The sequence below is a fragment of the Anolis sagrei genome, chromosome 6, assembly GCF_037176765.1.
Source record: "Anolis sagrei isolate rAnoSag1 chromosome 6, rAnoSag1.mat, whole genome shotgun sequence".
Taxonomy (NCBI): Eukaryota; Metazoa; Chordata; class Lepidosauria; order Squamata; family Dactyloidae; genus Anolis; species Anolis sagrei.
The window spans coordinates 54,765,382-54,837,470 of NC_090026.1; the positions used below are offsets into that span (position 1 = coordinate 54,765,382).

A 72,089-nucleotide genomic window follows, 5' to 3' on the forward strand; every position below is an offset into this window, starting at 1 on the left:
AAAAAAGATTTTGTCATTTGGAAGTTGTAGTTGCTGGGATTTATAGTTCACCTACAATGAAAGAGCATTCTGAACCCCACCAATGATGAAATTGAACCAGACTTGGCACACAGTTCTCCCATGACCAACAGAAAATACTGGAAGAGTTTGGTGGGCAGTGTCCTTTGGTTTTGGAGTTGTAGTTCACCTACATCCAGAGATCACTGTGGACTCAAACAATGATGGACCTGGACCAAACTCTACACGGATACTCAATATGCCCAAATGTGAACACTGGTGGAGTTTGGGGAAAATAGAATCTTGACATTTGGGAGTTGTGGTTGCTGGGATTTATAGTTCACCTACAATCACAGAGCATTCTGAACCCCACCAACGATAGAATTGGGCCAAACCTCCCACACAGAATCCCCATGTGGGCCACAGCAACGTGTGGCAGGAGACGGCTAGTATATATATATATATATATATATATATATATATATATATGTTCATAAGGTAGTACAACAAAGCAATCCATTGTAAAGAGTCTACATGGTACAGTTCAAGGTACGTATACATAGAGACAAAAATGTATTGCTTAGATGTGTGGAAAAGAATTACAGAGAAATTCTTACACAATAGGAGGTAACCCTATAGAAAAGCGTCTTTACTCAACAAAGAGTAAGAATTCTATAGAAAAGAGGCTTTACTCAACTCATACAATAGTGATCTATGACTTTTTGTTCTGGAGAATACTGCGGGCCCTTCCACACAACCCTATATCCCAGAATATCAAGGCAGAAAATCCCACATTATCTGTGTGTGGACTCAGATAACCCAGTTCAAAGCAGATATTGTGGGATTTTCTGTCTTGATATTCTGGAAAATAGGGCTGTGTGGAAAGGCCCTGAATGCCTGCCTAAACAACGTGTTTCAGTTTATTTTCATGACTGAAACTCTCATCTTGGATGGAAAATAAAGGATAAACAAAATGTCCATGCTTTGTTCTTACAGTTTGCTGCTAGGCATCCCAAAATGGGTAGTGATAATGAAATAGACCACTGTTGTCTTTTAAATCTAGCTCTTCCAGGCTATAATTAAATACAGACACCCAGCCCTAGCAGTCTGTGTCAATGAGGAAAATGGCAAGCAGCCTTAGGAGCAATTTAATGAAGGGGGTTCACCCCAAAGGCTTCTATGCATAAAAGAGAAGTTGTAAAGCTAAAGGGGCTGAATGCCAGGTTGCTTTGCAAAGAGTGTGGTCCCACAATAACAGCATTTCTGAATCGCAACCCATCAAAGAAAATTCATCCACAGACTAACATCTGTGGATTTGCTTAACTAGAAAGCAATGGCACAAATACAGTGGAATAATGTAACTAGGCATAGTAAGAGCCACAATATCCTCTTTAAATTAATTGGATCTGGACAGGGCAAGAGAGGGGAGCAACTTGATGGGGTCCAGCTGAAGCCTAGTCTACTCTAGACTACGTTGTTTGAAACACTTGAGTCCAGAGGACAATCCAATAGTTGGTTTGCTCCCTGGTCAGGCATTACTGAAAGGTGAACCCAAGGAATTCCCAACCAAGTCCCATGATGTCCTTGTGAGAGCAAAATTCCCAAGTTGGCTTGAAGTGTAGACTCTCTCTAGGCCAGTGATGGGCAACCGTTTGAGCTTGGTGTGTCAAAATTGGCCAAAAAACGGAGCATAACTCGAGTGGGGTGTCACTTTGAGAGAGAAAAAACATAATTTTGTCATATTTATAGTTTAAATAACAAAAATGTATAATTGTAATATACAACTGTATTTAATAAACCAAAAACTAATTATTTAACTTACCTGCTTAGTGACTTTTTTGTTCATCTGTCAGTCGGTTTCTTTTGTTGGTCTTGATATTACTAACTTGTGTGGGGTGCCGTGAATTAAGGTAAGTCAGGGGGAATTCTTTAAGTCACCTGCCTATGAGTGACTTTTTTCTTGCTGAATTTCATGGGCTAAATCTTCAATTGAAGTTTGGTATTTTGTACACTGGGTTGCAGCTAAACGTCAAAAAAACCAAGATTATGGCAACAAGAATGATTGACAACTGGAAAATAGAGGGAGAAAATGTGGAGGCTGTGACAGACTTTGTATTTCTAGGCGCAAAGATTACTGCAGATGCAGACTGTGGCCAGGAAATCAGAAGATGCTTCCTTCTTGGGAGGAGAGCTATGTCCAATCTCGATAAAATAGTAAAGAGTAGAGACATCAGACTGGCAACAAAGATCCGCCTAGTCAAAGCCATGGTATTCCCTGTAGTCACCTACGGATGTGAGAGCTGGACCTTAGGGAAGGCTGAGCGAAGGAAGATTGATGCTTTTGAGCTGTGGTGTTGGAGGAAAGTGCTGAGAGTGCCTTGGACTGCAAGAAGATCCAACCAGTCCATCCTCCAGGAAATAAAGCCCGGCTGCTCACTGGAGGGAAGGATACTAGAGACAAAGTTGAAGTACTTTGGCCACATCATGAGGAGACAGGAAAGCCTAGAGAAGACAATTATGCTGGGGAAAGTGGAAGGCAAAAGGAAGAGGGGCCGACCAAGGGCAAGATGGATGGATGGCATCCTTGAAGTGATTGGACTGACCTTGAAGGAGCTGGGGGTGGTGACGGCCGACAGGGAGCTCTGGTGTGGGCTGGTCCATGAGTCGGAGATGACTGAACGAATGAACAATTTTGTACACTTCAAGCCCAAGCAAGTGCTACTAACTTCATCTGCTGCTATTTCTAATGGTGGGAAACAGCACCCATAGCAAAGACCCTTGCCTCTCCCAGTCTCCCCCTCACTTATCTCAGTAATGATGGCCAATTAGAAATCCACGACACCCCAGAACAGTAGATTGGACGATGGTTGCTGTGGTTATGTGGTTGCTGGTAACGGCAATCAAAGGGCCCCCAGAGATGCGTTCCACGTGGCATTCCACTGCTCCCTTCTTCGCTGGTTGTGAGGTCAAAGATCCCCTAACAGCCTAACCAGAAGTCTTAGAACAAGATGATCTCTGCCGAAGTTCTGTTGTCTTGGCCTACTAACCTCCAGCACAGAGTGTCTACACTACACTACAGCAAATCTCTAATACTTAGTTACTGCAACTGGCCGTGCAGGAACCAAGAATGAAATGTCTTTCTCTGCATGCGGCCCCATACTTCTCTGTATGTGGCCATGTATCATCGAAAATGGCTAAGCGTGTCAGTGCTGACACACATGTCATAGGTTCGCCACATGGCTCTAGGCAAAGATGCCATTCCAGAGGCCTATACATCACCAAAAGGGCACCAAGGTTTACCCCAAAGTCTTAAATTATCCCCCTATATCTTGTCAACTGACAGCTTAGAGACACTGCCCAGATCCAGTCATCGAATTCCCCCAGATACAGTATGTATGTCCAAAAAGAAGTTTAAAAACACCAATTAAAGGAGAGAAAATTTATATCCAGCTCCCAAGTTACCAGTAAGCTCACACTACACCGAGTGTATGAAGGTGGTTTGTGCAATGACAATCTAAACAGAGGATGGCAGCCTTAAAAAGACTACCACCCAACCCCATTGCGGCAAACACAAAGGCGCTGATCATGAAGGCCTCCCCCACATTGTCGTTCCTCACACTGATCCATGTATATAATGCACATCTCTGGACCTCATCACATGTAGAAATTTCCCCGTTTCTATAGATTTTAAAAATGAAGTTCCGTGGTGGCCATCACATGATGTAAAGCTACTTCCAGGGTTTTCCATTGGACCCCGTTTTATATAGATGGATAGATGGATGGATGGATGGATGGATGGATGGATGGATGGATGGGTGGATGGGTGGATGGATAGATAGATAGAGAGAGAGAGAGAGAGAGAGAGAGATATAGAGAGATAGAGTTTTTGGAGTTGGGTATGTATCTGTTCCACTTGTCTCTACTCATGTGGAAGTGGCAAAAAAAATTTCAAGTATGATGGGAACTGTTGATGCTCTCCGATTAATACCGTTTTACGACATATATTTGTGGGCGGTTTTTACACTCCCTAATTTCTCATTTTTAAGAAATGAGTTTTTCTCATTTCTTAAAAATAGCGAGGTTTCAAACTTCCAGTTTTGTGCAGTTAATCTTTTTTTTTAAAGGGAAAAGAAAGCGGAATAAGAAGGGTCTCCACTTCTCCATGTGATGACAAATGAAGTGAGGGAATGCAGATGATGGACACATGTGATGGGGGAAACTGAATACGGGCTACCACTGGACACTATGGTAAGGTCCAGTTCAACCCACATTTTTTGTCTAATGTGATGATGTTGTAAGTAAGGTTGCAACTATGGGTTAGTTCCAGATGAGCATTGGATTCAGTGGGACTCTAAGCTGATATTGCTAGAATTTTCAAAGGAGCATCCAGTGGATATTTAGAACTAGGTGTACTTAACCCCTTCTACACTGCCATATAATCCAGATTATCAAATCAGATAATCCACTCTATCAGCTTTGAACGGGATTATATGAGTCCACACTGCCAGAAAATCCAGATTATATGGATTTTATATGGCAGTGTAGAAGGGGCCTAACTCTCAACAGATTACTAAACCTAAATATCAAAGTGCATGTTATGATGTTTGAGTGTGAATCCAAGAAACATTAAAACATTTGTAAATACCACACCCAAGGGCCTTTAATCTAATATGCAAATACCACCCAAGAGCTAAAAAGAAATCGTTGTTTTCTCCAACAACAGGGACAAAGCCATAGAAGCTCTTCATCTGTTTAGGGTTGGCCCTTTGTATCCACAGAGACGGTACCAAGCACATACTAAGGGTCCAAAATATAGGAAAATAACATGTGATATGTATTTATAATGTAATTCAGTAATTCAATACCTAATAATGATTGTTTGCAATGTTATTCTACCTGTGTTGACAATAACAATAATAAAAACAACTTTAGAAAAAATAGTTCGAAGTCAACCCAGGTTGGAGTGAGTTTCCGACCAATTTGTGTAGCTTGCTGTCTATCTTTACAGCCCGAAAGACAGTTGCATCTGTCAAGTAGGAAATTTAGGTACCGCTTATGCAGAGAGGCTAATTTACGACGCCATAAAAATTTCCAGCAAGAATGCAAAGAATGAGAAAGTACTTCATCAGTTTCACAAATGGACAGTGAAGCGACAGCTCCCCTGGTGGCCAGAATAGCCTCATGAAAAATCTGGAATGTTAAATAGCCTCTGGGTGTCTGTTTATATATGTTGTGTGTCTATGGCATTAAATGTTTGCCATGTATACGTACATTATAATCTGCCCTGAGTCCCCTGCTGGGTGAGAAGGGCAGAATATAAATACTGTAAATAAATAAATAAATAAATACATTGGTTATTGGGTTTCTTTTTAAAAAATATATTTTATTGGTTTTCTTAGAATACATCAATACATCAATACTCTTATATTCCGTACTCAATTCATTACATCAACTATAAGTGTGTATATATCTTGTATACCTTTTTTTTTGTTCACCTCTGTTGCCCCCCCCCCCCCTTCCGAGCCACTTCAATTTACATTCTCTTTCCAAAATGCCATTTCTTCTTGTGGAGGTAATTTTCCCATCTACTTCTTTTAAGCCGTTCTCAATAAATTTTCCCCAGACTTCATCAAAGCCGTTTTCCTTCCATACCTCTTTCCTGACTCTTAACCTACATGTCAATGTATCATTTATTGCTATTTTCCATAGTTCTTTATATCATTCTTCAATTGGTATATTTATTTTGGGTTTCCAATTCTTCGCTATCAGTAATCTTGCTGCAGTTAACATGTTATCTATTGCATCTTTCTCGGTTATTGGGTTTCAAAAAGGGGGGGGGGGGCAAAATATACTATTTGTCCTTCACATGCAGGAATGCCAAGATTTATGTGGCAGAAATGGATTGTCTCTTCAAAACATTATTATACCACCTACTCTGGACTACTTTTGCCGGCTTGCTTATTGACACAACTTTCTGATGCATGGAGATTTGTTCCACTGCATTTTCCTTAGAAATGAAAACCCTTGAAATAAATTATCGATAAAACATTTATTTATTTATTTATTTATTTATTTATTTATTTATTATTCCAACTTATATGCCGCCACTCCCCTGGGGCTCGGAGCGGCTTACAAGAATGGCTAAAATCTAACACAATTTAAAAACAATTTAAAACAATTTAAAAACAGTAATATCAAAAAATCAAAGGTCTGTCGAAACAGGTATGTCTTACATGCCCTGCGGAAAGCTGATAAGTCCCACAAGGCACGGACTTCAGGTAGCAGAGTATTCCAGAGTGATGGTGCCACTGCTGTAAAGGCTCTGCGTCTGGTTGCTGTTAGACGCAAGGTCTTGACACTGGGAATTTCCAATAGATCTTGGTCCTCAGAACGGAGGGATCTCTGGGGTTGGTAGGGGGTGAGGCAGTCCCTCAGGGACATCGGCCCCAGACCATGCAAGGCCTTAAAGGTGAGTACCATCCCTTTGAAAGTGATCCGGTGCTCAATTGGTAACCATTGCAGCTGCAGTAAGATTGGTGTTATGTGGCATCTCATCGGAGGTCCTGCAAAAAGCCGAGCAGCTGCATTTTGTACCAACTTGAGCTTCCGGATCACAGTCAGAGGAAGGCCAATGTAGAGGGCATTACAGTAGTCCAGTCTTGAGATGACCGTGGCCTGGATCACCGTAGCTAGGTCGTCCCTGGACAGGTAGGGGTCAGCCGCCTAGCCTGCTGCAGATGAAAAAAGGCGGTTCTGCTAACAGCGGAGACCTGGGCCTCCATCGTCAGCAGAGGGTCCAAAAGGACTCCCAGACTCTTTACCAATGATGACAGGCGTAGCGCTTCGCCATCCAGGGTAGGCAGCTGGATATCCCCACTGCCCGGTTGACCCAGCCATAGGATCTCCGTCTTTGCTGGATTCACCCTCAACATGCTGGCACGCAGCCATCCAGTAACGGCCTCGAGGCACTGATGGAAATAATCGGGTACAGAGTCCGGTCAGCCTTCCATTTTCAGCACCAGCTGAGTGTCATCGGCGTACTGATAACACTCAAGCCCAAAACCTCGAACCAGCTGAGCAAGTGGTCGCATATAGATGTTAAACAACAGAGGGGAGAGAATGGCCCCCTGAGGGACCCCACAAGATAGAGGGGACCTCTCAGAGACCAGGACTCCCCTCTCCACTCGCTTTCCACGGTTGTGAAGAAAGGAGGACAGCCAGTTTAAAGCTGTCCCCGACTCCAACATCAGCAAGGCGGTGGGTCAAAAGATTGTGGTCAACTGTGTCAAATGTTGCTGTGAGATCTAATAACACAAGCAGCGCTGACCCGCCCTAGTCAAGCTAGCATCGAAGGTGATCTGTGATGGAGACCAGCACAGTCTCTGTCCCGTGCCCCGCACGGAAGCCGGACTGGAAGGGATCTAGTCCGGCTGTGTCGTCTAGGAATTGCTGCAACTGCTCCGCTGCTGCCCTCTCAAGGGCAGTTTTTCGTATTAATTTGACAAAAAGCCCAGGAGATGTGTTGTGGTTTGACTGATGAGAGTTTACATGGTTTTATATAAGAAAATCAAAGAATGCCAACTGAAATACTGAAGAACTTAGAAGTCTTGGATTTGCTTCAAGGGATCTTCCACTTTCCAACATTCTACAGGATCAGGGCCTTCAAAACTGGGAGGGAGGGGGAAATTCCTGTCGTCTGCCCCAACAATCAAAAGCAATATGGGAGCGGGGTGGAGAGAGAGAGAAACTACTGAGAATATAGAAAAAGGGGACTTCAGCCCAAGTGAACCCTTTATTCTTCTCCTCTATCCTTTAAAATCCCATGTTATTTACTTCATAGCACTTAGTTCTAAACTGCCAAATGCTATAGGAATTTACAATTAATCCTCTGATTATGGAATGCTTTTGATGTGAAAGGGGATTTTTTAAAAAAAATAATTATTCTTACCTTTCTCTTAGTGTGTAGGCTTTCATGGATCTATAACTTGTACAGGCAGCAGGGTTACTGACAATTTGTATTAATATACAATGGGATATAAGAAAGGATTACAAAAACTCAAACATGCTATGCTTAGGTAGGGGGAAACTCCCATTCCCATTCTTTCATCGGGACTTTCCCTCTCTGTGGATGTATTAATATGGGATTTGACCCAAAGCCGAAATTCCGTTACTTAACAAAGTTGTCTCATGAGATGAACAATAATGGAGACCACCTTTCCTTGGGAACAGTGTTACTACTATTGATTTTTTTCCAAAATGCAATTGCGGAAGATCATGAGATGTCTCCATTAGTTGATGCTCTCTTTATGTAACAACTAGCTTGGGAACCCAGGTTATTTGAGAAAGGCATTGTTTGTCTGTGCTCTAAATTAAGTCTAGATTCAATGTCAACTGGGTTTAGTGGGTGCAGGTGAACTATAACTCCAATATGCAAGTCCCATTGTCCATAGTCCACCATTCTCCAAACCGCACCAGGATGTAAAGTAGGTCATGGGGGTTCTGTGTGCCACTTTCCATCCCGATCAGTCATTGGAGAGGGTCACAGTGGCCTCAGGAAGTGAGTGAAGGTACTGCAAGTCCCATCATCCATGGTCCAGCCTCCTCAAAATTGCACCAGGATGTAGAGTGGATAATGGGGGTTGTGTGTGCCAAGTTTGGTCCAGATCCATCATTGGTGGGCATCACAGTGGTCTGTGGGAGCTGAAGGGTTTGTTATTGTAATAATTGTTAGTGTAATTGCTTGTTGTTTATTAAGTGGATAAGGTGTTAAGTGGTCAATTGTTATATGTGCATTGAATTATTGCTGTTTTTATTGTGCGTAAACCGCTGTGAGTCGCCTTCGGGCTGAGAACAGCGGTATATAAGCAAAGTAAATAAATAAATAAATAAATAAATAAATAAGCGTTTGAAAGTACTGCAAATCCCATCATCCATGGTCCATCCTCCCTCAAACTGCACCAGGACATAAAGTGGGTCATGGGTGTTATGTGTGCCAAGTTTGGTCCAGGTCTTTCATTCGTGCTGGTCACAGTAGCCTGTGAAAGTGGGAGCCAATCATAAAGCTGCCACATACACACATACAAACATACCCACATACATACATTCACTTTTATTATATACTAGCAGTTCCCTGCCGCGTGTTGCTGTGGCCCAGTCTGGTGATCTGGAAAATAAAGTAATGAGAAAATGTTGGTTTCTAATATATGTAATCTCTTTATGCTTATGGGTAAACAGTATTTCTTGCTGTTTCTTTGCCAGTGTTAATGTCTGGTTTGCCTACTCTGGAACATGCAACATATCATTGTCCTCCTTTAGGGGTCTTTGATTGTAGGTGAACTATAAATCCCAGTAACTACAAATCCCAAATGTCAAGGTCTCCCCAAACTCCATCTGTGTTCATATTTGGTCATATGGAATATTTGTGCCAAGTTTGGTCCAGATCCATCATTGTTTGAGTCCCCAGAGCTCTCTGGATGTACGTGAACTACAACTCCCAAACTCAAGGTCAATGCCCACCAAACCCTTCTAGTGTTTTCTGTTGGTCGTGGGAGTCCTGTATGCCACGTTTGGTTCAATGCCATAATTGGTGGAGTTCAGAATGCTCTTTAATTGTAGGTGAACTATAAATCTCAGCAACTACAACTCCCAAATGACAAAATCATAATTTTTTGAGTGATGGTCACTCCTTGTGTTGTGAGACGTTTTGTTGCCAAATTTGGTGTGATTGTTTCGCCTGCATCTATGGCAAGCATCCTCAGAGGTAGTGAGGTACCTCTGAGGATGCTTGCCATAGATGCAGGCGAAACGTCAGGAGAAATGCCTCTAGAACATGACCCTATAGCCCGAAAAAATCCACAAGAACTAGTGATTCCAGCCATGAAAGCCTTCGACAATATATATATATATATATATATATATATATATATATATAGTTGTTATTATTATTATTACTATTATTATTCACAAGCATGTCAGCCATTTCTTAATCAGATCTTTTTGATATTCTGAACTCATTCCTCTATTAAGTGATTACACAAGCAAAAGCCAAACATGGGAATTTACCCAAAAAATCCGCTCCATTTTCTGCTCCATAAAGAACCATGCTAGCAGAATTTTCCACTGTGGTTTTGTTGCACAATAACAGATTTACAACAACTGGCTTGGGCTTTTTAAATTGGCTTGTCTTTAAAAGTCAGATACACACAGTTTTGCTTGAAGTCAATATTTTGTGTGTCAATTGCTCCTAAAGGTAAACCACAGCAACCCAAAATAAAACAAAAGACTCATGATTTCTTCATGTAGTGCTGCTGGGGATGACATGTTTAGAATCAGCAGTAATTCAAATACTGGAAAGTAGTGTGTGATTTATTTATTTCAATTAAAATCACCTATTACAGGCAGCTATTACCAACAAATCAAAGCTTAGGTTGCTGTGCCCCCTTCTGGGCAATATTCATGTTACACACCTGCATTTTCTAAAACTGATGTTATTTTTCAAACTATGCCAGTAGGTGGATGTTAACCTCACAATTTAGCTCAGTCAACGACTTAAATCAAGAAATTGTTTTCTAAGATCTACAGAGACACTTGCTGGAACACCTCAGCAAGCAAGAGTCCAAAAGTGGCAGGCTCAAACCCAGAACCTCAATCAATGGCTGATACCAAATGAGAGACTCCCCCCGGGCACACAGAAAACTGGGCGATTTGGAAGGCGCTGAACAGACTGCTCTGGCATCACGAGATGCAGAGCCAGCCTTAGGAAATGGGGCTACAAAGTGGAATCCATGACATGCGAATGTGGAGAAGAGCACACCACTGACCACCTGCTGCAATGCAACCTGAGCCCTGCCACATGCACAATGAAGGACCTCCTTGCGGCAACACCAGAGGCACTCCAAGTGGCCACATACCGGTCAAAGGACATTTAATCAACTACCAAGCTTGCAAACTTTGTGTTTTGTTTGTCTGTTTGTTTGTTTGTTAAAAAATGCAATGCAACTGTTTGGTCTGCCCCTGACACGATAAATAAATAGCTCAGTGGCTAGCATGAAGCTTACCACTTGTTATTCTAATTTAATTTACAGAGTGCTGAAAAACAAATCTGAAGTTGTGTAAGACCATTGTGTCTCCTCACAACAGAGGCCCCTGCTATATAATACAGATTATCAAAGCAGATAATCCACATTATCTGCTTAGAACTCGATTATATGAATCTACACTGCCATATAATTCAGTTTAAAGCAGATGATCTGGATTTTATATGGCAGTATAGAAGGGGCCTGTAACGACACGAGTGGTGCCACCTATGTGTAGAACTGTTAGTTGCAAGATTTAAACTGTTGTATCATGCTTAATCCTGTCTTTTTACCCTGCTTATGTATAGTTGGATTGATTGGTTATTTATAGCTGTCAATCAGTGTTGTTTGCACCAGCTGAATTGCTTTTTCAGCTCAATTGTTTGGCTCCACCTCTCCCTGGAGGAGGGGAGTGCCTCCCTTTTTCATTCTGCCATCAGTTTCTATCTGATGGATGTGAGTAAAAGACTTGGCTCTAAAAGCCCTGATTAAATTACCTCTCAGCATCAATTCTGAGGTTTTTTACCCTTGAGACTTATGCTTCATGTTCAGACCAACCTGAATGACGTTGGGACATCTCAAGCGACTTCAGACCAGTTCTTTTGGCACTAGAGGAAGACCCTGTGTCTTCAAACATAGGCCATCTGGACTGGGGTTGTGAATTGCCATTGAGAAAGAGGGACCTGGAAAAGCTTCTCAGCTTCAAACCTTCTTGGACCCAAGAAGGGTTAGAAGGCAGGATCATCAAGTTTGCAGACGACACCAAATTGGGAGGGATAGCCAATACTCCAGAGGACAGGAGCAGGATTCAAAACGATCTTGACAGATTAGAGAGATGATTGGCCAAAACTAACAAAATGAAGTTCAACAGTTACAAATGCAAGATACTCCACTTTGGCAGGAAAAACGAAATGCAAAGATACAGAATGGGGGATGCCTGGCTCAAGAGCAGTACGTGTGAAAAAGATCTTGGAGTCCTCGTGGACAACAAGTTAAACATGAGCCAACAATGTGATGTGGCGGCAAAAAAAGCCAATGGGATTTTGGCCTGCATCAATAGGAGCATAGTGTCTAGATCTAGGGAAGTAATGCTACCCCTCTATTCTGCTTTGGTTAGACCACACCTGGAATATTGTGTCCAATTCTGGGCACCACAATTCAAGAGAGATATTGACAAGCTGGAATGTGTCCAGAGGAGGGTGACTAAAATGATCAAGGGTCTGGAGAACAAGCCCTATGAGGAGCGGCTTAAGGAGTTGGGGATGTTTAGCCTGAAGAAGAGAAGGCTGAGAGGAGATATGATAGCCATGTATAAATATGTGAGAGGAAGCCACAGGGAGGAGGGAGCAAGCTTGTTTTCTGCTTCCCTGGAGACTAGGGCTGGGCAACCACGGAAAAATTTGTTTCTAAACTCGATTCGTTTTTTGGGGTTTTTTGCGTTTCGATATTTAAAAGAATTACGAATTTTTTCTTTAAAAAAGTTCGATATTTACGAAATTTCGTAAAATTACGAAACAATACGAAACGAATAAGAATCGATTCGTTAATGGCGGACGCGACCGAGCAATACGCTAAAAAACCTCCATATGGGACAGGGGGAACTTCTGAAGCTTCCCTCTCCCTCTGTTGTTGACTGTTGGTGTGATATTTATAATTTTTTTTCACTGATTAAACAAAGAACAGTTATAAAACTTGCCCTAGACATGCGGAAATAATAACGAAACTATTTCGGAATGATTTCGAAACTAATACGAAATGAATACGAAGCAATTACGAAACGAATTGAAAAATTCGTTTCGTTTTTTAGATGCTCCTGAATGGTTCGTTATCGCTTCGTAACCCAAAAAAACCCTGAATTTTTAACGAATTACGAAATTACGAAACGAAACCGCCCAGCCCTACTGGAGACTAGGACGCAGAACAATGGCTTCAAACTACAGGAAAGGAGATTCCATCTGAACATGAGGAAGAACTTCCTGACTGTGAGAGCCGTTCAGCAGTGGAACTCTCTGCCCCGGAGTGTGGTGGAGGCTCCTTCTTGGGAGGCTTTTAAACAGAGGCTGGATGGCCATCTGTCAGGGGTGATTTGAATGCAATATTCCTGCTTCTTGGCAGGGGGTTGGACTGGATGGCCCATGAGGTCTCTTCCAACTCTTTGATTCTATGATTCTATGAATATAATCCACATTATCTGCTTTGAACTCAATCATATGAGTCTACACTGCCATATAATCCAGTTCAAAGCAGATGATCTGGATTTTATATGGCAGTGTAGAAGGAGCCAAAGTTTATCAACTTGATACCATTTCAACTGCAATGGCTTAAAAATCCTGGAGGTTTTGCCTGCGTTTAATGCAGGGAAGGCTGGGCGAAGGAAGATCGATGCTTTTGAGCTATGGTGTTGGAGGAAAGTTCTGAGAGTGCCTTGGACTGCGAGAAGATCCAACCAGTCCATCCTCCAGGAAATAAAACCCGACAGCTCACTGGAGGGAAAGATACTAGAGACAAAGTTGAAGTACTTTGGCCACATCATGAGGAGACAGGAAAGCCTAGAGAAGACAATTATGCTGGGGAAAGTGGAAGGAAAAAGGAAGAGGGGCCGACCAAGGGCAAGATGGATGGATGGCATCCTTGAAGTGACTGGACTGACCTTGAGGGAGCTGGGGGTGGTAACGGCTGACAGGGAGCTCTGGCGTGGGCTGGTCCATGAGGTCACGAAGAGTCGGAGACGACTGAACGAATGAACAACAAATGCAGGAGGGAGAAATGTTACTTTTTCAGCCCCAAACTCCCAATAGTTAAATGCCAGGAAACCCAGTGATGTTTTATGCTGTTTTGGGGGAACTCCAAAGCACTCGAAAGTTAACATGCTCGCTCAAAATATGAGCTAAGGTTGTACATGCCAGCTCTCCAAAGGGATTTAAAGGCTCCATATCCTTAATTTTATGTGACACAATTATTCTTTACTCTTACAAGCTTTAGCAAAAGTGGCAAAAAGGTCTCCACTGTGAGCACAAAGAGACTTTGATTAAGTGCCTCACTGATTCCAAGTTGCAAACATTCAGCTCTAGACAGATTTCTGTCGCTTTGTAACTGCTTCTATTTGATGCCGAAGTATTCTTGCCCAGTCTTCGCCCCTCTTCAGGATGGAAGATCTGGTCTCCATTTCTTTCAGCTTGCGGATCTCAGGGGAGATCTCCAGCGAGATCTGTGCTTTATGAACAGCATCTTCAAACTTGACTGGGGAAGCAGGAGCCAAGCAGCACCTGGAACTTGGAGGAAAATAATAATAATAATAATAATAATAATAATAATAATAATAATAATTTTATTTTTATACCCTGCCAACCATCTCCCCTAGGGGACTCAGGGCGGTTTACAAGGGAGATGCCCAAGATTATAATTAAAACACACATGTAAAACACTTTAACCAATTAAAACATCAGATAAAACAAATAACAACATAATTGAAAGCAATATAAAAACAATACGGCTGAAAGAAACATAGCTGAGGTACAGATTCAATGAGTGCAATACATTTTTACAGGAGGGCAGGAAAGTGCAACAATACAGTTAACTGGGCAGGAAATACTGTCAAGCACATGTTGTGGTAGGACGTTTGCCAGTGTAAAATGCAGGCCGGTGTAAAGTGCGGAACTTCAAGTAGGGACAAGAAAGTTACTGGTTTGCAGACGACACCAAATTGGGAGGGATAGCCAATACTCCAGAGGACAGGAGCAGGATTCAAAACGATCTTGACAGATTAGAGAGATGGGCCAAAACTAACAAAATGAAGTTCAACAGGGACAAATGCAAGATACTCCACTTTGGCAGGAAAAACGAAATGCAAAGATACAGAATGGGGGACAATGCTTGGCTCGAGAGCAGTACGTGTGAAAAAGATCTTGGAGTCCTCATGGACAACAAGTTAAACATGAGCCAACAATGTGATGTGGCGGCATAGAAAGCCAATGGGATTTTGGCCTGCATCAATAGGAGCATAGTGTCTAGATCTAGGGAAGTAATGCTACCCCTCTATTCTGCTTTGGTTAGACCACATCTGGAATATTGTGTCCAATTCTGGGCACCACAATTCAAGAGAGATATTGACAAGCTGGAATGTGTCCAGAGGAGAGCAACTAAAATGATAAAAGGTCTGGAGAACAAGCCCTATGAGGAGCGGCTTAAGGAGCTGGGCATGTTTAGCCTGAAGAAGAGAAGGCAGAAAGGGGATATGATAGCCATGTATAAATATGTGAGAGGAAGCCACAGGGAGGAGGGAGCAAGCTTGTTTTCTGCTTCCCTGGAGACTAGGACGCAGAACAATGACTTCAAACTACAAGAGAGGAGATTCCATCTGAACATGAGGAAGAACTTCCTGACTGTGAGAGCCGTTCAGCAGTGGAACTCTCTGCCCCGGAGTGTGATGGAGGCTCCTTCTTTGGAAGCTTTTAAACAGAGGCTGGATGGCCATCTGTCAGGGGTGATTTGAATGCAATATTCCTGCTTCTTGGCAGGGGGTTGGACTGGATAGCCCATGAGGTCTCTTCCAACTCTTTGATTCTTGTTGTTGTTCATTCGTTCAGTCGTCTCCGACTCTTCGTGACCTCATGGACCAGCCTACGCCAGAGCTCCCTGTCAGCCGTTACCACCCCCAGCTCCCTCAAGGTCAGTCCAGTCACTTCAAGGATGCCATCCATCCATCTTGCCTTTGGTCGGCCCCTCTTCCTTTTGCCTTCCACTTTCCCCAGCATAATTGTCTTCTCTAGGCTTTCCTGTCTCCTCATGATGTGGCCAAAATACTTCAACTTTGTCTCTAGTATCTTTCCCTCCAGTGAGCAGTCGGGTTTTATTTCCTGGAGGATGGACTGGTTGGATCTTCTCGCAGTCCAAGGCACTCTCAGCACTTTCCTCCAGCACCACAGCTCAAAAGCATCGATCTTCCTTCGCTCAGCCTTCCCTAAGGTCCAGCTCTCACATCCGTAGGTGACTACAGGGAATACCATGGCTTTGACTAGGCGGATCTTTGTTGCCAGTCTGATGTCTCTACTCTTCACTATTTTATCGAGACTGGACATTGCTCTCCTCCCAAGAAGTAAGCGTCTTCTGATTTCCTGGCTACAGTCTGCATCTGCAGTAATCTTTGCACCTAGAAATACAAAGTCTGTCACGGCCTCCACGGTTTCTCCCTCTATTTTCCAGTTGTCAATCATTCTTGTTGCCATAATCTTGGTTTTTTTGACGTTGAGCTGCAACCCGGCTTTTGCGCTTTCTTCTTTCACCTTGATTAGAAGGCTCCTCAGCTCCTCCTCGCTTTCGGCCATCAGAGTGGTGTCATCTGCATATCTGAGGTTGTTAATGTTTCTTCCAGCAATTTTCACCCCAGCTTTGCATTCATCCAGCCCCGCACATCGCATGATGTGTTCTGCATACAAGTTAAAAAGGTTGGGTGAGAGTATGCAGCCTTGCCGGACGCCTTTCCCAATCTTGAACCAGTCTGTTGTTCCGTGGTCAGTTCTGACTGTTGCTACTTGGTCCTTGTACAGATTCCTCAGGAGAGAGACAAGGTGGCTTGGTATGCCCATCCCACCAAGAACTTGCCACAATTTATTATGATCCACACAGTCAAAGGCTTTAGAATAGTCAATGAAGCAGAAGTAGATGTTTTTCTGAAACTCCCTGCCTTTCTCCATTATCCAGCGGATATTGGCAATCTGGTCTCTCGTTCCTCTGCCTTTTCTAAACCCAGCTTGAACATCTGGCAACTCTCGCTCCATGTATTGCTGGAGTCTTCCTTGCAGGATCTTGAGCATTACCTTGCTGGCATGAGAAATAAGGGCCACTGTACGGAAGTTTGAGCAGTCTTTCGCATTTCCCTTTTTTTCTATGATTCTATGATTCTATGGTAAGCTGCTTAGTCAAAAGCGCACCAGAACATCCAGGTTTTTAGTTGACTTCAAAAGGAGGACAAGATGGGAGCCTGTCTGATCTCCCTAGGGAGTGAGTTCCAGAGCCGGGGGGCCACCACCGAGAAGGCTCTCTCCCTCGTCCCCATAAACTGTGCATGTGACGGCGGGGAGAGAGAGAGCAGTGCCTCCCCAGAAGATCTCAAGTTACGCACTGGTTCATAGGACAAAAGACCCACAGGAATATCTTATGACATAAAAGATGAAGATACCAGATCCAGAATTTCCTAAATGTACCTTGTTTTTTTTTAAAAAAAAAAAACAAAAAAAAAAAACAAAACAAATCCTGGTGTTCTATTGTCCACTTTCCAATCTTCATGTACATTTTCTGATCTTAGATTGGATCTACACTGCCTTATATCCCAGGATTTGATCCCAGATTATCTGCTTATTCCAGATTATTTGGCAGTATAGATTCATATACTCCAGTTCAAAGCAGATAATCTGGAATCAGATTCTGGGAAAATAGGGCAATGTAGCTCCAGCTTTAGAGAGAAGTTATTATTATTATTATTATTATTATTATTATTATTATACTTTATTTGTACCCCACTAGCATCTCCTGAAGGACTCGATGCGGCTTACAAAGGCCAAGGCCTCAACACAACAACAACAAACAATAACAATATGACGCAAAGCAAATTAAAAACATAAGCAATAACACAACAAAACATTACACTATTACACAATAAAATCAGGGCCGGGCCAATGATGGGTACAGGTTAAAAAGTGCTGGATGTGTGAGGTGATATGTTGGGATTCTGGGCAAGTGCAATGTGCAGAGAGTCTTAAACTCTAATAAAGTGCTTCTGGGACATAGTGCTGGAGGTTATCCTATTCTGGAAAGGCACATTGGAATAATGTTCTTCCTAAAGACTGCCAACGTGGGTGCTAGTCTAATGTTTTTGGGGAGGGTGTTCCAAAGTCGGGGGGGCAACCACAGAGAAGGCCCTGTCCCTCGTCCCCACCAAACGCGCCTGCGACGCAGGTGGGATCGTGAGCAAGGCCTCTCCGGATGTACGAAGTGAGCGCGTGGGTTCATAAACGGAGATGCGGTCACGCAGGTAGGCAGGTCCCAAACCGTTCAGGGCTTTGTAGATAAGCACCTGCACCTTGAATTGGGCTCGGTAGGTAAACGGCAGCCAATGGAGCTCCTTAAACAGGAGGTTAGGATGCTTGCCATAGATGCAGGCGAAACGTCAGGAGAAATGCCCCTAGAACATGGTCATACAGCCCGAAAAAACCCACAAGAACTGGGTTTTACATATTGTTGCATGCATGCCGATCCTGCAGAGGGTCTAGTTTTTTTACATAGAAATCCTTACCTGCTTGGATGGCAATCTGAGTGCTTGTAATGGTAGCAAACACCAGTAGCAGTGTGAGGACACAAAAGGTAGTGGTTATCCTCCCAACAGCGTCTCATGGTATGGAGAATTTCTTCATCTGATACTGTGGAGGTTCGCAGACGTTCACAGAGCTACAATTGTGTAGAGAAATTGAAGGTTCTCAGTCGCTAATTCTTTCATAGCTGATTGGATCTTTACTTCTTGCTCTTATTTGTATCCTGTCATCTCTCCAAGTTGTACAGGATACTGTACTTAGCTCTCTCTTCCTATAACAATGACTACAATGGCATGCATAGGTCATCCATAACTGGAACATTGCACATTCCATTACTGCCCAGCCATGGATGGATTCAGCACATCATTAGAGTCATTCTTAAAAAGAAGTTTCCAAACTAGGCCTCATAATTTTTATTACATTTATATGCATTCTGTGATCGAGGGAAATAATGCTACCCCTCTATTCTGCTTTGGTTAGACCACACCTGGAATATTGTGTCCAATTCTGGGCACCACAATTCAAGAGAGATATTGACAAGCTGGAATGTGTCCAGAGGAGAGCGACTAAAATGATAAAGGGTCTGGAGAACAAGCCCTATGAGGAGCGGCTTAAGGAGCTGGGCATGTTTAGCCTGAAGAAGAGAAGGCTGAGAGAGGATATGATAGCCATGTATAAATATGTGAGAGGAAGCCATAGGGAGGAGGGAGCAAGCTTGCTTTCTGCTTCCTTGGAGACTAGAATGCGGAACAATGGCTTCAAACTACAAGAGAGGAGATTCCATCTGAACATGAGGAAGAACTTCCTGACTGTGAGAGCCGTTCAGCAGTGGAACTCTCTGCCCCAGAGTGTGGTGGAGGCTCCTTCTTTGGAAGCTTTTAAACAGAGGCTGGATGGCCATCTGTCAGGGGTAATTTGAATGCAATATTCCTGCTTCTTGGCAGGGGGTTGGACTGGATGGCCCATGAGGTCTCTTCCAACTCTTTGATTCTATGATTCTATGATCGAATTTATACACAGTTGGCCCTCCAAGGATTCTGTATCTACAGATTCACACATCCACAGCTTGAAAACATTTTAACACCACCACCACCACCACCTCCAAGCAAGTCTTGATTATGCCATCTCATGTAAGGGACATCATTTTCCTATAATTGCTATAATGGGATTTGAACATACATGGATTTTTGTATCCTGGGAAGGAGGGCTAAGCGTCAGTCTATATTTTGATTTTACAATGCTGAGCCCAGATGCCTGACGTTTGTAATACCTGTGGCCTTACTATGAATAGATGCTGATGATGTAGTAGCTCTCCATACAATGCTGCAATGCATATAGCATTTATACTTAGCACACTACTTTATTTATTTATTTATTTTATTTATCGTGTCATCCGCAACCAGAACATTGTATTACATTTCTAACAGAACAAAACAAACAAACAGATAAAAAAAGCACAAATTTTGCAAACTTGGTAGTGGATTAAATGTCCTTTGACCAGTATCTGGCCACTTGGAGTGCCTCTGGTGTTGCCGCAAGAAGGTCCTCCATTGTGCATGTGGCAGGGCTCAGGGTGCATTGCAGCAGGTGGTCAGTGGTTTGCTCTTCTCCGCACTCGCATGCCGTGGATTCCACCCTGTAGCCCCATTTCTTAAGATTGGCTCTGCATCTCGTGGTGCCAGAGCGCAGTCTGTTCAGCGCCTTCCAAGTCGCCCAGTCTTCTGTGTGCCCAGGGGGGAGTCTCTCATCTGGTATCACCCACGGATTGAGGTGCTGGTTTTGAGCCTGCCACTTTTGAACTCTCGCTTGCTGAGGTGTTCCAGCGAGTGTCTCTGTAGATCTAAGAAAACTATGTCTTGATTTAAGTCGTTGACGTGCTGGCTGATACCCAAACAAGGGATGAGCTGGAGATGTCTCTGCCTTGGTCCTTTCACTATTGGCTGCCACTGCCCAGCGGATGTCAGGTGGTGCAATACTGGCTAGACAGTGTAATTTCTCCAGTGGTGTAGGGCGCATACACCCCGTGATAATGCGGCATGTCTCATTAAGAGCCACATCCACTGTTTTAGTGTGGTGAGATGTATTCCACACTGGGCATGCATACTCAGCAGCAGAGTAGCATAGCGCAAGGGCAGATGTCTTCACTGTATCTGGTTGTGATCCCCAGGTTGTGCCAGTCAGCTTTCGTATGATATTGTTTCTAGCACCCACTTTTTGTTTGATGTTCAGGCAGTGCTTCTTGTAGGTCAGAGAACGGTCCAGCACACTACTGCCGTCCTTTTATTTTTGTGGAATTCTTTAAGAACAATTTTCAAGGTAAGTCCTGTCCTCAAATTTACATAAAACCAAGTTAAAACATGGTTGTTTGAGCAAGCGTTTACAAATGCAGAGTAGCTGACATAGGAATTGGAATCACTTGACAATAAATTGGACAGTGTTCTTAACTAGGAGTCACTAATGATGTTGGTTTTATTGTTTCTGTTGTGGTTTTTATATTGTTTTTAATGTTTAACTTGTATTTTGATATTATTTGTACTGACTTGTTGTAAACCGCCTTGATTTTAGACCATTTAAAGTGGTCTCAAACTGCATTAATTCTACAGTGTAGATGCACCTGAAATCTATTCTAGGTTGAAGCATAAGCTTTTGTGGCTTTGTCATCACACATTTTATCTTTCCAAAGTCAAAGAATCAGGGGCCCTTTCCACACAGCTGAATGAAATCCCACATTATCTGCTTTGAACTGGAATATATGGCAGTGTGGACTCAGATAACCTAGTTCAAAGCATATAGAGTTTCCTGCCTGCCCTATTCTGGATTATATAGCTGTATGAAAGAGCCCTGGATTGTCCATTGTGGGAGTAACACTTAAAGGTAAAGGTTTTCCCCTGACATGAAGTCCAGTTGTGTCCAACTCTGAGGACTGGTGTCATCTCCAATCTCCAATTCTAAGAGCTGGAGTTGTCCGCAGACACCTCCAAGGTCAAGTGGCTGGTATGACCTTCCCGCCACAGCAGTACATATGAATCCACTTACATTTGCATGTTTTTGAACTGCTAGGTTGGCAGTATTTTTGCGGTTTAATAAACATGTTTTGCTGTTTAATAAACTTTTCCATGTTTTTATGATAGACCCAATTAGGAAATGACATTGATAACCCAGGAACAAAAACCATGTAGTGTTATGTAGAGCCCCGGTGGCGCAGTGGGTTAAAGCTGCCTAACTTGCTGACCAAAAAGTCGCAGGTTCAAATCTGGGGTATGGTGTGAGCTCCTGCTGTTAGCCCCAGCTTCTGCCAACTTAAGGTAAAGGTGAAGGTTTTCCCCTGACATTAAATCCAGTCGTGTCCAACTCTGAGGACTGGTGTCATCTCCAATCTCCAATTCTAAGCCGAAGAGCCGGAGTTGTCCGCAGACACCTCCAAGGTCAAGTGGCTGGTATGACCTGGGGTATGGTGCTAATTTCCATTTCTAAGCTGATGTATTGTTTTAATTATGATTTATGTTTAATTGTGGTTTTTATATTGTAATTGTTATGTAGTGGCATTGTATCAGTGCCTATTGTAAGCTGTCCTGAGTCCCCCTCCAGGGGTAGAGACGTGATGGGCATTGTCCATAGTCACCTCCAAGGACATGTGGCTGGCATGACTGCATGGGGCGCCATTACCTTTCCGCCAGAGCCGTACCTATTGATATACTCACATTTGCATGTTTTCAAACTGCTAAGTAGGCAGGAGCTGGGGCTGACGGAGGAAGCTCACGCCGCTCCCTGGAATCAAACCTTAGATCTTTCAGTCAACAAGCTCAGCAGCTCAGCGCTTTAACCCACTGCGCCACTGGGGGCGCATAAATAAATAATAAATACATATAAAAGCACCATATCAAAAGCAAATAGTGAAATCAAGTAAAAAGCATTTTAAAAATGACACTCTCAATTTAATCTGTGAAAGAAGATGCAAAACCTGGTTAGAAAAACATCAGAAGGGAATGTAGAAATAAAAGCTTACCTTTTTGTGCAATCCTGGAGGGAGTTTGACACTTTTGGTGACATAAAATTCTTCCATCAAACTCTTGACCAAATTGCTGTCTGACCCGGAGAAGAGCCAAAAGATTCTCTCCATATTGTAAGGTTCCTTAAAAAAATGAAATCTGATACAATGGTGGTGTAATGGTTGGTGCTGCTCCCTCCCCAGTTTGGGACTCAGAGTGTCCCAGGACCTTATCACATTGAGATATTATTTATTTATTTACTACACATATACTGCCCCTCTCAGCCCAAGGGCAACTCGGAACTGTTAACAATAGGCAACAATTCGATGCCAGAATGGTTACAGCAATTAAATCAATCATAAATACTATTAAAACACTAACAGCAATAAAAAATATTAAAAACATACACAGCATGAAAAAATATTATCAAAGCATCTCCATATCAGATAATTGTTCAGTTGTGCCATCAGTGGTCCATAATATCATATACCTATGCCGTATTTGGGAAGGTCTGCTTGAAAAGCCAGGTTTTCTCCTTTCTTTGAAAGGTCAGGAGGGAGGGGGCCGATCTTATCTCTCTAGACATGGCATTCCACAGTCTAGGGGCTACCACTGAGAAGGCCTTGTCTCTCGTCCCCGCCAGACGCATCTGTAAGGAAGGCAGGAACAAGAGCAGAGCCTCCCCAGATCTTAGTGTCCTAAATGGTTCATAAAGAGAGATACATTCAGATAGGTAAGTTGGACCGAAACCGTTTATATCAGTATATATCCCGGAGCCCCCGGTAGCGCAGTGGGTTAAACCCCTGTGCTGGCAGTACTGAAGACCGACAGGTCGCAGGTTCAAACCTGGGGGGGGGGGGCAGATGAGCTCCCTCTATCAACTCCAGCTCCTCATGCGGGGACATGAGAGAAGCCTCCCACAAGAATGATAAAAACATCAAATTATCCGGGCGTCCCCTGGGCAACGTCCTTGCAGACGGCCAATTCTCTCACACCAGAAGTGACTTGCAGTTTCTCAAGTTGCTCCTGACACGACAAAAAAAAAGTATGTATCCCATATTTTTGTAGGACTCGATGTATACTGTATTGAGACAAGATGCATACTTTCCTCATCACACCTGAGTAATATGATTCCTATTATTTGAAAATACTGTGCTTTGACTGACTCATCACACCATTATTTATTTATTTATTTACTTTGCTTATATACCGCTGTATCTCAAGCCCGAAGGCGACTCACAGCGGTTCACAAACAGTAAAAACAGTAGAAACAGCAGTGGTTCCATACAACATATAACAATTGACTTAACACATTATCCATAAATTACCAATAAGCAATTACAATGCACAATTATTACAAAAAAAAAAAAAAAAACAACCGTACCCAATCTTCTCCTCACCCAAGCGTAGTCCAGGTTCGTCGTCCATTGTTCCATTCCTATGTTCCATTACCAGATTGCACTAAATTACTCAAACGCCTGCACAAACATCCAGGTATTTGCGGAATACCATTAGAGATGGTGCTAGTCTAATGTCTGTAGGAAGGGCGTTCCACAGCCGAGGAGCCACCACCGAGAAGGCCCTATCTCTCGTCCCCGCCAGCTGAGCTTGAGAAGCAGGCGGGATCGAGAGCAGGGTCTCCCCGGAAGATCTCAAACTCCTGGTGGGTTCATAGGCAGAGATGCGGTCAGATAGGTAGCTTGGGCCGGAACCGTTTAGGGCTTTAAAGGCCAACGCCAGCACTTTGAATTCAGCCCGGTAGCAGATCGGTAGCCAGTGGAGTTGGCGCAACAGGGGGGTTGTATGCTCCCTGCGCTCCGCTCCTGTTAAAATCATGGCTGCCGAGCGTTGGACTAGTTGGAGCTTCCGAGCTGTCTTCAAAGGTAACCCCACGTAGAGAGCGTTGCAGTAGTCTAAACGGGATGTAACCAGAGCGTGGACTACCGTGGCCAAGTCAGACTTCCCAAGGTATGGGCGCAGCTGGCACACAAGCTTTAGCTGTGCAAATGCTCCCCTGGTCACCGCCGAAACCTGGGGTTCCAGGCTCAGCGATGAGTCCAGGGTCACACCCAAGCTGCGAACCTGCGCCTTCAGGGGGAGTGCGGCCCCATCCAACACAGGCTGTAACCCTATGCCCTGTTCGGCCTTGCGACTGACCAGGAGGACCTCTGTCTTGTCTGGATTCAATTTCAATTTGTTCGCCCTCATCCAGACCGTCACAGTGGCCAAGCACCAGTTCAGGACCTGGACAGCCTCCTTAGTAGCAGGTGGAAAGGAGTGACAGAGTTGGACATCATCCGCGTACAGATGACACCGTACCCCGAAACTCCGGATGATCTCCCCCAGCGGCTTCATGTAGATGTTAAACAACATGGGAGACAATATTGAGCCCTGAGGAATCCCACAAGACAATGGTTGTGGGGTTGAACAGGTGTCCCCCAACAACACACCATGGGAGGCTAGCTCCTCCTAATCCATTCAAACACCCCCTCCATCACTCTATAATCTTTTTAAAAATATAGTTGCTGATGGGATGCATACAGATTTTCCTACCACACAAACAGCATTTCAGCAACGGAAAAATCTGTAGTACTTCAAAAAAAACACAATTAGAATTCTGTCTGCAAATAATAAATTTCTACGATGCTTTGCAGATGGATTCCGACAGAATCCTGAGGGGATGAGGCAAAAGTCATGTGATGGGATCCATTCACAATCATTCTCAGTCTCAGAAATGGAGTATCTTCTAATGTAATAAGGTCCCTCGTTAATACAACCGTTAATGCAAATACTGTTTTGAGTTTCCTTGTGGAAAGAAAAAGCAGGGTATAAAAAACGATGATGATGATGATGATGATGAGGAGGAGAAGAAGAAGAAATCTATATATATATAAATGCTCTGTGCATAATGAGTACCCTAAAAACAAAAGAACCAATGAATGAAATCACACCAAATTTCGCAACAAAATGTCTCAGAACACAAGAAGTGACCATCACTCAAAAAATTATGATTTTGTCATTTGGGAGTTGTAGTTGCAGGGATTTATAGTTCACCTATAATCAAAGAGCATTCTGGACATTCTGTGTGCCAAGTTTGAACCAAACTTGGCACACAGGACTCCCCTGACCAATAGAAAACACTAGAAAGGTTTGGTGGGCATTGACCTTCAGTTTTGGAGTTGTAGTTCACCTACATTTAGAGAGCACTGTGGACTCAAACAATGATGGATCTGGACCAAACTTGACACGAATACTCAATATGCCCAAATATAAACACAGATGGAGTCTGGGGAAAACAGACCTTGACATTTGGGAGTTGTAGTTACTCAGATTTATAGTTCACCTACAATCAAGGAGCATTCTGACACCCACCAATGACAGAATTGGGGCAACCTTCCCACACAGAACCCTCATGACCAACAGAAAATACTCACTACCTCTGAGGATGCTTGCCACAGATGCAGGCGAAACGTTAGGAGAAATGCCTCTAGAACATGGCCCTATAGCCCGAAAAAACCCACAAGAACCTAGAAAATACTGTGTTTTCTGGTGGTCTTTGGCAACCCTTCTGACACCTCCTCGCAACCCCCAAAGGGGTTCCAAACCCCAGATTGAGAAATGCTGCCTGAAGGCCATCCAATCCAACTCCCTTCACCAGGGCAAGAAAACATAATCAAAGCCCTCCTGACAAAGGGTCATCCAGCCATTCACACACACATATATGTGTATATGACAGATGCAGTATCAAAGACTTGAAAGGGACCCCTAAAGAAGAACAATGATATGTTGTATGTTCCAAAGTAGGCAAACCAGACATCAACACTGGCAAAGAAACAGCAAGAAATACTGTTTACCCACAAGCATAAAGACATTGCATATATTAGAAACCAACACTTTCTCATTACTTTATTTTCCAGATCACCAGGCTGGGCCACAGCAAAGCGTGGCAGGGGACCGCTAGTAATAATAATAAAGTTTATCTCAAACAAAAATGAAAAATAAAATTAAAGTACCCGTTATATTAAAGCTAGTTTAAAACATATCCATTTCAAAGAGAGAGAAAAGGCAATAAAGGTCAATATGCAGTTCCAAAATGGCAGCTAACCTCTCAAACTAGTAGAATGGGCTACATAGAATAATATCTAAAAAGTAGCGGTAGAACTGAGATGAAGAACACCGAGCTCTTAAGAGTCTCTGGCACTCTTAACAGGCAATGGGGTGAAAGTATGAGAAACATAGTCCAATTACATCTAAAGGATTTCATAATTTCTAATTCCTGTGGCAAAAGGGGATGAGAAAGCAAGTGAAGGAGAGCTGCTCTATCAACAGATTAAACAAGGTGGCCTATTACTGCAAGTTATTGCAAACTAGCCATCCCCTGCCACGCGTTGCTGTGGCCCAGTCTGTGTATATGTGTTTTGCGTGTGTGCATATGTATATATGTGGTTTTGTGCATGCGTTGTAGTGTATTTTTACATTTTGGCTTTTTAAGCCTCTTCCGCTGTGTTTTCCACTGTTTTTATGAGTGACTAGATGTTCCTTGCCACGCATTGCTGTGGCCCAGTCTGGTGATCTGGAAAATAAAGTAATGAGAAAGTGTTGGTTTCTAATATATGTAATTTTTTTATGTTTTTGGGTAAACAGCATTTTTTGTTGTTTCTTTCTCAGTGTTGATGTGGAGATTGCTTGGTTTGCCTACTCTGGAACACTCAACATATCATTGTCCTTCTTTAGGGGTCCCTTTCAAATCTATGATACTATATCTGTGTGTGTGTGTGAATTATATCTATCTATATATATCTATGGCTGGATGGCTCTTTGTCAGGAGGGCTTTGATGACATCTTCTTGTCCTGGTGAAGGGAGTTGGACTGGATGGCCTTAAGTATTTTCTGTTGGTCATGGGGGTTCTGTTTGGGAATTTTGGCCCAATTCTGTCGTTGGTGGAGTTCAGGATGCTCTTTGATTGTTGGTGAACTATAAATCCCAGTAACTACAACACCCAAATGTCAAGATCTATTTCCCCCAAACTCCATCTGTGTTCATATTTGGGCATATTCATGCCAAGTTTGGTCCAGATCCATCATTGTTTCAGTCCACAGTGCTCTCTGGATGTAGGTGAAGTACAACTCCCAAACTCAAGGTCAATGCCTTCTGGTGTTTTCTGTTGGTCATGGGAGTCTTGTGTGCCACCTTTGGTTCAATTCCATCATTGGTGGAGTTCAGAAATGCTCTTTGATTGTAGGTTAACTATAAATCCCGCAACTACAACTCCCAATCGACAAAATCATTTTTTTTTAGTGATGGTCACTCCTTGGGTTAGTAGGTATCTTGTTGCCAAATTTGGTGGCAATTCGTCCAGTCATTTTTGAGTTCTGTTAATCCCACAAACGAACATTACATTTTTATTTATATAGATTGGACCTTAAATCTGTACCTTTGCTAATCAGACCAAAACACAGACCTACAATGAAAAAATGCCTACTTGAATATCCATTGCTGAAGCCAGTGTTGACTTCACAGTCTTCGACAGTGAGAAATCTCCTTGCTGAATTGCTCTGTGTATAATGTCGTTGTCATTGACCACAGCCACAAGCTCAATGGGGAGCCCCATCTTCTGTGCAATGAATCCAGCTGCATCAAAGAACAGTAATCTTGGGAGTACCAATCTGATTACATAAACAGAGTAGATGAATCATGGAAATATTGGTGGCATATTATAGCAACAGGACTAAAGCTGTTCAAGAACACAAGTTATCCTTCAATATCCTTGTGGCTAAGGTTCCGCCCCAAACTATAGCTCCCATTATCCCTCACCATTGGCTATGCTGATGAGATTTTAGTTCAACAACATGTACATAGTAGGGCTGGGCGGTTTCGTTTCGTTAATTCGTAGTTCGTTAAAAATTCGTTATTTTTTTTATAACGAAGCGATAACGAACCATTCTGGAGCAACTTAAAAACGAAACAAATGTTTAAATTCGTTTCGTAAAGGCTTCGGATTCGTTATGTATTCGTTTCGTTATCGGTTTGAGGTCGTTTCGTTATTATTTCCGCATGTCTGGGGCAAGTTTTATAGTTGTTTTTTGTTTAATTAGTGAAAAAAATCATAATATCACACCAACAGTCAACAACAGAGGGAGAGGGAAGCTTCAGAAGTTCCCCCTGTCCCATTTGGAGGTTTTTTAGCATATTGCGCGGTCGCGTCCGCCATTAACGAATCGATTCGTTATTGTTTCGTAATTGTTTCGTTAATGTTTCGTAATTTTTTTAACATTTACGAAATTTCGTAAATATCGAACTTTTTAAAAGAAAAATTTCGGAATCTTTTAAATATCAAAACGCAAAAAACCCCAAAAAACGAATCGATTTTAGAAACAAATTTTTCCGTTGTTACCCAGGCCTAGTACATAGTATTGTCGAAGGCTTTCATGGCTGGAATCACTCAGTTCTTGTGCGTTTTATCGGGCTATATGGCCATGTTCTAGAGGCATTTCTCCTGACGTTTCGCCTGCATCTATGGCAAGCTTCCTCAGAGGTGAGGTCTGCTGGAAATGGGAAAAAAGGGGGTTTATATATCTGTGGAATGACCAGGGTGAGACAAAAGGCTTTTGTAAGTTGGGCTAGGTGTGAATCTTTCAACTGACCACCTTGATTATCATACAATGGACTGACTGTGCCTGGAGCAAACTCTTCTTGAAAGGTGATTAGATGTCCCTGCCTGTTTTTCTCTCTGCTGTTTTTGCTGTTGCAATTTTAGAATTTTTTAATACTGGTAGCCAGATTTTGTTCATTTTCATGGTTTCTTCCTTTCTGCTGAAATTGTCCACATGTTTGTGGATTTCAATGGCTTCTCTGTGTAGCCTGACATGGTGGTTGTGAGAGTGGTCCAGCATTTTTGTGTTCTCAAATAAAATGCTGTGTTCAGGTTGGTTCATCAGGTACTCTGCTATGGCTGATTTCTCTGGTTGGAGTAGTCTGCAGTGCCTTTCATGTTCCTTGATGCGTGTTTGGGCAATGCTGCGTTTGGTGGTCCCTATGTAGACTTGTCCACAGCTGCATGGTATACGATAGACTCCTGCAGAGGTGAGAGGATCCCTCTTGTCCTTTGCTGAACGTAGCATTTGTTGGATTTTCTTGGTGGGTTTGTAGATTGTTTGTATGTTGTGTTTCCTCATCAGCTTCCCTATGCGGTCAGTGGTTCCTTTGATGTATGGCAGGAACACTTTTCCTCTGGGTGGATCTTGTCTTGACTCTCGTGGCTTGTTCTCGGTCTTGCAGCTCTTCTGATGTCTGAGGTGGAGTATCCATTGGCCTGTAGAGCCCAGTTGAGGTGGTTCAGTTCATCTTGGAGGAGGTGGGCTTCGCAGATTCTTTTTGCACGGTCTGCCAAGGCTTTAATGGTGCTTCTTTTTTGACTTGGGTGATGGTTGGAAAATAATACATGAAAATTGCAAGAAAATACTACATTTTAAAAAAATGAAACCAGAATATTTCCTATTAGGAATGTTCAACGAACAGATGGAGCTCGATGCCAATAAAGACATCCTTCTTACCTATTTAACCATGGCGACCAGAATGGCTTTAGCCAAAAAATGGAAACTAGGAGAATTACCCACAAAAGAAGAATGGCTAAACAATGTCAATGACATAAAAGAAATGGATGCTCTAACTTATACATTAAAAGATCCACAAGGAAGACCACTTAAGAGGACAGATTGGAATCTATTCAATGACTTTATATCAAACCCCCAGGAAATGGAAAACTAAAGACAATGACGACATAGGTAAAGAAAAGAAGGAAGGAGGAAGCAAGATATGAGTAGACGGGAGAAGTCACATGATGAGAATAAATATGAGATTCATCTTAAAGAAGAGAATGACACGACCCAGGAATGGAGACATGGAAGTCAACAAATTCCCCCCACAAACTTTCAGCCCCTTAAACCCCAAACCCTCCCCCCACTACCCTAAACCAGTCCTATACACCCCCAGACCCATTTTTATTTTATTTATTTATTTATTTTCTTTCTTTTTTTCCCTCTTTTTCTTTCTTTTCTCTTTCTTTCTCTCTCCTACCCCCCTCCCCCTTTATACCCCAAGACCCTTTCCTATTACCCTAAGACACCTTCCTCACAAGTTTTATCTGGTTGTAATTATTGAAATTCACTCAATAAAAATATTTTTTTTAAAAGAAATATTTTATAAGGATTCACGAACCTGTAAGGTTTCCTCCTCCCCCAGTTGGAACAACAATTTCCACAACTGGCAATGGGAGGTTATCCATGGATGGAGCGCACTGGAAGTAAGCATAGAAGTAATGAGCAATCTGCACCAGAATCCTAGACCAGTTGATGGAATTCAGACTCATTAGTTTGTGTTTGCTTGAGAAATCCGCATCTGCAAACAATTCTTTGATTGGCTCATCAATTTCATCACTATTTCCTTCCGCTGGAAAAAGAGAGGTGAGAAAGGGATGAGGAGTTGCACACAGAATTTTGCTTTGCATGAATTGTTTTCATTCAAAATATGGCATCTGCTTAGTAATAGCTGAGCCCCTCAAAAGCTATTATGGAGTTGACACAAAATCAAAGACCTTCCTAGTTTTAGAAAATGTGAAGTCAAATGTGAGTGAAGGCATAAATAAACGAGAGTGGACCTTCACTGGGTTATTATTATTATTATTATTATTATTATTTATCATTAACATTGTGTATATCCCACCTTTCTCCCCATAGGAACTCAAGGCGGCTAACAACTACATAATCTAGTAACATTTTAAAAGAAAACAAATACAAATATTAAAAAAAATATTAGCATGGATATAAAATTAAAGTACAATACAATAAGTACAATTCTTCTTGGTCCTTTTTGATTCCTAAAGGTTGGTACGTCACACTACTAAACCAGCCATGACTTCATCTACTTTCCTCCCTAGTGCTGTGGCTTTTTTCTTCCAAGAACAAGGTCATGAGGTCAAAGCCAGCCCGGGTTGGAGTGGGTTTCCAACCAATTGTGTAGCCTGTTGTCGACCTTTGCAACCCGAAAGACAGTTGCATCTGTCAAGTAGGAAAATTAGGTACCACCTTAAAGTGTGGGGAGGCTAAATTAACTAATTTATGAGGCCATAAAAAAAGACTCCAGCAAGCACTCCAGCAAAAAGCATGCGGGGAATGTGGAAGTACTTCATCAGTGTCGCAGATGGACGATGAAAGCGACAGCTCCCCTGGAGGCCAGAAAAAGTTAAAAAGCCTCTGTCTATGTCTGTATATGTTCGTATGTCAAAAAATGGCATTGAACCCTGAGTCCCCTGCGGGGTGAGAAGGGCGGAATATAAAAGCTGTAAATAAAATAAATATAACAATTTAAAAGAAAACAAATACAAATATTTAAAAAACAATTAAATATTAGCATGGATATAATGTTAAAGTATAATTAAAATACAATAAGTACAATTCTTCTTGGCTTTTTTTGCTTCCTAAAGATTGGTACGTCACACTACTAAACCAGCTATGACTTTGTCTGCTTTCCTCCCTAGTGCTGTGGTTTTTTTCTACCAAGAACATACAGCCACCTTTGAAAAAGTCAGCTCAGTTCACCATGTCAATGGATTTTGCAACCATGGATTCAACCATTCATAGTTTGAAAATATTTAAAAATTCCAAAAACATAAACCTAGATTTTGTAATTCAATATCAAGGACACACCATTTTATTCTGCCACTACATATAATGAGACTTGTGTATCCATTAGGCTTGGGCAATCCATGGTTCTAAATGGTTCTAAAGTACTTACAAAACTAAAGTTCTGGTGGTGAAAATTTCAGAACTCTAACAAAAATTTTGTAAAATACGGCAAAAACAATTTTTTGTAATCAGGAATATTGTTTTCTTATGTTTCCCACAGTCAGGGACATTGATGATGTGAGACTTCCTGACTATCGTGTTTTCCGATGATAAATTACAATTTTATACATAAAATATAATATATTAAGTTCTTTAATCCCAATTATTTTGGAAATACACACCTCTCAATGGCTGCCATGCCTTGACTGTAATTTAGAGCACTGAGTCAAACAGATATCAAGTTTAAGGCCAGATTCTTATTTTGTGTGTTTGGGAGAACAGAATTAGTCAAACTATCCCGATTCGGCAGGTCACAAATTCAGGCTTTCCAGAAAATCCAAGCACACAAATTCCAAAGCATTTTTATAAAGGAAAGTCTTTCAAGCACGGCAGAAAAGAGCCCCCGCTAAATTACTTACTGAGAAAAACGTGGACATTCTCTTCAATCACAGTTGTCATCTGTAGTTCTTGAACTTGGCTGCAGAGACCATGGGGCAACAGAACAAATATATCCATATTTTTGTCACCCCGGATACTTTCTATTGCTGAGCTGCCGGTATCTCCTGAAGTTCCTGTTTTAAAAGCACTGGAGTCAATGCTTATATTAAACGATTGAATGAATCAGTTTTGAAAAAGGGTTTCTGTAATTCATGGCACTCAAATACCTGAACTCCCTGAACAACATTTCACCCCTGTATGCAAGATGGGATCTGCTTTTATGATTCTTTTTCATCTCTATAGGATTTTAATGCTATGAGAGGTATTTTTTTAGTAAGGTCCGTTTTGTTGTAGACACTAGTAGTTTGCGCGCATACCGCAACGAGCGTGTGCGTCGTGTACCGGCATGCCTCGGGAACAACTGTGCTCAGTTTCCGCTCTGTAGCTAACCTGTACGGTTCTGTTCTGTGCTTTAAAAATGTTTAAGACTATCAACTCACCCTCCGCATGTGAGGTTCACTCAATGATATGGTTTTTGTCAGCAAGGAACCTGCCTGCTGCAGAAATTCATCGTCAGATTTGTGAAGTGTATGGTGATACTGTTATGAGTGAAAGCAAAGTGCGTAAGTGGGTACGACAAAGACAGCCGTAACAACGTCCATGATGAGGACCGCTCTGGTCGCCCTTCTTTGATTACAGTGAACTCTTGGTTATCGGAGCAGGCGGCAAGTTTTTATGAAGAGGGTATTTTAAAATTGGTTCAGAGGTATGATAAGTGTTTGAACAAACTTGGCAACTATGTTGAAAAATAGAGTGAAGTATGTACTTTCTGAAAATAAATTTACTTTTTTGAAATAAACTTTCGTTGTGTACTTATGTTCAAATGGACCTTACTTAAAAAACACCCCTCGTATTTACCGTCCTTCCTTCTTTCTCTCCATCACTGTCTTCCTATTGTTCCTTCAATCCTGACATTGCCAGTGTAACATATATTAGGTTGAGGGACCATCTTCTAGTTGAAGAGGGTAAGCCTAATCAAAAGGTATGCGTCCTTCATACACAAATATGGATGTAAATATTCCAACATTATTAAATTTAGTTCTCAGTAGAGTGAAGTAAAGAACATATGAAATCTCACTTTACTCACTTTTTAATCTGACAAAGTAACATGACATGCCCATAAAGGGCATTTTTCAATGCTTGGTGACAAGCAGCTTTGTACTTGATAAATGTATGTGTGTGTGTGTGTATACCACACCACCTTCGCAATCGCGTCTGGTGGGGACGAGAGACAGGGCCTTCTCGGTGGTGGCTCCTCGGCTGTGGAACTCTCTCCCGATAGAGATCAAATCTGCCCCCTCCCTCCTGACTTTCAGAAAGATGGTAAAATCTTGGCTCAGATTTGAGCATTTAATCATTCTCAGGTGGATGATCGAATCAATAACTGTTCACCACAAGGCGGATGGTGGTGAATTTGTGATTTACCTTGACGAATTGGCTTTATGTAATTCTTGATCTGTATTTTAATGTGTCTTAATGTATTAATATACTATGATGTTATTATGCTTTAGTTTATTTGTATATTGATTCTCTGTTGTTAGTCCCTCCTCGGAGGTCGAGAAGAATAAATAAAATATATACACATACAGGCACAGACACAGACACACATATATAAAGAGTAAGTACTGTGGCACAGCTGGCTGGGAGTCAGCTTCATTAAGATGATTACTGACCGAAAGGTCATGAGTTCGAAGTCAGCACAGGTTGGAGTGAGCTTCCAACCAATTTTGTGTAGCTTACTGTCGACCTTTGCAGCCCAAAAGACAGTTGCATCTGTCAAGTAGGAAATGTAGGTACCGCTTATGCGGGGAGGCTAATTTAACTAATTTACGAGGCCATAAAAATCTCCAGTAAGCATGCAAAGAATGAGGAAGTACTTCATCAGTGTCACAAATGGTCGGTGAAGGGACAGCTCCCCTGGTGGCCAGAATACCCTCAAGAAAAGCTGGAATGTTAAATTGACTCTGTGTTGGTCTACATATGTTGCGTGTCTATGGCATTGAATGTTTGCCATGTATATGTACATTGTAATCCACCCTGAGTCCCCTGCGGGGTGAGAAGGGCGGAATATAAATACTGTAAATAAATAAATAATCATCTGCCTGTCAGACTTGTAAACAGCATATCAATAGTATAGTATAACTTGGAAAAGGTTTGTGTGTGTGTGTGTGTCAGGAGCGATTTGAGAAACTGCAAGTCGTTTCTGGTGCGAGAGAATTGGCCATCTGCAAGAACATTACCGGGATTGTGGCGCAGCTGGCTGAGTGTCAGCTGCATTAAGATCACTCTGAACAAAAGGTCATGAGGTTCTTGTGGGTTTTTTCGGGCTATAGAGCCATGTTCTAGAGGCATTTCTCCTGATGTTTCGCCTGCATCTATGGCAAGCATCCTCAGAGGTTGAGAAGGTCTGTTGGAAGTAGGAAAAATGGGTTTATATATCTGTGGAATGGCTGGGGTGGGGCAAGGAGCTCTTCTCTGCTGCAGTTAGGTGTGAATATTTAGTTGATCACCTTCATTAGCATTTGAAGGCCTGCCTGAGTCATGAGGTCATGAGTTCGAAGCCAGCTCGGGCTGGAGTGGGTGTCCAGCCATTGTGTAGCCTGTTGTCGACCTTTGCAACCCCGAAAGACAGTTGCATCTGTCAAGTAGGAAAATAAGGTACCACCTTGTGTGGGAGGCTAAATTAACTAATTTATGAGGCCATAAAGAAAACTCCGGGGAATGTGGAATGCAGAAGAACTTCATCGGTGTCGCTGATGGACGACGAAAGCAGCAGCTCCCCTGGTGGCCAGAAAAAAGTTAAATAGCCTCTGTGTATTGTCTGTATTCGTTGTCTGTCAAACTGGCATTGAATGTTTGCCATATATGTGTATACTGTAATCCGCCCTGAGTCCCCTGCGGGGTGAGAAGGGCGGAATATAAAAACTGTAAATAAATAAATAAAATAAACATTACCCAGCGAAGACCTGGATATTTTACCATCCTGTGGGAGGTTTCTGTCACCTCCCTGCATGAGAAGCTGGAGCTGACAGACAAGAACTCACCCCACTCGTCAGATCTGAACTGCCAACCTTTCAGTCAGGAGTCCTGGCAGCGCAAGGGTTTAACTCATTGTACCACCAGGGGTGGTATTATTTTTCATTACAAATCCTAGACATACCACACCCCAACAAAAATGGCTAGCGGCAAAAAATAAGAACTTTAGCTTGAAATTGTCCTCAGCAGTACCACCATCAAGTAAGGAGGAAGAGACATACCAGTACTAACCAGTATTCAGTGGCCAACTGCCTCTGTGTACATAGGTCTCATGGTTACTAATAGGACTCTCCTCTATTAATTAATGGGACTCTCCTCGATTAATTGGACCCTATTAAAAGCCATCTAAGTCTACATATATAGGCAATGGCAGCACATTTGCATTCAGAATAAAATTCTGCTTTGATTCAAGTGGTGTTATTGACATAGTACCATGTTGTTTATTATGAAGAATGATATATTACGAAGATGAATCATACTAATCAAGGACTATAAGATGACATAACGGTGAAGCTTAATTTACTCTGGGACCTGCATATCATCATCATCACCATCATCACCATCACCATCATCATCATCATCATCATCATCTGCTTCCATCTTTTTATTGCTTAATCCCATTATATCTTTTCTATTGTGTGGATTTTTAATGATATGCTTTTCAATTTATTATGAGCTGCTCCAAGTCCTCAACTGCGAAAAAATGGGATGTAAACAAATATAGAAGGTTGAGAGGAGATATGATAGCCATGTATAAATATGTGAGAGGAAGCCACAGGGAGGAGGGAGCAAGCTTCTGCTTCCTTGGAGACTAGGACGCGGAACAATGGCTTCAAACTACAAGAGAGGAGATTCCATCTGAACATTAGGAAGAACTTCCTGACTGTGAGAGCCGTTCAGCAGTGGAACACTCTGCCCCGGAGTGTGGTGGAGGCTCCTTCTTTGGAAGCTTTTAAGCAGAGGCTGGATGGCCATCTGTCAGGGGTGATTTGAATGCAATATTCCTGCTTCTTGGCAGGGGGTTGGACTGGATGGCCCATGAGGTCTCTTCCAACTCTTTGATTCTATGATTCTATGATAATGGTAATGATAGTAATGCTATGCAATACACAGCATACAATAGGGTTACATTCTTGTCTAGGAAATGGAAATGAGAAATGTGTGAGGAGTGACTCCATCGCATGCAAATTCGCACATCATTTCCAACTGGTAACATACCCACTAAGATTGAGACGTGCTTCTTCCTTTTCTTCAGAAAGTATTGCAGGAACTGCCCAGTACAGGACAAGGAGAGGTCCTTAAAAGCATATGTTGGCCCATGCCAGAGCTCCAAAACATTCAAGCCATTCTTTAATCTTGATAGATGGATAACTTCCTTGTGCTTGAATCTGCTGAATGCCTTATCAACCAGGTCTAAAGGAAGATGAAAGGAGATAATGAATACAGCTAGGAACATTTTGATTTATTGTCGAAGGCTTTCATGGCTGGAATCACTAGGTTCTTGTGGGGTTTTTTTGGGCTATAGAGCCATGTTCTTGAGGCATTTCTCCTGACGTTTCGCCTGCATCTATGGGAAGCATCCTCAGAGGTGTGAGGTCTGTTGGAATTAGGACAATGGGTTTATATATCTGTGGAATGGCTGGGGTGGGGCAAGGAGCTCTTCCCTGCTGCAGTTAGGTGTGAATGTTTAGCTGATCACCTTCACTAGCATTTGAAGGCCTGCCTGAGCCTGGGAAAATCTGTTGTTGGGAGGTGTTAATCTGTGCCTGGTTTTTTCCTCTCTGTTGTTTAGCTGTTATAATTTTAGAGTTTTTTAATACTGGTAGCCAGATTTTGTTCATTTTCATGGTCTCTTCCTTTCTGTTGAAATTGTCCACATGCTTGTGGATTTCAATGGCTTCTCTGTGTAGTCTGACATGGTGGTTGTTAGTGTGGTCCAGCATTTCTGTGTTCTCAAATAATATGCTGTGTCCAGGCTGGTTCATCAGGTGCTCTGCTATGGCTGACTTTTGATTGTAGGTGAACTATAAATCCCAGTAACTACAACTCCCAAATGTCAAGGTCTATTTTCCCCAAACTCCATTTGTGTGCATATTTGGGCATATGGAATATTCATGCCAACTTTGGTCCAGATCCATCATTGTTTGAGTCCACAGTGATCTCTGGATGTAGGTGAACTACAACTCCCACTCTAGGTCAATGCCCACCAAACTCTTCTAGTGTTTTCTGTTGATCATATGAGTTCTGTGTCCCAAGATTGGTTCAATTCCATCATTGGTGGAGTTCAGAATGCTCTTTGATTGTAGATGTACTATAAAGCCCAGCAACTACAACTCCCAAATTACAAAATCAATTTTTTGAGTGAAGGACATACATTAGGTTGTTAGGTGTATTGTGTCCAAATTTGGTGTCAATTTGTCCAGTGGTTTTTGAGTTCTGTTAATCCCACAAACGAACATTACATTTTTATTTATATAGATGTTTATTTATTTATTTGCTTTATTTCTATACTGCATTTTTCAGTCCTTAACAGGCGACTCAATGCGGTTTACAGTGCAATTAAAACATAACAATGCAACAAACAGGATCAACAACATCAGTCCACAACAATTGACAATCAGACAAGACAAATCAACAAAACAACAGACATAACGCCTCAGTTGAAATCAGATCCATTCTCATAATCCTTATGCCATTCCTATGTTCCATTTACCGTCTTCCTTGATTGGTTGCACTGCTTAGCCAAACGCTTGTTCATAAAGCCAGGTCTTAACCATTCTCCGAAACGTCAGCAACGAAGGTGCCTGTCTGATGTCTGCCGGCAAGGCATTCCATAGCCGAGGGGCCACCACTGAGAAGGCCCTGTCTCTCGTCCCCGCCAAGCGCGCCTGTGACGCAGGCGGGATCGAGAGCAGGGCCTCCCCAGACGATCTTAATGTTCTAGTCGGTTCATAGGTGGAGATGCGTTCGGAGAGGTAAGCGGGGCCAGAACCGATTAGGGCTTTATAGGCTAAAGCCAGCACCTTGAATTGTGCCCGGTAGCGGATTGGCAGCCAGTGGAGCTGGCTCAGCAGAGGAGTGGTATGCTCCCTGAGTGCCGCTCCCGTTAGCAACCTGGCTGCCGAGCGCTGGACCATCTGAAGCAGTCTTCAAGGGCAACCCCACGTAGAGCGCGTTGCAGTAATCAATCCGGGATGTAACCAGAGCGTGGACTACCATGGCCAAATCAGACTTCCCAAGGTACGGGCGCAACTGGCGCACAAGTTTGAGTTGTGCAAATGCTCCCCTGGACACCGCCGAAACCTGGGGTTCCAAGCTCAGCGAAGAGTCCAGGATCACACCCAAGATGTTGCTGAACTGCAACTCCCATTGCCTCTAGCCAGCATAGGTGATGGTGAAGAATCATGGAAGTTACAATCCAAAAACCGTGGGAGTGCAAAAAAATTTAAGCTAAAGGTTTGTAACTGTTTTTAAGACCCTCTTGTCTCAATACTGAGCTACATTTAACTTACCACTTAGCTCTGGTTTAGGAATGAGTTCGGGTGATATGAAGATAGAGCATAGCTGTTTAACCAATTCCGGATAGGAGAAGGTACTCCAGGTCTTAAGTGTCCCGAAGTCCAAGACTGGGATGCTTTCAGGCATGAAAAGGCCCCCATCAATTGCATACCCAGAAAAAAGAACACCTTCAAAATCAGTGGTTCCAGCTCCTCCTCGGGTGCTGATGTATCTCATATTTAATATGTCCTGCAACAAGAACATTAAAGGAAATTATCTTCAGACTAGATGATCAAAGCACTATCAGCAGATCTCATAAAGAACAGCAACCTTTGCCCTTTTAATGATAGGTGCCTTATTTATTTACTTATTTATTTATTGTGTCAGAAACGAGTTGAGGGTACTGTTAACATGGATTTAAAAACATAAAATTTAAAAACTTGGCATTATGCTAAATGTCCTTTGAACAGAAGCTGGCCACTTGGCATGTCTCTGGACAGGCGCATATAGCAACCAGATCGAGCAATCCCCCATCAGTCTTGAAAATGAGATGAACTCTATTCATCTGAAGCAAACTTAAGAAAAACAATTACCCTATATACTCAAGTATAAGCCGACCCAAATATAAGCCGAGGCATCTAATTTTACCACAAAAAATGGGGAAATTGATTGAATCGAGTCAATCGAGTCAGGGAGGGATAGCCAATACTCCAGAGGACAGGAGCAGGATTCAAAACTATCTTGACAGATTAGAGAGATGGGCCAAAAGTAACAAAATGAAGTTCAACAGTGACAAATGCAAGATACTCCACTTTGGCAGGAAAAACAAAATGCAGAGATACAGAATGGGTGACGCCTGGCTCGAGAGCAGTACGTGTGAAAAAGATCTTGGAGTCCTTGTGGACAACAAGTTAAACATGAGCCAACAATGTGATGTGGTGGCAAAAAAAAGCCAATGGGATTTTGGCCTGCATCAATAGGAGCATAGTGTCTAGATCTAAGGAAGTAATGCTACCCCTCTATTCTGCTTTGGTTAGACCACATCTGGAATATTGTGTCCAGTTCTGGGCACCACAATTCAAGAGAGATATTGACAAGCTGGAATGTGTCCAGAGGAGAGCGACTAAAATGATAAAAGGTCTGGAGAACAAGCCCTATGAGGAGCGGCTTAAGGAGCTGGGCATGTTTAGCCTGAAGAAGAGAAGGCTGAGAGGGGATATGATAGCCATGCATAAATATGTGAGAGGAAGCCACAGGGAGGAGGGAGCAAGCTTGTTTTCTGCTTCCCTGGAGACTAGGACGCGGAACAACGGCTTCAAACTACAAGAGAGGAGATTCCATCTGAACATGAGGAAGAACTTCCTGACTGTGAGAGCCGTTCAGCAGTGGAACTCTCTGCCCCGGAGTGTGGTGGAGGCTCCTTCTTTGGAAGCTTTTAAAGAGAGGCTGGATGGCCATCTGTCGGGGGTGATTTGAATGCAATATTCCTGCTTCTTGGCAGGGGGTTGGACTGGATGACCCATGAGCTCTCTTCCAACTCTTTGATTCTATGATTCTATGATTCTATGAGTATAAGCCGAGGGGTGGGAAATGCAGCAGCTACTGGTCAATTTCAAAATATAAATAGATACCAGTACAATTACAATAATTGAGGCATCAGAAGGTTAAATGTTTTTGAATATTTACATAAAACTGTAATTTAAGATAAGACTGTCCAACTTTGATTAAACCATTATTCTAACCTTCTTCAATGTAGATGTGCGTATGCATCCTTCCAATAATAATAAAGAGAGTGAAATAATAAATGTAATAATAACAGTAATAACTGTAAAATAATAAATGTAATACATATAAATAAAAATGTCATGTTCGTTTGTGGGATTAACATAACTCAAAAACCACTGGACGAATTGACACCAAATTTGGATACCACACACCTAACAGTCCAACGAGTATCCATCACCCCTAAACACACACACACACACACATAACCCCAGTGGAACAAACTTAAAAAACCCCAAAATACACACTATATACATATACACATAAACTCATATACATATACACAAGCACACATTCATACACACACATGTATATATATGCCCAAACACACACAAATATACACGCACATACATATAGATATACACATGCACACATACATATATACATAGACACATGCACACACATATACATGTACACATACATACACACGAATATGCATATAGATAAGCACACACATATACACAATATGCATGTACACATATAAACACACAAATACACAAATATATACACACATATATACATACATACACATGCACAGACATATACACATACACATACATACACACATATACACACAAATATGCATGTAGACAAGCACACACATATGCACAATATGCATGTACACATATAAACACACAAATATATACACTCATATATATACACACTCACATATACACCTCCACACACACACACACATATATTCACACATATATACACACACATATACACAGACTGGGCCACAGCAATGCTTGGCAGGGGACGGCTAATTTGAAATAAATTAAGCAAATCTCGCTTTTCTCTCAAGTGAACAATAATAAAGTAAAATAATAAATGTAATAATAATAATAAGAGTAAAATGATAAATGTAATAACAACGACAACAACAGAATTCAGTAATAAATAATCTTGACTCAAATATAAGCCGAGAGGGACTTTTTCAGCCTAAAAAAGGGCTGAAAAACTAGGCTTATATTTAAGTTTATACAGTAATTTAAGCCTCAGGAAAGATATTCCACAATCCTGAAAGAAAATTCCCAGTGGCAATAACTCAAGAGTGTTTGGGGTTTCCTACCCATCTTTTCATTATGGCTCCTCAGCACTTGTTCAACTTATACTGCCAAAACATTTAAACCTTAATTTTCATTACACAGCAAAACAATCCTGTCCTGAGTTACCAGTGACAGCCATTCTTAGGTCCAACGTTCAGGAGTTATCAGCGGAACAACACGACTGGCTCCACTGAGATGGCACGATAAACACAAATCAAAACCTTTATTGTGATCTTTCTTGATATCAATGTACTTTTTTGGATAATTTGTATTTACACCATGTTATAAAGGTTATTTATTTACTTATTAAAAGACACTCTAGCCTAGACCTGAGAATCTTATGGCAGCATAAATTAAATCAAATCAGAACAATAATTTTAAAGACATGAAATCATTCGTCATTCAAATCCAGACAATTTAAAACTTGTTATAATCATTCCATGAGCAAATTGGATAATTATGCACCAAAGGCACCAGCATTATTGGGAATTGGGCTTCAAAGAGGAAGTTTTTCCATGGCTGGGGTGCCACAGCAGAGAAGGCTTCTGGTACAACAATCCGCTAGGATACCATGAACAATAGTGTTGAAAATTTCAGAGGGATTTCACGTCCTCTTCCCAATGTGATGGTGGTGGCGGTGTTTGGGCTGATGTGGTTGTTATTATTATTATCTTTATTTTTATCATGTCAGATTTACACAAATGACCAGCCACTGCCAAAAGGGACAGAGAGTTTCATCTATGCTGATGATCATGCCATTATCGCTCAAGCAGGGAGCTTTGAGATGGTTGAACAGAAGCTCTCCAAAGCTCTAGGTGCTCTTACCACCTATTACAGGGAAAACCAACTGATCCCTAATCCATCTAAAACACAGACATGTGCTTATCACCTTAAGAACAGACAAGCATCCCGAGCTCTGAGGATTACATGAAAACGAATCCCACTGGAGCATTGCAGCGCACCCAAATACCTGGGAGTCACTCTGGACCGTGCTCTGACCTACAAGAAGCACTGCCTGAATATCAAGCAAAAAGTGGGCGCTAGAAACAATATCATACGAAAGCTGACTGGCACAACCTGGGGATCACAACCAGACACAGTGAAGACATCTGCCCTTGCGCTATGCTACTCTGCTGCTGAGTACACATGCCCATTGTGGAACACATATCACCACACTAAAACAGTAGATGTGGCTCTTAATGAGACATGCCACATTATAACAGGGTGTCTGCGCCCTATACCACTGGAGAAATTACACTGTTTAGCCGGTATTGCACCACCTGACATCCACCGGGAAGTAGCAGCAAATAGTGAAGGGACCAAGGCAGTGACATCTCCACCTGTTTGGGTATCAGCCAGCACATCAACGACTTAAATCAAGAAATAGTTTTCTAAGATCTACAGAGACACTCGCTGGAACACCCCAGCAAGCAAGAGTCCAAAAGTGGCAGGCTCAAACCCAGAACCTCAATCAATGGCTGATACCAAATGAGAGACTCTATCCTGGGCACACAGAAAACTGGGCGACTTGGAAGGCGGTGAACAGACTGCGCTCTGGCACCACGAGATGCAGAGCCAACCTCAAGAAATGGGGCTACAAAGTGGAATCCACGACATGCAAGTGTGGAGAAGAGCAAACCACTGACCACCTGCTGCAATGCAACCTGAGCCCTGCCACATGCACCATGGAGGACCTTCTTATAGTAACACCAGAGACACTCCAAGTGGCCAGCTACTGGTCAAAGGACATTTAATCAACTACAAAGCTTGCAAACTTTGTGTTTTGTTTGTTTGTTTGTTTGTTAAAAATACAATACAACTGTTTGGCTTGCTCCTGACACGATAAATAAATCATGTCAGATCACTAGCTCGATCTGCCCCCAAACACTGAGGAATGCTTTGGATTCCATACATCGGAAGCCACAGGACAATCACCTGAAGGAGAGCCAGAAATAGATAAATATAAAAATATTTACCAATTGTAGCATTTACATGTGATCCTCTTTATGACAATGCAGCCAAGTCAATTTACAGTTTGAAAAAAAGCTTGCAGTTTAATAAGCAAGGAAATTACAATAGGAAGGAGCCAGTGTGGCACCACGATTACTGGACTATGAACTCTGGAGTCCAGAGTTCAAATCCCAGCTCAGTCATGAAAATCTACTGGGCAATCTTGGGCAAGTCACACACTTTTAGCCTCAGAAAACCCTGGGATTAGTTTGCCTATCCAGACATTTCATGTTGGAATTGCACTTTTTAGATCTGCATCATTTTGCAACACAGTAATTCAGTTTTACTAGCAAACTCTCTATAAGAGATATTAGGAAGAACTTCCTGACTGTGAGAGCCGTTCAGCAGTGGAACTCTCTGCCCCAGAGTGTGGTGGAGGCTCCTTCTTTGGAAGCTTTTAAGCAGAGGCTGGATGGCCATTTGTCAGGGGTGATTTGAATGCAATATTCCTGCTTCTTGGCAGGGGGTTGGACTGGATGGCCCACGAGGTCTCTTCCAACTCTTTGATTCTATGATTCTATGATATGGGAGCATACATTAATTGTAATCACGAAATGTGCGGGGACTCAACATCTCTCATGACAATCTCTCGTATATGTATATTTAAAAATATATGACTGATTATTTCTCATAGGCTCAAAGGTGTTTCACTACATTCTTACGACGCACCAACTTGGCACCAGCTAAGTGTTGCAACACACAATTTGGAAAGCCGTGCCATCATGATACGTTGGAAACAGGTTGAAGGCACACAACAATAACAGAAGAGGTGCATAAGCATATTCAGATCTCCCTTCTGCCATTACAGTTCATAGAATCATAGAATCATAGAATCAAAGGCCTTAGTTTGAAGACCCCTGGCATAGAATATAGAATATACAAATATGTAAACATTAAAACAGGGTTATGCAACATTGCAACCAAGTGATTAATCTCTGCAAGATATAAGTGGGGCATGAGTTTTGTACTGGCAATAGCTGTATTATTTTGTTATTGTTGTTCATTCGTTCAGTCGTCTCCGACTCTTCGTGACCTCATGGACCAGCCCACGCCAGAGCTCCCTGTCGGCCGTTACCACCCCCAGCTCCCTCAAGGTCAGTCCAGTCACTTCAAGGATGCCATCCATCCATCTTGCCCTTGGTCGGCCCCTCTTCCTTTTGCCTTCCACTTTCCCCAGCATAATTGTCTTCTCTAGGCTTTCCTGTCTCCTCATGATGTGGCCAAAGTACTTCAACTTTGTCTCTAGTATCTTTCCCTCCAGTGAGCAGTCAGGCTTTATTTCCTGGAGGATGGACTGGTTGGATCTTCTCGCGGTCCAAGGCACTCTCAGAACTTTCCTCCAACACCACAGCTCAAAAGCATTGATCTTCCTTCGCTCAGCCTTCCCTAAGGTCCAGCTCTCACATCCATAGGTTACTACAGGGAATACCATGGTTTTGACTAGGCGGATCTTTGTTGCCAGTCTGATGTCTCTACTCTTCACTATTTTATCGAGACTGGACATTGCTCTCCTCCCAAGAAGTAAGCGTCTTCTGATTTCCTGGCCACAGTCTGCATCTGCAGTAATCTTTGCACCTAGAAATATAAAGTCTGTCACGGCCTCCACGGTTTCTCCCTCTATTTTCCAGTTGTCAATCATTCTTGTTGCCATAATCTTGGTTTTTTGTTTTTGTTTTGCTGCAACCCGGCTTTTGCTCTTTCTTCTTTCACCTTGATTAGAAGGCTCCTCAGCTCCTCCTCGCTTTCGGCCATCAGAGTGGTGTCATCTGCATATCTGAGGTTGTTAATGTTTCTTCCAGCAATTTTCACCCCAGCTTTGCATTCATCCATTTTGTTATTATAATTATTATATTATATTATATTATATTGTTATTATATTATTTTATATAGATACAGAATGGGAGACACCTGGCTTGAGTGTAGTACGTGTGAAAAAGATCTTGGGAGTCCTCGTGGACAACAAGTTAAACATTAGCCAACAATGTGATGTGGCGGCAAAAAAAGCCAATGGGATTTTGGCCTGCATCAAGAGGAGCATAGTGTCTAGATCTAGGGAAGTCATGCTACCCCTCTATTCCGCTTTGGTTAGACCACACCTGGAATATTGTGTCCAATTCTGGGCACCACAATTCAAGAGAGATATTGACAAGCTGGAATGTGTCCAGAGGAGGGCGACTAAAATGATCAAAGGTCTGGAGAACAAGCCCTATGAGGAGCGGCTTAGGGAGCTGGGCATGTTTAGCCTGAAGAAGAGAAGGCTGAGAGGGGATATGATAGCCATGTATAAATATGTGAGAGGAAGCCACAGGGAGGAGGGAGCAAGCTTGTTTTCTGCTTCCTTGGAGACTAGGACACAGAACCATGGCTTGAAACTAAAAGAGAGGAGATTCCATCTGAACATGAGGAAGAACTTCCTGACCGTGAGAGCCGTTCAGCAGTGGAACTCTCTGCCCCGGAGTGTGGTAGAGGCTCCTTCTTTGGAAGCTTTTAAATAGAGGCTGGATGGCCATCTGTCAGGGGTGATTTGAATGCAATTTTCCTGCTTCTTGGCAGGGGTTTGGACTGGATTCTATATTCTTTTATTTTGTTATTATAATTTTATTTTCTGATGCATTTTGTTTCTTGTAATCTGTATTTTATTGTGTTGTATTGCATTTTAAAGGGCTTGGCCTCATGTTAGCTTCTCCCGAGTCCACATTGGGGAGATTATTATTATTGCTATTATTATTATTATTATTATTATTATTATTATTAGTTGTGTCAGGAGCGACTTGAGAAACTGCACATTGCTTCTAGTGTGAGAGAATTGGCCGTCTGCAAGGATGTTGCCCAGGGGACGCCCGGATGTTTTGATGTTTTACCCTCCTTGTGGGAGGCTTCTCTCATGTCCCTGCATGGGGAGCTGGAGCTGATAGAGGAAGCTCATCTGCGCTCTCCCCGGATTCGAACCTGCAACCTGTCGGTCTTCAGTCCTGCTGGCAGAGGGGTTTAACCCACTGCACTACCGGGAGCTCCTTGGGGAGATGGTCTTCTTGTCATGCCAGGAACGACTTGAGAAACTGCAAGTCGCTTCTGGTGTGAGAGAATTGGCCATCTGCAAGAATGTTGCCCAGGGGACGCCCGGATGTTTTGATGTTTTACCATCCTTGTGGGAGGCTTCTCTCATGTCCCCGCATGAGGAGCTGGAGCTGATAGAGGAAGCTCATCCGCGCTCTCCCCGGATTCGAACCTGTGACCTGTCGGTCTTCAGTCCTGCCGGCGCAGGGGAGATGGTGATGGGGTATAAATAAAATTTATTATTATTTATTATTATTATTAGTGGTAAATGATGAAGCAGATTAATGGAATCCAATGGAAGAATTAATGCTATCCTGGCCAGCAATCCGATTCCATGTCGCTGGCTAAACAAGGCGGCCTTGGGCAAAGCCAATGATGATTATGATGATGACAGAAAACCAAGGTTGGCCCATCTCTGTCCCAAAAATGGCTATGACAGCTGTGCAAAAATATTATTAGGAACAGAGGAAAATTCACTCCTCCAGTCCTAAGTTTCTAAGATCTTTTGGGAGCTTCAAATTGACAAGCTCATGCAAAAAAAAAAAAAAAAAAAAAAAACCCCTAAGTATCAGAGGGTGCATCTACACCAGTGGTTCTCAACCTTCTTAATGCCACGACCCCTTAGTACAGTTCGTCACGTTGTGGTGACCCCCAACAATAACATTTTCATTGCTACTTCGTAACTGTAATTTTGCTACTGTTATAAATCATAATGTAAATATCTGATACGCAGGATGTATTTTCAAATCCCAAATACCCAATATGCCCAAATTTGAATACTGGTGGGTTTGGGGGGGATTGGTTTGGGAGCTGTAGTGGCTGGGATTTATAGTTCACCTACAATCAAAGAGCATTCTGAACACCGCCAATGATGAAATTGAACCAAACTTAGTACACAGAACTCCCATAGCCAAGAGAAAATACTGGGAGGATCTGGTAGACATTGACCTTGAATTTTGGAGTTGTAGTTCACCTACATCCAGAGAGCACTGTGGACTCAAACAATGATGGATCTGGACCGAACTTGGCATGAATACTCATTATGCTGAAACGTGAACACGGGAGGAGTTTGAGAAAAATGGACCTTGACATTTGGGAGTTGTAGTTGCTGGGATTTATAGTTCACCTACAATGAAATAACATTCTGAACCCCACCAACGATAGAATTGGCCCAAACTTCCCACACAGAACCCATGACCAACAGAAAATACTATGTTTTCTGATGGTCTTTGGCGACCCCTCTGACACCCCCTCACGACCCCCACAGGGGTCCCGACCCCCAGGTTGAGAAACACTGATCTACACAGTGGAATTAATGCAATTTGACACCACTTTAACTGCTCTAGCTCAAGTTTATGGAATCCTGGGAGTGGAAGTTGTCCAAGGTCTGTAGCCTTCTCTGTCAAAGGCTGATGGTGCCTCCCAGAACTACAAACCCATGGCAATTAAAGTGGGATCAAACTGGATTAAGTCTACAGTGTAGATGCACTCCCAAAGGTGGTTAGATGCCAGTGATTGCTTTATTCAGATTGCAGTATTATTCTCATTTGGCCTGATGGAGCCATGGCACAAGTCTAATGTTTAAGCAAAATGTGATCCATCCTTCTTGATCTTAATCAGGACACTCTGCCCATGCTCAGGAGCACTCTTCTCCTTCAGATGCCAACGTTGAGCCCTGGCAGTGAGTTACCAGATCAGCCCCAGACAACTGCTTACCCTCTTTCCTTATCTTTTGCCTGGCTCCACTGGCAGCAGCAAGCTTTAGAAAGCTGAGATTGAATTGCACTTGCAATGCACTACAATTGACTTGAGCCTGCCCTTCTAAGAAAGAAACACACCTGCTGATTGGATAGCACCTCCCCGCTGGGATGGTACCACGCCCACAATTGGACGGGTCAGGAAAGACACCACAGAAGTAGAAAATTAGAGGCTCTCTCTCACACCCATATTCCAGGTTCAGAGTTGAACATAGAAGGGTGAAGATCTTGTATACATTCCATAGCAGTGAACCAAGGATATAAACTGCATTAATTCTACAGTGTAGATCCACCCCTGTGGCAACATTAAAAGCAGCAGCATCCTTAAGAATCATTGGTTTTCAAGGTATTTTGGCATGAACTTGGATGGATATAAACCCAACTTCTTGGGAGAGCAAAGTACTAGGATGCTAGCAAGAGATGAAGGCAGGGAGATTCTCCTGCCTTTTCAATCTTATGATGTAACACAGTTTTTGGCAGTGAAATATGCTGTCTGGGACTCTGGTGGAGTCTCCTATGGGGGTTTATAAGTAAAGGCTGGATGGCCATCTGTCAGGAATCATAGAATCATAGAATGAAAGAGTTGGAAGAGACCTCATGGGCCATCCAGTCCAACCCCCTGCCAAGAAGCAGGAATATTGCATTCAAATCACCCCTGACAGATGGCCATTCAGCCTCTGTTTAAAAGCTTCCAAAGAAGGAGCCTCCACCACACTCCGGGGCAGAGAGTTCCACTGCTGAACGGCTCTCACAGTCAGGAAGTTCTTCCTAATGTTCAGATGGAATCTCCTCTCTTGTAGTTTGAAGCCATTGTTCCGCGTCCTAGTCTCCAGGGAAGCAGAAAACAAGCTTGCTCCCTCCTCCCTGTGGCTTCCTCTCACATATTTATACATGGCTATCATATCCCCTCTCAGCCTTCTCTTCTTCAGGCTAAACATGCCCAGCTCCTTAAGCCGCTCCTCATAGGGCTTGTTCTCCAGACCTTTGATCATTTTAGTCGCTCTCCTCTGGACACATTCCAGCTTGTTAATAACTTTCTGAATTGTGGTGCCCAGAATTGGACACAATATTCCAGGTGTGGTCTAACCAAAGCGGAATAGAGGGGTAGCATTACTTCCCTAGATCTAGACACTATGCTCCTATTGATGCAGGCCAAAATCCCATTGTTGGCTCATGTTTAACTTGTTGTCCACGAGGACTCCAAGATCTTTTTCACACATACTGCTCTCGAGCTAGGCGTCACCCATTCTGTATCTTTGCATTTCGTTTTTCCTGCCAAAGTGGAGTATCTTGCATTTGTCACTGTTGAACTTCATTTTGTTAGTTTTGACCCATCTCTCTAATCTGTCAGGATCGTTTTGAATCCTGCTCCTGTCCTCTGGACTATTGGCTATCCCTCCCAATTTGGTGTCGTCTGCAAACTTGATGATCCTGCCTTCTAGCCCTTCATCTAAGTCATTAATAAAGATCCTGAACAGGACCGGGCCCAGGACGGATCCCTGCGGCACTCCGCTCGTCACTTCTTTCCAAGATGAAGAGGAAGCATTAGTGAGCACTCTCTGTGTTCATCCACTTAACCAATTACAGATCCACCTCACCGTAGTTTTGCCTAGCCCACATTGGACTAGTTTCCTTGCCAGAAGGTCATGGGGGACCTTGTCGAAGGCCTTACTGAAATCCAGGTACGCTACATCCACGGCATTCCCCTCATCTACCCAGCTTGTAACTCTATCGAAGAAAGAGATCAGATTAGTCTGGCATGACTTGTTTTTGATAAATCCATGTTGACTATTAGCAATGACCGTGTTTGTTTCTAAGTGTTTGCAGACCACTTGGAGTCTGATGGAGTCTCCTCTGGAGGTTTATAAGTAGAGGCAGGATGGCCATCTGTCAGGAGGGCTTTGACTGGGTGGATGAGCAACTGAGAAGGTGAAATTATTTTACCTTCACACTCCCCTACAGGCCCACCATTCCTTTTAATGGGGCTGTATTGCATTTAAATATGTGGGTTTATATCCATGAAAGCTCTTGGGAAAAATATTTTTAAAGTTTATCCTAAAGGTGTTGCTTGTGTGTGTGTGTCAAGAGCGACTTGAGAAACTGCAAGTTGCTTCTGGTGTGAGAGAATTGGCCGTCTGCAAAGACGTTGCCCAGGGGATGCCCGGATGTTTTCGATGTTTTTACCATCCTTGTGGGAGACTTTTCTCATGACCCCTCATGAGGAGCTGGAGCTGATAGAGGGAGCTCATCCGTGCTCTTTCCGGATTCGAACCTGCGACCTGTCAGTCTTCAGTCCTGCCGGCACAGGGGTTTAACCCACTGCGCCACCGGGGGCTCCGGTGTTGCCACTCTCACAGTAATTCAGTTTTTCTATCAAACCAAAGGTTAAAACAACCTCTTATTATTATTATTATTATTATTATTATTATTATTATTATCTGTATTTATATCCAGCCTTATTCAAGGCAACTAACATCTCTCCACACTAAACAATTTAAAAAGAACAGTGTAGTAAAAAGAAAATTAAAATATAGCAAATACACTAAGATATATAGATATATACATAAATGGTTATGTATGGGGCACACAACATATCGCATGAAATCTTATATATATCCTGTCATGACACACAGTCTGCTGTCATCTCTTCTGTCTTGCAGATGGGACTCCCAGAGGGGGGATTGATTTTGTCATTTGGGAGTTGTAGTTGCTGGGATTTATAGTTAACCTATTTATTTATTTATTTACTATATTTATATACCGTCCCTCTCAGTCCAACTCGGGGCGGTTCACAGTTGGTACCAAGACCATAAAATACTATTAAAACATTAAAATATTAGAAAACCATAGCAAAGTCAATAACAAACATATATCATTAGCGTCTCCTTGCTGAAAAAACAATGGCCAATCATATCGTTTAATTGTTCCATTTTCCTATGTCAGTTACACTGTACTTGCAAACACTTACTCACCAAGCCAAGTCTTGACTTTCCTTCAGAATGTTAGAAGGGAGGGGGCTGATTGGATATCCCTAGGAAGGATGTTCCATAGCCGAGGGGCCACCACTGAGAAGGCCCTGTCTCTCGTCCCCACCAGCCGTACTTGTGACGAGGGCGGGATCGAGAGCAGGGCCTTGCCAGACGATCTTAAAGTCCTGGAAGGTTCATAAGGGGAGATGCGTTCGGATAGGTAAGTTGGGCCAGAACCATTTAGGTCTTTATAGGCTAAAGCCAGAATTTTAAATTGTGCCTGCTGGCCCGTAGCCAGGATTTCGTTTCGGGGGGGGGGGGCTGAATTTTTTTCAGGGGGGGTTTCGGGGGGGTGGAGTTTCAGGGGGAGCTGAGTCTGAGTGAAAGAGGGTCTAGCCTAGCAAACCTTTGGTATCATTACCCCACTACCCCCATGCATATGAGATATATTGAGTATGGTGATCAGATCATGATATGAATAAACATAACAGTTTAAATAATGCACCAGTAAGGCCTTTTTGCGAACCACCATGAGAATTTGGGGGGGGGGGGGGCTGAAGCCCCTCAAGCCCTCCCCCCCCCCCCCCCCCAGCTACATGCCTGTGTGCCCGGTAGCAAATTGGCAGCCAGTGGAGCTGGCGCAACAGAGGAGTTGTATGCTCCCTGAGCGCCGCTCCCGTTAGCAATCTGGCTGCCATCCGTTGGACCATTTGAAGCTTCCAGACAGTCTTCAAAGGCAACTCCACGTAGAATGTTTTGCAGTAGTCTATACAGGATGTAAACAGAGTGGACTACCGTGGCCAAGTCAGATTTCCCAAGGTACGGGCACAGCTGGCGCACAAGCTACAAACAAAGATTTTATAATCTGGAAATATCCTCATATTTCCCAGTTTGCAATGCAATACAAGATAGGCAGGGGCGGCTCAACCAATTACGCAAAGTAAGCATTTGCAGTATAGTTGATTTTGCCCAGGGGTGCTCTTGAGACGCTCTTGGGGGAAAATAGACCTTGACGTATGTGAGTTGTAGTTACTGGGATGTATAGTTCACCTACAATCAAAGAGCATTCTGAACTCCACCAATGATGGAATTGAACCAAATATGGCACACAGAACTCCCATGGCAAACAGAAAATATATATCAGTGATTGGTTGGGGGGGGGGGCACCAAAATACTGTTTGCTTACCGTTGAAAATTACCTAGGACCGCCTCTGCTCTGCTGTACCAAGATTTTATAGATTCTGCAACTTCTAGGAACCGACTTTGATTCAGCAAGTATAAAATGCATATGTTTCCCTTTTTTATCTTTGAAACATGCTTTATTCTATCTTATAAACTGACCACGGAACAACAGACTGGTTCAAGATTGGGAAAGGCGTACGGCAAGGCTGCATACTCTCACCCAACCTTTTTAACTTGTATGCAGAACACATCATGCGATGTGCGGGGCTTGAGGAATGCAAAGCTGGGGTGAAAATTGCTGGAAGAAACATTAACAACCTCAGATGCAGATGACACCACTCTGATGGCCGAAAGCGAGGAGGAGCTGAGGAGCCTTCTAATCAAGGTGAAAGAAGAAAGCGCAAAAGCCGGGTTGCAGCTAAACATCAAAAAAACCAAGATTATGGCAACAAGAATGATTGACAACTGGAAAATAGAGGGAGAAAATGTGGAGGCAGTGACAGACTTTGTATTTCTAGGTGCAAAGATTACTGCAGATGCAGACTGTGGCCAGGAAATCAGAAGACGCTTCCTTCTTGGGAGGAGAGCAATGTCCAGTGTCGACAAAATAGTAAAGAGTAGAGACATCAGACTGGCAACAAAGATCCGCCTAGTCAAAGCCATGGTCTTCCCTGTAGTCACCTACGGATGCGAGAGCTGGACCTTAGGGAAGGCTGAGCGAAGGAAGATCAATGCTTTTGAGCTGTGGTGTTGGAGGAAAGTTCCGAGAGTGCCTTGGACTGCGAGAAGATCCAACCAGTCCATCCTCCAGGAAATAAAGCCCGGCTGCTCACTGGAAGGAAGGATACTAGAGACAAAGTTGAAGTACTTTGGCCACATCATGAGGAGACAGCAAAGCCTCGAGAAGACAATTATGCTGGGGAAAGTGGAAGGCAAAAGGAAGAGGGGCCGACCAAGGGCAAGATGGATGGATGGATGGCATCCCTGAAGTGACTGGACTGACCTTGAAGGAGCTGGGGGTGGTGACGGCCGACAAGGAGCTCTGGTGTGGGCTGGTCCATGAGGTCACGAAGAGTCGGAGATGACTGAACGAATGAACAACATAAACAGCAAATAAATTAACAGGCACCACATTTCCCTTATAATATAAATTAAAATAATCTGAGGCTTCATATGCAAGATGACACGAATAAATAATAACCTGATCATCCCAGTCTATGGCAGAAGTCATTTTTCTGGGTTAATAAAATCAAGGGAACCAATGGAACAAAAGTCATGGAGAACTGGAAAAGACCTTCAACACTAATCACATAAGAAGTAACTAGACTTTTTTTCACAAGAGGCTATAAAGAAGACACCTCAGCAGCAATATTTGTTCTGAGACCAAAGGGCAAGAGCTGGGATGTATTCAGTGTACAGAGCCAAAGGTCATTTATGGCGTGACTAAGCAATTCTGGCTTTACTTTTTAGTGCCCTGAGCTGTTGCACTCCATGGTGGCTGGTGGCATCCATGTCCATAAAGCAGTGCATCCACTCCAAGTCTTATTCTGAGCTAAAATGGAGTTATTCAAAGTGTTAGCCCAGAGTTTTCCAAAGTTTGTGTCATAACCAAGAAATTACCTGCCTTTGGATTCCTCAGTAGGATTTCAACAAAATGTCCATGTCCATAAATGTAGTGTTCATGTATATTGGAAAAACACAAATGTTGATATTTTAATTGAGAGTCACAGTTCATCATTGACAATTTGTTTGTTTTTTTATTAATAATTTTTATTGTGAGGTTTTTTTATGACAGTGAAAGACGGGGAACAATCGAAGTGATAGAAAATTGGGAAATTAAGTGAGTGATAGCATATGGGGAGGTAGAAAAGGAAGGAGGGTCGGGATATGGGAATGTAAATGGGATGGGTCGGAACACCGTGGCGGGGAGAGAGGTAAAGAGTTGTTGACTTCCAGTTCAGTCCACAGAGGTTCAATCTTAGAATCTTCTTGTAGTGTCATGTATTAAGTTTACTCACAGTATCTTATGTTATATATTAAGTTTAACTTTTTCCTTCAAATATGCTCTAAGCTGGTTCCAGTTAGTTTGCTTTTCCTTACTCTGTTCTTTTAATAAATATGATAGTCTGTCCAAATCCATGAACTGTTATTTTCTTGATCCAATCTTCATCAGAGGGAATCTCTTTGACTTTCCATTTCTGTGCAATTAATATTCTTGCAGCTGTTGATAGGTAGAAGAAGATCATGAGAAGAAAAGAAAGCTTAGAGAAGTCAATTATGCTGGGGAAAATGGAAGGAAAAAGGAAGGGAGGCCGACCAAGGGCAAGATAGACTTACTTAGGCGATCCCTTGTTTTCCGAGGATGATTGTCTTCCGGTATTCTTGTGGGTCAGTATGTGGCTGTGGAGCCCTATTCTTGCTCTGCATCTTCTTCCGCAGTGAGGGCATTGGTTTCCAGGTGGAAGGCAGTCTCGGTCGGGGTTGGCTTGACGCGCTTTCCTCTTGGCACATTTCTCCCTTTCGCCCTCCATTCGTGCCTCTTCAAATTCTGCAGCACTGCTGGTCACAGCTGACCTCCAGCTGGAGCAGTCTAGGGCCAGGGCTTCCCAGTTCTCGGTGTCTATGCCAGAGTTTTTAAGGTTGGCTTTGAGCCCATCTTTAAATCTCTTTTCCTGTCCACCAACATTCCGTTTTCCGTTCTTGAGTTTGGAGTAGAGCAACTGCTTTGGGAGACGGTGGTCGGGCATCAGGACAACGTAGCTGGTCCAGCGGAGTTGATGGCGGAGGACCATCGTTTCAATGCTGGTGGTCTTTGCTTCTTCCAGCACGCTGACGTTCGTCCGCCTGTCTTCCCAAGAGATTTGCAGGATTTTCCAGAGGCAGAGCTGATGGAATCGTTCCAGGAGTTGCATGCTACATTTGTAAACAGTCTACGTCTCACAGGCATATAGCAGGGTTGGGAGGACAATAGCTCTATAAACAAACACCTTGGTATCCCTATGGATGTCCCGGTTCTCAAACACTCTCTGCTTCATTTGGAAAAATGCTGCGCTCGCAGAGCTCAGGCAGTGTTTTATTTCGGTGTCGATGTTGACTTTGGTGGAGAGGTGGCTGCCAAGGTAGCGGAAATGATCAACATTTTCTAATGTTACACCATTAAGCTGTATCACTGGCATTGGAGAGGGGTTGGCTGGTGTCTGCTGGAACAGCACCTTGGTTTTTTCAATGGGATCCTTGAAGTGACTGGATTGACCTTGAAGGAACTGGGGTGGTGACGACCGACAGGGAGCTCTGGCGTGGACTGTTCCATGAAGTCATGAAAAGTCAGAAACAACTGAACAAATTAACATAAACAACTACTTTAAAATGTCCTTTAACCTTTCCCCAGCCTCAAAGCCACAAGTGCTATTGGGTTGCAATTCACATTATCCCCAGTCTGCATGGTGGATAATCACAAGTGATGGGAGTTGTCATTCAATAACACCTGGTGACCCAAACTGGGTAAAAAGTAAAGACCACTGATATCGAGCTCTTTTGGGGGGTTCTCCCGGCGAGGGGAGACCCAAAGAACCGCAAATGGGGTTCTGACCTTGGCAAGCGACCAGCGGAGGCCAATTCAAAAAGACGCAAGAACGTTGAAAATCAATCTCACCAAGGCTGAAGAGGAGATCTGCGACCGAAGCGTTTATTTTTGCGATTCAGCTGAAAAGGATGCGTTACAGGGATGAATCCTCAAGTAAGCATACAGTACAGTGATTTTCAGGCATATTTATACAGTCAGAACAAAGAAATCCTGGTTTGAATCTCCCGCCCGCCTCCTGTCAGTTTCCCTTGTCCTGATTGGCCGGCTCCGGAACAGCTGGGAGGAGGCTTGGCCGCCGGTCCCACCCTCCCTCCAATCGCCGGCCGCTGTCGCCTCTAAAGGGCCAATCAGAGCCCTCAGAGCGCCTCCAGAGATTGTCCAATCAGCGGCCGGGAGGCGGGCTCTGGTTTGACAGCACAGGAGGGCGGAACGCCCGGGAGGCGTTCGCCAGCTGATTGAACACCTATTGTCTCCCCACAGCAGGGGAGACGGCTAGGGGAACAAAGGATTTCCTGGGTCCGATAAAGGATGTGTATAGGCAAAAGAGGGTGGCTATGGGCGATGTCTGGATCTTCAACCTTGCAGGCAAAAGGGTCCTTTGTCACAAGGGAGCATGCACAAACACCGTGATTGATGCAATCAGTCTGGTTTTCCGGCTTCTGGCTGATCAAATCTCTGGCTTTTGTTTGTCTGAACTCTGAAAAACAAAACCACAGATTTGCCAGTATTTTCCATGCAATGTCAATATGGATGGAGTTCCTTCCAAGGAAATTGAACTTCCTTATCTGTAATCTCCTGGTCGCATACTCCTTTATAGGGTAAAGTTCAAGAGGGGAAAGACAAGGGAGGGGGGAGGCGAAGATACATCTTATTTCATTTCATATTACACATACTCCATACATACATTCTTTTCAGTTCATCATAATTCATAGTTTTCATAGGAAAGATCCCCATCCCAGCAAAGTTTATTAGGAAACCCCACAGCAATTAATAAAGGCAATCATCAGAGTTCCTGAGGTATGATCCTTTGCAACAAGGGCATGCACCCACAAGCGGGGGCCATGCTTCTCAAGCGGCTGGTTTGGAGTCCATGGAGGAAGCCCGTGGCGCTAGGGCACCAAGTCAGTCAGAGAAGGCAGAAAAAGTCCGTAAAAGAATCTGTGAGTGGTGGCAGGCGGGCCAATGTCCTTTGGAGAACTGCATCTCCCAACCAAGACCCGGGACTCATCTGGCCTCCCTCCCCGGGGCCGCTGCAATCGGCTGCTGCAGGTCCCAGGCGGCCTGAGTCCATGTGGAGCGAGGGCTGCCGCGGAGAAGCGGGGAGCCCCGGTTTGACAATCAGCTGTTTCTCTGCCAGACAGAAGTTCTAAAAACAAAACTAATTTCTTCCCGGGAGGAGCAGCCCAAAACAGAGAAACTGGGATGGCAGATAGACTTAGAATTAGTCACTGAACAAGGCAAAATTGGAACGGCGGCGATCCGCCATGTTAAATGTTTAGTGGATAGCGGGGTCCGAGATGGCGGTTTCCTTATCCGCGTTTTGGCCGAACGCAGATTCGGGGTCCGGGGAGCACCTGGAGGCGCCCCCCGCGGGCTCACGGCTCTCCGGAGCCCAGAAAGGAGTTTATGGCAAGGTTTATGGAGTGCTGAGCCAGGAAGGGATACAAAAGTATCATGCGGGAAGACAAAAAGTTTCAAGTTTCAAGTGGTTTATTAGGGAATGATACAAAGTAAGGAGAGGGGAAAGTTAGCTGAGGTTTGCAGGCATTCCTGGTCTTGGAGCTGGCGGCTGAGGCACATTCCATCTGCTGGCCCCAAAGTTCGGCCCAGGAACTGCGGAACTCCCTGCTGCAGTTCAGATTAAAGTAAAAGCTGGGCTACCGGAAGCGCCAGCTGTCAAATCCCCACTCGGAGGCGCTGGAGTCCGCAGGAGGCGGCCTCCTACAGCCTCCGCCCACGCACGGTAGCCCACTAACGGCAGCATGGCCATCTGTCTAGACGGATCTACACGCCCCCTTTTTTGGCAAGTTTTAAACAGAGAGGGAATGTGCGACCAGCAGCAGCTCAAGACCAGCAAAAGAACAACAAGACCCAGGAAAACTAGAAAGCCCTTTCTGAGCCATGCTAGCGAAGGAAGCCAATCTGTCAGAAAACCGAGATCAAAGCCTACTGATTCTTTTATCCCCGCCGCCAAATCATTCAGGCCCTCTATGGCTTTTCTGACTACAGGGGTCCGGTCTGTCAAATTAAAGCAACACAGGTGTCGCACACTCTCACAGCCGTAGTGGTTCTTCAACAAAAGAAAATCAATGGCAGCCCGATTGTCCAACACGGCCTCCCTTAGCTCATGCATCTCAGTAGCTATGGAGGCCAAGGCTTGTGAGGTGTAATTGATGTTCTTGACCAGAGCACAGGCCAGATGTTTAATGGCCCTGTAGTTCATTGCCGCTGCAACCCCAGGGGTAAACAGGGCCGCTGCCACAAATTGAGGAATGCCCTTGACTACCATAGAGGGATCACAATTTGGGTCCAAGTTTTGTATGGACCTAGCCTCTCGATCCAGGGAGTGTGCCAGCTCCAGATCGCTTTTGGAAGGCAAAAAGATAGACAGCCTGCCCAAGGCACAATTCCCAATGGTGGAATTGGCTGGGAGGTAGCTATAGGCTGTCTGCCCGCACAGGAAGAACCATCCAGGGGGCAACACCAAATGGGCATTCATGTAAGGCAGCACTTCAACGGAGGAACAATTTAAAAGATTTTCTCTAGGCAAATCATGGCACTTCCCCACACACTTGGGGATTTGGAAGCAGTGATGGGCATGTGGCTGGTGTGCCAATTTAATGACCACCATGCCCGGCTCCCTTTCCCTGACGGCCCTGCCCCATACAGAAATGTCTCTATAGGACATGGCCTTCGATGGGATATTTTGGAAAACTGTAAAATTTCGAAAAATCTCCAGGGGCTCTGGAACCCCTATTAGGCAGGAAGAGAAGATATCAGTGGCTGAGGCCCCACTAGTCAGGCAGAAATCGGAAACATTTAAGACTCGGTATGCCAACTGTTGCCAAAAGTTAACCTTAGTTGACAACCACTCATACAGTACAGGGCTGGAAGTCATGCATTGGGAAGGGAAAAGCAGGCAAAATAATAAGGGATAGATCATGCTGAAAGGTGTTGGACAGCTCCTCCCCCTAGTGGCCGAATAGACTTACTGTTTGCAGAGAGTGCTGAATTGCTGGACAGCTCCCAGCGGTCTCGATAGAGCGATGGAGAGGCAAAAAGCGGCAGAGATGTCTCAAACGCGCTTGTCAAAATCAGCTGGTGGTGAGTTTGACAGCTGTCAGGAGCTGTCAGTGGAACTTCTGAACCCGGAAGTAGGCGGAAAGGGAGGCTTCCCGTGGGGCTATCGGCTTGGAACTTGGTGGGGATCCTTTGGGGGCCCTCCTCGACCAGAGGCACGCCGTCTCCTCCTCCTGGCTGTTCTGGAAGGGGGTGGACCGGTGGGCTCAGGAGCCGAAGAGTCTTTCGGCGGCAACCTCCGGAATAGAAGCCGCAGATCCTCCCCTGGCTCTACGGCCCACTGTTCGTCGTCACCTCCTCCCTCCGTGGTCCCCACTTGTGGCTCTGGGGCGAGCTTCAGCCTGGAATGGTGGACCCAGGACCGGATACCCGCTACCTTAGCCGCAGTGTGGGTGGTGAGGAGGATCTGGTGGGGCCCGACCCACTTTTCGGTCAATGCCTCCGGTCGGTACGTACGAACCAGGACCCAGTCACCGATAGAGAAGTTGTGGACAGGAGCATCCAAAGGAACAGGAAGGTGAGAAAGCAGGTACCTATTCATAGAAGAGAGGATAGAAGTGAGAAGAGACAGTCTCTCCCTGATACTCTCGGATCCCACCTCATGCAAGTGCTCAGCCTTGAGGGGGACCCGGGAGGAAGGGAAAGGCCTACCATAGAGGATCTCAAAAGGGCTCAGCTTCAAGCCCTTCCTAGGAGCGGCCCTGATTCGAGTGAGAGCTAGTGGGAGAGCATCTGGCCAGGGCAGGCTCGCCTGCTGACAGATCTTAGCCAATTGCCTTTTGATGGTCTGGTTCATTCGCTCGACCTTCCCGCTTGCTTCAGGGTGCCAGCTGGTATGCAGGTTCCACTGGATCTGGAGAGCCTGGGCGACCTGCTGGGTGACTTTGGAGACGAAAGATGCTCCGTTATCTGAGGAGAGGCAGATGGGCAATCCGAAACGGGGGATGATGTGATTGAGCAGGGCATGGCTCACCTCCTTGGCAGCACAGGTGTAGCAAGGGAAGGCCTCAGGCCACCCGCTATAACAGTCCACAAACACCAACAGATATTTGTACTTCCGGCTAGAGGGCAGCTCTGCGAAGTCCACTTGCCACACCTGCCCCGGTTGGAGGCCCGCCTTGAGATGCCCCACTTCTGGCCGCTTCTGGATCTTGGGGTTGTTCTTAAGACAGAGGAGACACCGACGGCAAGCCCAAATGGACTGCTGGGCCATGCGAGGGCCGATGAAGAGAGTCCTGAGATGCTCCAGCATAGCATCATGGCCCCAATGGGTGCTCTTGTGGAGGCGCAGGGCCACTTCACGCATAAGGGGATCAGTCAGCAACAGACGGCCTTGGTTGTCCTTCCACCAGCCCTCCTCCTGCTTCAGACCCTCTCCCTTCGCGAACTCATCATCCATGGCTCCATACACAGGGAGGGAGGTCACAGTGGTGTCTGGGATCAAAGCACCAAGGAAGATGGGCTCTCGATTGGCAGCCGCCTTGGCTGCAGCGTCCGCTCTTCGATTCCCCTTAGCTGTGTCCTGGTCCCCGGCCTGGTGCCCCCTGCAGTGGATGACGGCCACTGCAGCAGGCTTGCAGACAGCCTCCAAGAGTCTCAGAATCTCAGCCTGATGCTTCACGGGGCTGCCAGCTGTTGTCAGCAGCCCCCTCTCCTTCCAAATAGCCCCGTGAGCGTGGAGCACATGGAAGGCAAACTTAGAGTCCGTGTAGATGTTGGCGGTCTTTCCCTCGGCCAGCTCCAGGGCTCTGGTGAGGGCGATGAGCTCTGCCTTCTGGGCGGAGGTGCCAGGAGGGAGTGGTTCAGCCTCGATGGTGTCCCAGAGAGTGACCACAGCATACCCGGCTCTCCTCTCGCCCTGATGACAGCTGCTGCTGCCGTCGGTGAAGAACTCAAGCTCAGCATCAGGAAGGGGCTGGTCCTTGAGGTCAGGGCGGCTGGAGTAGACTTCTTCGATGGTGGCAATGCAGTCATGGGGCTCCTGGTCGTCTCCTTCAGCCAGGTCGATGGGCATCAGGGTGGCAGGGTTGAGACAGTTGGTGGTGGCCAGGGTGAGGTCTCCTTGGTCGATGAGCAGGGCCTGGTAGCGCGTGAGCCGGCCGGCGGACAGCCAGTTGGTCCCCTTGGCATCCAGGACTGCCAAGACGCTGTGGGGAACGTAGACGGTCGTCGGTTGGCCCAACGTCAGCTTCCTGGCCTCCTCAGCAATCAGGGCAGTTGCAGCCACGGCTCTCAGGCAGGCAGGCCACCCAAGGCTGGTGTTGTCTAGGCGCTTGGAAAAGTAGGCAACTGGTCTCTTGGTGCTGCCCAGGGGCTGGGTAAGTACCCCCGCTGCCACCCCCTGGCGTTCATGGACATAGAGGAAGAAGGGCTTGGTCATGTCAGGAAGTCCCAAGGCAGGGGCCGACATCAGGGCTTTCTTGATGGCTTCAAAGGCTGTCCTGCACTCAGCTGACCAGACTAGAAACGTCTCTGGCCCCGACGTCGCCTCATACAGGGGCTTGGCAATCAGTCCAAAGCCTGGAACCCAGATTCTACAAAATGAAGCCATGCCCAAGAAGCCCCTCAGCTGTTTCTTCGTCCTAGGCTCCTTGACCCTGCAGATGGCCTCCTTCCTCTCTGGTCCCAATGCCCTCTGCCCTTGGCTGACGTCAAACCCCAGGTACCTCACAGTGTCCTTACAGATCTGGGCCTTCTTCTTGGATACCTTGAAGCCGGCTTCCCCCAGGAAGTTGAGGAGGCTGATGGTGAGACGTTCACAGGTATCTTTGTCCCCACAACAAAGCAGCAGGTCGTCAATATACTGCAGCAGGACCCCCTGGTCGCGATCAGGCCACTTCTCCAACTCAGAGGCGAGGCTTTGGCTGAAGATGGTAGGGCTCGACGTGAAGCCCTGGGGCAGAACCTGCCAGCAAAGTTGCACCCGCCTGGCAGTGCCCACATGCTCCCACTCGAATGCAAAGATCTCCTGGCTATCCTTGTGAATAGGGATCGAGAAAAAGGCATCCTTTAAATCCAAAACAGTAAAGCAAGAGCAGGAAGGAGGAATAGTAGAGAGTAGAGTGTAAGGATTGGGCACCACAGGGTGCAGATCCACCACTACAGCATTGATGGCCCTCAGGTCCTGAACAAAACGATATTCAGAACCATCACCTTTTCGTACTGGGAGGACTGGGGAGTTGAATGGAGAGGCACATTCTCTCAGCAGAGAGTGCTTTAAGAAATTATCAATGATGGGCTGGAGGCCTTTCCTAGCCTCCATGGGAATCCTATACTGAGGGATCCTAGGGGGAGTGATGTCTGGTTTGAGGGTGATTGAGACAGGGGCAATGTTCTTAGCTCTTCCCGGGACCCCATCTGCCCAAACTATGGGATCCACCTGCTGTAGGACTGCCAGAGGAATCAGATCAGCCTCTGGACTGGGCTGATGGAGAAGGAAGGCCTGAGCTCTCCATCCTTCTTCCTCAGGCACTGCTAGGATGATCTTTTCTGGCCCAAAGGCAACTTGGGCCCTGATTTTACAAAGGATATCCCTGCCCAGAAGGGGGACAGGACACTCTGGCATATATAAGAACTCGTGAGACAAGGTCCTCCCCCCCACTTCACACTCCATGGGCTTCATGAAGGAACGCTCTGCCTCTTTCCCCGAGACCCCAACTACCTGAGCCTTCCTGTTCCCCAATTCTGTTCCCCTGAACCCCTCTGTGAGCACTGAGTGGGTGGCCCCACAGTCCAGGAGGAAGTCGACAGTCCTCCTTCCAAACTTCAATGGCACAATGGGGTCAGAGGGTGCCAGGGAGATCCTCCTTCCTAGTCACAGGACCCTCTCATGGGCCCCCCTTTCCCTTCCCTCTGGGCAGTCCCTTCTGATGTGTCCTGTCTTTTTGCACCCATAACATTGGACATCCCTGTAGTCCCTCTGCCTCCCCTGGTTCCGACTTCCCCCATTCTGTCTGTCCCTGTGGTCCCTGTGGTCCCTCCCTCCATCCCTGCCCCTGTCCCTGTCTGCCAGAGCAGCCAACATGCAAGTGGCCTGAACCTCAGCCTGTGCCTTCCTGTCATCCTCCTCCTTTTGTGCAGCAGCGTCTTCCCGGTTGTGGAAGACCTTAAAAGCTATGTTGATGAGCTGGGAGATGGGCATTGCCTCCCCTCCCTCTATCTTCTGGAGCTTGAGTTTGATGTCCCTGGTGGACTTCCCAATGAAGAGGGTGTTCAGCATGCGCTGGCTGTCGGGGTCGGTGGGGTCAATGTTGGTCCAGTTCTTGGCCATTCGACACATCCGGTCGTAGAAGTCCGAAGGACTCTCGTCCGGCTTCTGTTGAATGTCAAGAAGTTTGGAGAGGTTCAAGGGGCGAGGGTATACCAAAGGCACACCTACCAAGATATGGCGATGGAAGGCCTTCAAGGCTTTCCTGCCATCCTCAGTATTGAAGTTCCACCCAGGATCTTCCTTGATGGGGAAAACAGCCTCCCTGTCCTCACCTTCGTCCACCTCCCCCTTCATGGCTTCAGCCTGAGCAGCGGCCAGCAGGCGGCGCTTCTCTTCCTGGGTGAGGAGTGAACCCAGAAGGGTCATGACATCCCCCCAAGTGGGGCGATGGGTTAGGAAAATGGTTTTGAGTAGCTCATACATTTCAGTGGGGTCCTGGGAGAGAGGAGCTGTGTTCCTCTTCCAATTGATGAGGTCTGAGGTAGTGAAAGGAACATGCACGAGGAAGGAAGTGCCCCCTGGGCCCACAGTCTCCCTTAGGGGGGCCTGGATGTGGGCCGGGTGGCTGCGCAGGCTGCCCTTGGTGATCAAGGGCTCAAAGGGATCCTGAGGGTCTGTGGGGACCCTCGGATGAGCTGCAGGTGGGGCAGGGGAAGGGATCAGGGGCTGCTCAGGAGGGGAAGGGGCCCTGGGAGTGCCTTGGTGGCAACAAGGGGAATGGGAAGGGGCTGGGGCACAGATGGCAGGGAGCCTGGGTTGGGGAGCGAGACAGGGGGCGAGGGGGTCAAGTTCCCTCAGGGAAAGGGGCTCCAGCCGCGGGCTGGGGCACCTTTTGGGGGTCTGAGCGGGAGGTGGGAGAGGATCAAGAGGGGTGCTGTGTCTGGCCGGGGCGAAAGAGGAAGAGGAGGAGGAGGGCGGGCAGCTGAGGCTCAGCGAGGGGGTCCTGGAGGAGCTTGGGGGTGAGGATGGGGTAGGAGTGGGGCTGCAGAGAGGGGCAGATGGCAGTGGAGGGTACAAGGGGGTGGAGGCGCTCTGGATAGAGGGCCCAGACTTTGTAGAGGGAGATGTCCCTGCTGGGGAAGATCGGGGCTGGCTGGGTGCCTGAGCTGGGGAGGACAAGAGGGCAGGAATCCCTGGGAGGAGAGATTCTGAAGGAGGGGTTGCAGAGGAGGGCTCAGGAGAAGTTACAGGAGGGGAGAAGGGAAGGCTGGGGCGATAAGGAGGGGGATAAGCAAGTGTGTCAAGGAGGTCCTCCTCGGGAGGAGGCAAAGGGTCTGGAGGGAGGCTTCCCGGGGGCTGGGGCTTCGTTCCCTTCTCCTTGCATGGGAGGAGCTGGACACGACTGCCCCCTTCCGCCTCCTTCCGGTGCAGGGCGAAAAAGCATGAGGCATAGGCTAGCTCGGCCCATTTGGCCCTGGCACAACAGTCCTGCTGGAGCTTCAAGATGAGCTCCGGGTCAGTGCTGCCGTGAGGGGGCCACGAGACTCCGCCTTCCAAGGGCCTGGTGGGCCACTTCCTCATGCTAAATTTCACCATACTGGCCTGCGTCAGCGACCGTGACGCGACACTGTCCCATTCCGCCAGTATCCTTCCCAAAGGTGTTTCTGATGGAACAGTACGATTGACCCCTGAATAACATGCGCCCATCTCTCTTGATAGCCCCACACTGAAGTGGCTAATCAGGGTAGCCCCCCCAACCGCTGGTAGGCTAGAGCCTGAACGGTCCCCTAGCAAGAGAGCCCGAGGCGATCAGCCCTTGGCAGCTAGGCAGTCCGAAAGGGAAGGGCTCCCTCTCCAGCGTAGCTCCAGCCAAGGCCGCAAAAGCGAGCTGAGTTGCTATTCTGGACCTCAAACGTGGATGTTCGCTACCTCCCGCCAGGAATTTGTTACCGAGACCCAGAGAATCCCTCCCCAGTGGGCCGACTCCGAAGCTGGTTCAGAAAGCCTAGGGTCCCCTCCCACCTGGCAGTCAAAGGCAGTCCGCGGTTGGCTTCTTACCCGTCCGGACGTTTTCTTCCCCCCTTCTCGCGTCGGTCGCTCCTCTTCCTGGAAGTCCTTAGATCAAGGCTTCCCTGGCGCTCCTTTGTGCTGAAACCCCAGGTCAGGGCTTAGGAGGAGGTGGCTGCGGGAGAATTTGTAGTTTTGGTTAGCTGGTCAAATGGAAGTCCAAATTGGGAGAGGCGCCTCTTTTCCCGAGCCGCTCCTCCGCCGCCACTGGCCCAAAGAATCAGTCCAAGGCACCTGCTTGAGAATTTAGGCTATAATTTGGTCTGGAACCTCAAGCAGCAGTCCCTTCGTGGTCGCCAAATGATATCGAGCTCTTTTGGGGGGTTCTCCCGGCGAGGGGAGACCCAAAGAACCGCAAATGGGGTTCTGACCTTGGCAAGCGACCAGCGGAGGCCAATTCAAAAAGACGCAAGAACGTTGAAAATCAATCTCACCAAGGCTGAAGAGGAGATCTGCGACCGAAGCGTTTATTTTTGCGATTCAGCTGAAAAGGATGCGTTACAGGGATGAATCCTCAAGTAAGCATACAGTACAGTGATTTTCAGGCATATTTATACAGTCAGAACAAAGAAATCCTGGTTTGAATCTCCCGCCCGCCTCCTGTCAGTTTCCCTTGTCCTGATTGGCCGGCTCCGGAACAGCTGGGAGGAGGCTTGGCCGCCGGTCCCACCCTCCCTCCAATCGCCGGCCGCTGTCGCCTCTAAAGGGCCAATCAGAGCCCTCAGAGCGCCTCCAGAGATTGTCCAATCAGCGGCCGGGAGGCGGGCTCTGGTTTGACAGCACAGGAGGGCGGAACGCCCGGGAGGCGTTCGCCAGCTGATTGAACACCTATTGTCTCCCCACAGCAGGGGAGACGGCTAGGGGAACAAAGGATTTCCTGGGTCCGATAAAGGATGTGTATAGGCAAAAGAGGGTGGCTATGGGCGATGTCTGGATCTTCAACCTTGCAGGCAAAAGGGTCCTTTGTCACAAGGGAGCATGCACAAACACCGTGATTGATGCAATCAGTCTGGTTTTCCGGCTTCTGGCTGATCAAATCTCTGGCTTTTGTTTGTCTGAACTCTGAAAAACAAAACCACAGATTTGCCAGTATTTTCCATGCAATGTCAATATGGATGGAGTTCCTTCCAAGGAAATTGAACTTCCTTATCTGTAATCTCCTGGTCGCATACTCCTTTATAGGGTAAAGTTCAAGAGGGGAAAGACAAGGGAGGGGGGAGGCGAAGATACATCTTATTTCATTTCATATTACACATACTCCATACATACATTCTTTTCAGTTCATCATAATTCATAGTTTTCATAGGAAAGATCCCCATCCCAGCAAAGTTTATTAGGAAACCCCACAGCAATTAATAAAGGCAATCATCAGAGTTCCTGAGGTATGATCCTTTGCAACAAGGGCATGCACCCACAAGCGGGGGCCATGCTTCTCAAGCGGCTGGTTTGGAGTCCATGGAGGAAGCCCGTGGCGCTAGGGCACCAAGTCAGTCAGAGAAGGCAGAAAAAGTCCGTAAAAGAATCTGTGAGTGGTGGCAGGCGGGCCAATGTCCTTTGGAGAACTGCATCTCCCAACCAAGACCCGGGACTCATCTGGCCTCCCTCCCCGGGGCCGCTGCAATCGGCTGCTGCAGGTCCCAGGCGGCCTGAGTCCATGTGGAGCGAGGGCTGCCGCGGAGAAGCGGGGAGCCCCGGTTTGACAATCAGCTGTTTCTCTGCCAGACAGAAGTTCTAAAAACAAAACTAATTTCTTCCCGGGAGGAGCAGCCCAAAACAGAGAAACTGGGATGGCAGATAGACTTAGAATTAGTCACTGAACAAGGCAAAATTGGAACGGCGGCGATCCGCCATGTTAAATGTTTAGTGGATAGCGGGGTCCGAGATGGCGGTTTCCTTATCCGCGTTTTGGCCGAACGCAGATTCGGGGTCCGGGGAGCACCTGGAGGCGCCCCCCGCGGGCTCACGGCTCTCCGGAGCCCAGAAAGGAGTTTATGGCAAGGTTTATGGAGTGCTGAGCCAGGAAGGGATACAAAAGTATCATGCGGGAAGACAAAAAGTTTCAAGTTTCAAGTGGTTTATTAGGGAATGATACAAAGTAAGGAGAGGGGAAAGTTAGCTGAGGTTTGCAGGCATTCCTGGTCTTGGAGCTGGCGGCTGAGGCACATTCCATCTGCTGGCCCCAAAGTTCGGCCCAGGAACTGCGGAACTCCCTGCTGCAGTTCAGATTAAAGTAAAAGCTGGGCTACCGGAAGCGCCAGCTGTCACCACCATGTAAAAAAATTGAGTTGGCCTCCTGTATCCACAGGTTCTCCATCCATGGATTAAATGCCCCTCTGAAGGCAACTATAAGCCTGATGCAGCCCTCCTTGCAAATGAGTTTGACACCCCTATTTTAGATCAAGCCATCTATTGGCAACTGCTCTATTAGGATTGAACTTTTTCTTACAAACCAGTCTGGATATAAGATGAGTAATGGTTTGATGAGGAAATGTGATATTTATATTAGAGTCTAAAATGTCTTGACAAAAAGGTTTAAAATCTGGCCATAGTGGTCCATGCTCAGGTTACATCACAAATAGATTACTGCAACATGCTCTACATGGGGCTGCCTTTGAAGACAGTTCAGAAACTTCAGCTAGCCCAACGGGCAGCAGCCAGATTAGTAACCGAGATCGCATACAGGGAGCATACCACCCCCCTGCTATGCCAGCTCCACTGGCTGCCGGTCCATCTCCAAGCCCAATTCAAAGTGCTGGTTTTGATCTATAAAACTCTATACCAGGGCTTCTCAACCTGGGGGTCGCGACCCCCAGGGGGGTCATTAGGCCATTTTTTGGGGGTCGCGAAGCTGCCTTGGTTGGCCCCACCCCCTCCAAAATGGCTGCCATGTGGGCAGCCTTTCAGCCCAGCCCATGCGCCTTTCTAAATTCGGAGGGGCGCGTGGGCCAGGCAGAAGGCTGTCCACAAGGCCTCGCCATGTGGGCAGCCTTTCCGCCCGGCCCATGCACCTTTCCAAACTCAGAGGGGTGCGTGGGCCAGGCGGAGGGCTGTCCGCATCATCCATTGTCCATACTCCTCGAGCATATTGTTTTTGTAATCAGTCACTATGCTTTAATTATGTTCAATTTCTAACAATGAAAATACATCCTGTATATCACATGTTTCCATTATGATTCATAAGAGTAGCAAAATTACCATTATGAAATAGCAACGAAAATATGGTTGGGGGTCACCACAACATGAGCAACTTTATTTAGGGGTCACGGTATTAGAAAGGTTGAGAACCACTGCTCTATACAGTTCTGGCCCAGGTTACTTGTCCGAACGCATCCACCCCTACGTCTCACCTCGTAATCTAAGATCACCTGGGGAGGCCCTGCTCTCGCTCCAGTCAACAGCACAAATGCGTCTGGTGGGGACGAGAGACAGGACCTTCTCGGCTGTGTCCAACAAGAATTCCCAGCATTTCCTACCATTGGCTCTGTTATCTGGAGTGCTGGAATGAATAGTCCAATAACATCTTGATGGCGCAGGGTTCCTTCAAGGCACTTCCAAATTTTTGTACTTAGAAAGTGCAAGTTTTGTTAAGTTATCATGAAAGTTCCACATGGTGTGTCTTTGGCTGATTTTTTCCTAGGGAAAAAAACCCTGCTATAATGTGTCTGCCGCACCCTTTTCTGCTAGTTTTTATTGCAATCCTGAATTGGCTTATAGTTGTTAAAGCTTCATTGTCTCGTGTCCTAATATAACTGAGCAGTTTAATGCCATCTACGTTGAGGTTTTTTTCTTTTAAAATTACCTTTAACATTTCACTTTTTGCAATATTATGAATGAAAAGACAAGCACTTTCAAAACCTCTACACTCAAAGAGCAAGCAAAGCAAAGACTGCCTCTGTTTTTTTCCCTCACAACTACTTTGAGATTTTCTCTTCACAAGTTAGTAGCAGCAACACAGGTGAGGCAGTGGGACCTCTAGTTCTAAGATGGGTAAGAATACTACAGCCTCTAGTAAACTGCAATGTCTCCATTGTTAACTGCTGTCAAGTCAACCAATTTATGAATGCGAGAACTCTATCATCAACAGCCTATCTCAGATCTTCCAGACTCAGGGCTGTGGCTTCCCTGGTCCCATCTACACTGACCATTTGATGCAGTTTCAAACAGGTATTCAATACCTGTTTGAAAGGTTTCAGCTGTCATTCATTGAAGCTTTCCTTTCTTTTTGGCTGAAGATAATATATATTTGCTTTAGTCCAGAATTCTTCTGGCCCCTAGTTAATAAAACTTAATATACAAATCTATTTTTCAGATTACCTTTAAATTCTATGTGGATGTTCTTTGGGTTGTATTTTGGCATGGTGGTTAGTTTGATTTTTGATATTAATTTTTAATTTTTTTATTGTATAATACATATAAACATACAATCTTTGAAATTAACATTCAAAATACCAGTATTTTCCCCAATGCCACCACCCCCCCCCCCACACAAAAGAACAGTTAAGTGTTTATTACAATTGTTCAGTCATGAGAATAGTCTCATTTAACACCGTATATTTATCTTTCCCCTTTATTCTGTAAATGAGACCCTTCCATTTTGCTTCCCGTGTCCTTCTGCTTTGACCCATCATATAGTAACTTTTCCTTTTGCTAATATAATCTAAGGTAATCGGCTAGATATTTATACCAAGTTTTTATATTCCATTTCTTGTGGTCCTTCCAGCCCAGGGCCACTGAAGCTTTGATTGCCTCTATCGTGTGTTTTATTATTTCCTCACTTTCTTTATATTCCCCTTTATTTATTTATTTATTTACCGCTTTTATATTCCGCCCTTCTCACTCCACAGGGGACTCAGGGCAGATTACAGTGTACACATATATGGCAAACATTCAATACCAATTTTTGACATATAAACATATACAGACATTCACAGAGGCTATTTAACTTTTTCTGGCCGCCAGGGGAGCTGTCGCTTTCATCGTCCATCTGCGACGCTAATGAAGTACTTCCGCATTCCCCGCATGCTTCCCCGCTGGAATGCTTTGCTGGAGTCTTCTTTATGGCCTCATAAATTAGTTAATTTAGCCTCCTCACACTTTAATGTGGTACCTAATTTTCCTACTTGACAGATGCAACTGTCTTTCGGGTTGCAAAGGTCGACAACAGGCTACACACAATTGGTTGGAAACCCACTCCAACCCGGGCTGGCTTCGAACTCATGACCTTTTGGTCAGAGTGATCTTTAATGCAGCTGACACTCAGCCAGCTGCGCCACAATCCCGGGAAATTTCCAATTTCTGGGTGAAAAATTGAGTCAACTTTTGATATTAATAATTCACGGTCTGTTCCACAGTCTGCTCCTTGTCATGTCTTTACAGAGAGAATTGAGCTTCTCCATCTTCTTCATGATTAATATGCTAACCAGAGGTGCTGAAACTTGTAAGAATTGGAGAACCATAGGAGTCTCACCCCGTTTTGAAATAAGGTGTTGGTTTTCCCCAGCAAAACTAAGCATTGTGTAGAAGGCTGTGACAAAAAGAGACAATTGTTTGTTGCTGTTGTTGCTGTTGTTTGTTGCGTGAAAGCAATATCCTGTGACTTCTGGAACTAAGTCAGAGTATAAAAGCCTCTCAGTATGTAATCATAAACACATTTCCCAAGGAGTAAGTATAACGCCAACCCCCCAAAAATCTTGCAAAGATAACCGTAACCCTTAAGATCACCATAAGCTGGAAATGACTTGAAAGTATGGAACAGGTCTCCATCATTTGGCAGAGTGAGGCTATTGTCTCAGGCAGCAGATTTGAGATATCACAAAAGAGCAGAAACAGGATGTTTTGAGTCATTATAATGTTTTGTTACCAAAGAAGCAGTGAAATACTTGAAGTTTTCTTCCATCTGATCAAACACCTTTACTAGCTTTGGTACCAAACAAATGGAAG

The 72,089-nt window shown here is 44.8% G+C and overlaps 1 protein-coding gene across 1 annotated transcript; it reads right to left on the minus strand.

The window, feature by feature from the left end:
* Positions 1–13,605: 13,605 nt before the first annotated feature.
* On the minus strand, positions 13,606–48,965 carry THNSL2 (threonine synthase like 2). The gene is made up of 9 exons (XM_067470124.1): positions 48,858–48,965; positions 39,258–39,492; positions 36,964–37,158; positions 32,631–32,783; positions 30,587–30,817; positions 27,852–28,000; positions 22,386–22,511; positions 18,364–18,515; positions 13,606–14,344 (listed from the first exon to the last, which is right to left on the minus strand). Exons 2-9 carry the CDS (start codon positions 39,478–39,480, stop codon positions 14,140–14,142), a joined length of 1,434 nt encoding a protein of 477 aa, XP_067326225.1. The 5' UTR covers positions 39,481–39,492; positions 48,858–48,965; the 3' UTR covers positions 13,606–14,139.
* Between the last annotated feature and the right edge of the window lie 23,124 nt (positions 48,966–72,089).

Excerpts from the sequence above, each read along its gene's own strand:
- THNSL2 (XM_067470124.1), bottom strand. The coding sequence starts at position 39,480 with ATGAGATACATCAGCACCCGAGGAGGAGCTGGAACCACTGATTTTGAA. Across the intron at positions 37,159-39,257 it reads TCCTAAACCAGAGCTAAGTG|ACCTGGTTGATAAGGCATTC; the intron begins GTAAGTTAAATG and ends ATCTTCCTTTAG. Across the intron at positions 30,818-32,630 it reads GAATGTCCACGTTTTTCTCA|CGGAAGGAAATAGTGATGAA; the intron begins GTAAGTAATTTA and ends CTCTTTTTCCAG.